General features: G+C 37.3%; 12 protein-coding genes across 12 annotated transcripts; 5 read left to right on the top strand and 7 right to left on the bottom strand.

The window, feature by feature from the left end:
* Positions 1-1,481: 1,481 nt before the first annotated feature.
* ALT_0016 (uncharacterized protein) lies at positions 1,482-2,552 on the top strand (the record flags this gene model as incomplete). The annotated part of the gene is made up of 3 exons (XM_033564234.2): positions 1,482-1,506; positions 1,566-2,354; positions 2,407-2,552. The coding sequence occupies 3 exons, from the start codon at positions 1,482-1,484 to the stop codon at positions 2,550-2,552; spliced, it is 960 nt and encodes a 319-aa protein (XP_033420125.2).
* Positions 2,553-4,520: 1,968 nt separating this feature from the next.
* ALT_0015 (uncharacterized protein) lies at positions 4,521-4,898 on the top strand (the record flags this gene model as incomplete). The annotated part of the gene is made up of 1 exon (XM_089598899.1): positions 4,521-4,898. The coding sequence occupies one exon, from the start codon at positions 4,521-4,523 to the stop codon at positions 4,896-4,898; it is 378 nt and encodes a 125-aa protein (XP_089456563.1).
* Positions 4,899-5,914: 1,016 nt separating this feature from the next.
* Positions 5,915-7,231, bottom strand: ALT_0014 (uncharacterized protein; the record flags this gene model as incomplete). The annotated part of the gene is made up of 1 exon (XM_033564233.2): positions 5,915-7,231. The coding sequence occupies one exon, from the start codon at positions 7,229-7,231 to the stop codon at positions 5,915-5,917; it is 1,317 nt and encodes a 438-aa protein (XP_033420124.2).
* A 1,701-nt stretch (positions 7,232-8,932) lies between these two features.
* ALT_0013 (uncharacterized protein) lies at positions 8,933-10,785 on the bottom strand (the record flags this gene model as incomplete). The annotated part of the gene is made up of 4 exons (XM_033564232.2): positions 8,933-9,273; positions 9,328-9,792; positions 9,852-9,987; positions 10,045-10,785. The coding sequence occupies 4 exons, from the start codon at positions 10,783-10,785 to the stop codon at positions 8,933-8,935; spliced, it is 1,683 nt and encodes a 560-aa protein (XP_033420123.2).
* A 1,446-nt stretch (positions 10,786-12,231) lies between these two features.
* On the top strand, positions 12,232-13,526 carry ALT_0012 (TauD/TfdA dioxygenase family protein; the record flags this gene model as incomplete). The annotated part of the gene is made up of 4 exons (XM_033564231.2): positions 12,232-12,478; positions 12,538-12,870; positions 12,933-13,307; positions 13,363-13,526. The coding sequence occupies 4 exons, from the start codon at positions 12,232-12,234 to the stop codon at positions 13,524-13,526; spliced, it is 1,119 nt and encodes a 372-aa protein (XP_033420122.1).
* Positions 13,527-13,892: 366 nt separating this feature from the next.
* ALT_0011 (L-sulfolactate dehydrogenase) lies at positions 13,893-16,927 on the bottom strand (the record flags this gene model as incomplete). Its single annotated transcript, XM_089598898.1, has 5 exons — positions 13,893-14,163; positions 14,231-14,740; positions 15,397-16,331; positions 16,407-16,510; positions 16,768-16,927. The coding sequence occupies 5 exons, from the start codon at positions 16,925-16,927 to the stop codon at positions 13,893-13,895; spliced, it is 1,980 nt and encodes a 659-aa protein (XP_089456562.1).
* Positions 16,928-17,235: 308 nt separating this feature from the next.
* On the top strand, positions 17,236-18,555 carry ALT_0010 (uncharacterized protein; the record flags this gene model as incomplete). The annotated part of the gene is made up of 3 exons (XM_033564228.2): positions 17,236-17,413; positions 17,485-18,320; positions 18,397-18,555. The coding sequence occupies 3 exons, from the start codon at positions 17,236-17,238 to the stop codon at positions 18,553-18,555; spliced, it is 1,173 nt and encodes a 390-aa protein (XP_033420119.2).
* Positions 18,556-18,886: 331 nt separating this feature from the next.
* Positions 18,887-19,388, bottom strand: ALT_0009 (Dabb family protein; the record flags this gene model as incomplete). The annotated part of the gene is made up of 3 exons (XM_033564227.2): positions 18,887-19,004; positions 19,078-19,306; positions 19,370-19,388. The coding sequence occupies 3 exons, from the start codon at positions 19,386-19,388 to the stop codon at positions 18,887-18,889; spliced, it is 366 nt and encodes a 121-aa protein (XP_033420118.2).
* An 805-nt stretch (positions 19,389-20,193) lies between these two features.
* Positions 20,194-21,055, bottom strand: ALT_0008 (RraA family protein; the record flags this gene model as incomplete). Its single annotated transcript, XM_089598897.1, has 3 exons — positions 20,194-20,646; positions 20,711-20,892; positions 20,968-21,055. The coding sequence occupies 3 exons, from the start codon at positions 21,053-21,055 to the stop codon at positions 20,194-20,196; spliced, it is 723 nt and encodes a 240-aa protein (XP_089456561.1).
* Positions 21,056-21,603: 548 nt separating this feature from the next.
* Positions 21,604-22,590, top strand: ALT_0007 (uncharacterized protein; the record flags this gene model as incomplete). Its single annotated transcript, XM_033564225.2, has 1 exon — positions 21,604-22,590. One exon carries the CDS (start codon positions 21,604-21,606, stop codon positions 22,588-22,590), a length of 987 nt encoding a protein of 328 aa, XP_033420116.2.
* Positions 22,591-22,618: 28 nt separating this feature from the next.
* ALT_0006 (isocitrate/isopropylmalate dehydrogenase family protein) lies at positions 22,619-23,674 on the bottom strand (the record flags this gene model as incomplete). Its single annotated transcript, XM_033564224.2, has 1 exon — positions 22,619-23,674. The coding sequence occupies one exon, from the start codon at positions 23,672-23,674 to the stop codon at positions 22,619-22,621; it is 1,056 nt and encodes a 351-aa protein (XP_033420115.1).
* A 1,063-nt stretch (positions 23,675-24,737) lies between these two features.
* ALT_0005 (uncharacterized protein) lies at positions 24,738-27,555 on the bottom strand (the record flags this gene model as incomplete). Its single annotated transcript, XM_089598896.1, has 6 exons — positions 24,738-26,180; positions 26,238-26,404; positions 26,476-26,680; positions 26,719-26,876; positions 26,948-27,212; positions 27,445-27,555. The coding sequence occupies 6 exons, from the start codon at positions 27,553-27,555 to the stop codon at positions 24,738-24,740; spliced, it is 2,349 nt and encodes a 782-aa protein (XP_089456560.1).
* Between the last annotated feature and the right edge of the window lie 33,414 nt (positions 27,556-60,969).

Here is a 60,969-nt window from a genome sequence, read left to right as displayed (position 1 = left end):
TGTCTGGGAGAGCTGCACATAGCTTTGGTTCTTCTTTTCTTGATAGTGACAATCTTCACTAGGCCATTTGGCTAGGAATATGTCACCTTTTGCTCATCCCACTTATGCTCACAAGTCTTTTGGTTCTATTTGGAGATAATTGGCCTTACCCAACCACCAATATAACTTGGTCTATATACCTTGTGCCTGTGTGGTCTCGGATGTTGAATCGATATTGCGGTGTCACATTGGGCCATCTCCTTTTCATCTCTTTGCTTAATAAGCCTGCACTCAACACCAAGCGTGCTGACCACAGCCAGACAAGAAAGCCCTAACGATGTATAAAGAACATCCACAAGAGCTCTGTTGTAGGCAGCGAGTACTTGATCTCGTTGGTCTGCGGAGACTGAATTGATACGTCCAAGCGCACCGGTGTTCCGTGTTACCTTCTTGTCTAATTGTGGTACGCCATGGCCAGATAGCCGACAAGCTTGGTGAGCAAACCGTTTTGCGCAACAGATAAGACAATGATACTACCAAGCAGTTGAGCAGATTTCAAAAGGACTAGGGCAACAGGCACCGTGGAATCCTCTAACACGGTGTGGACAGCGATGAAAGGTGGTTGGAAAGCTAGGCCAATGCCGATCCGGTACATGACCTGATAGGGATATACACTTTCCAGCAGATGCGGCTGGCTTTATAGTTGACGACTCCGTTAAATGATTTTTTTGGGAGATCCTTTTCCGCACGACACAATGCTTCCCCTCCGCTTCGTATCGCCGTCCTTTATTGCGACGGACCCGTCCGAGATCGGACGAGATACGGTGTTTTGGTAATTTGTTCCCAGATATTTTCGAGCGGCCTGCTCTCGCATGAGCCTTCAAGCTGAGTATCTCCACTTGAAGTGCACCTGGTTCGTACAGTGGATCACCGCCTGTCTATGACGTTGATATTTGGTTCTAATGCGGTCCGTCCCTGACGCGACACCCATGCTAGGATGCTAAGTAACCAGTTGACTATAATATGGCAGCAAAGTTATTCCTGCTACTATTTCCTGATTTGCACTGCATTTATGATTTGTAACCTCACAGTGCGACTTTCCTTGCATAGTGTTCTACCAATTTTGGTTTGAAAATAAGTCAATGACGTCAAAACAGTGTGCTGCTAAATTATAAGTATGGCATACCGGTTCAGTTTCTCAGCCTTTGCTGGCTTCTCTTTATCATCGGTTTTGCCTTCGCTCGTTCTTCGATACTATCCGGAACCACCGGTGTCTGGTTGATGCACAGCCCATGGCAATGTTGGTCCTTGGTTACAGGGCGCTTTTCGCCTTATTTACCTTCTTGACTGTCTGCCTCGGGCAGTTCAATCAGACGCAGTATGATGTTATTGTAATCGGCGGTGGACCTTCTGGCCTTAGTGCAGCCAGTGGATTGTCGCGTGTCTTGAGAAAAGTGATATTGTTCGATTCCGGAGAGTACCGAAACAATCCCACAAGGCACATGCACGATGTCATTGGAAACGACCGTATGTATCTTTTATTACCACATTCTGCTTGCCTACAGCCGTGGTTCACACTTAATCAGATGTTGTGCCCACCGACTTCCGAGCTGAAGCAAGGAAGCAAATATCCTTTTACAACGTGACCACCTTTGTAGATCAAAAGGTTACAAAGATCCAGTCTACCAACAACAGCTTCAGTGCTACCGTGGCAAATGGTACAACCTTTACAGCGCGCAAGGTTATCTTGGGTAGCGGACTGAAGGATGACCTTCCCAATGTCCCCGGGCTCCGTGACGCCTTTGGCAAGGGTATTTTCTGGTGTCCGTGGTGTGATGGTTTCGAGCACCGTGACCAGCCAGTTGGCGTTCTCGGTAACCTATCGGATGCCTATGATAGCGTCAAAGAACTGTATCCAACGCTCAACAAGGACATACGAGTCTATTCGAACGGTACCAACAACACAGCCCAACGGACACGCATTGCCAGCAAGGATCAAAACTGGGAAGGAGTGTTTAAGGCATACAATATCACCGTCATTAACAAGCCTATCCTGAATATCACACGCATTCAGAACGGGAGTATCGTCCAGGATGAGGCTATTCGTAGAGAGTTCGACAAGTTCCGAGTCTATTTCACGGATGGAACCTTCGAGGAACGGGGTGCTTTCATTACAAACTACGCAACCTCACAGGCGTCTGAGCTGCCGAAACAGTTGGGTGTAGGCTTCCTGGGAAACAAAATGAACACGACGGCTCGAGGTCTGCGAACAACTGTTAAAGGAGTGTGGGGTGTTGGCGATGCCAACAGCGACAACAGCACCAATGTTCCCCACGCAATGTCCAGCGGAAAGACAGCGGCTGTGTTTTGTCATGGTGAGACTGAATTCTAATTATGGATTGCAGATATGTTTCTAACTGAATCCAGTTGAACTGGCTACCGAAGAGTTGGCGCAGACTAGGGGAGCCTCAGCAAAACGAGATATGATGAGTCATGGACTTGCACATGAGCGTGTCGAACATCAGATGGGCAACGAGATTGAAGACATCTATAACAGATTGAGACGGCGTTAAGAAGAATGCCTGCCCCAAAAAAGAGTTATCTTTGCTATCCACATTCTGCATCATTGATGCCGACCTCGACACCCTCATTACGGCGGCATACAGATGACATGAAGAGTTTCCCACGTATGGATAGGGCTCAAACATCTCGTGAAGCATGGGTAGAGATTGACTCCCAACTGCCTCGGTACTGGGTTATATTGTCGGAGTCATATTTGGGAAAAGATTAGTCGAGCGCGTCTCCTCAAGCTACAATTTTTCTAAAAACTGTTTCACGAGCTCATTTGCAGCATCGTTGGGAGTCAAAGTGCCATGACCATCCTTGACACTCCAGCACGTCCCGGGCAGTGGAATATTTTCTCCGACAGTAGCTGAAGATCCCAACGGAGCTTCTGAACAAGAAGAGCATCTCTTCGTAGGATCAACTTGCACGATTGGCACAATAGTACAAACCCATCATCTGCCAGGCCTTTTCCGCGCCGCGTCGTCCACGGCACAATGGTTTGTGTTTGACATCGGAAGCATTCGATGGAAAGATCTTCCAAGTCACCAAGATTGTCCCATGCCAACTTTGTCATATTCTCGAAGTGTAACCTGCAGGACTCGGAACACGAATATGTGAGGCTATCCTGGTCGATACATCTTGAGGCCAGCTGAAGGGGGAATCCTTCGTTCCATAATGCCATCTTTTCATGTCGAAAACAATCTTCCCGAAGGTTTTATTATGTACCTTCAATGCATGGAGGACCATCAGAATATCTGTGCCGAAACAAGTCAGTCAGTTTCTTTCGATGCCAGGTTGCAAATTGCCTACCTAATGGAGGCATCTCATCCCTTGTCCATGCCTATGTGCCATGCTGCCCGTACGGCTTTTCCGATAATTGACTTGATTCAAGCCCTGGCGGGCCCAGGGCTGGTAAATGAGTCCACCAAACGGAAAAGAGCTGGATGGCCCGTGAGACATATCGGCCTTGAATAGACCTTTCACTTTTGAGTCTGGTTCACGTTCAACAAACATTGGAGCAGTTGTTTATGTTGCCAGCATTCCTGCGCAGATATGATGGGTGCCGCATTTCGAAGCAATGGCATGGCCTCAGAGGATCCCTCGACCACAAGTCTCTCCTTGTCCACCATGATGCATCTGCGTTATGGTCGCGAGACAGAAGAGCAGGGTTTGAAGGTGTGAATGGCTGCCCAGGACAAGGCCTCGCCACCAAGATTGATAAGTGCATCAGTTTTACTACATGAATTGGTAAGCCATTTTCCCACAGGCCTCTAGCACAATGATGTCAGCCTATCACAGTTCACGTCAATGATCCCTGCTGGCTACTAGAGTACTATGACGACATCTGTCTCTTTAGGATGCATTCAACTACATGGCTCGCGAGTTCATCCTTACAAGACTATAAGAATGACAGGCTGGGTATTATTGTCCAATACCGCTGTCCACGTTTGCTGATCTAGAGTATGAAGCTTGGTTCCACCAACTTTTCTATCACATACTAACCTAATTATCTACTGCGCAACTGATCCACATTTTTGGCGTTCAGTTTTATGAAATGTGTCAATGCTCGTGGCTTACCAGTTCCACTGGATACGCGAGTTCCGATTCCGAGACCATATCATGATATTATTCAGCCCTAGTCTATCAAACAGCTCAAGTCTTAGTGGAGTACACGCCCACTTGTGCAAGTGGGTCGTTTATAATAACCGTCTTAGGCCTCAGCTGTTTGGACAAGTAGATGTATTATGAAATCGAAAAATGCCTAAGGTGATGTTGCGATGCGTTCCAGCTGTTATATGACCATCTCGTCGCTGGCACCGAGCGGCCCGCTTGAACAATCATCTTGTGGGCCATGTAGACGTGCTGAATATGCATGGATACTACCTGTTAAATGCATGATGCCAATTTAGGTAGACCTTTGGAGACATTGCTCCACGAATAAGTGCCCAGAAAAAATTAAAAAAGATGCAAAGAATATGCACTTTACGATCTCGTATGCGGGTCATCCCACCTACCACGTGACACAGGCGAAGCGCGACGAGCTATACAAACATGAGCGGCTTAATGACCACCTGATGGAGGGTCGGTTTGATTCGGAAGCCTCTGGTGCCGATGCGGATGACAATTCTCTCAATGGAGCCGACGTCTTTGACCAAATTGAAAGGCAAGTTGAGTGTTTCGCAGGCACACAGTGGAGTGAGGGTAATGTGCTTTCCGTCCAGATGTATGATCAAGCAAATCACGCTACGTTTGGGTATGCTTCTATTGGTATTTTCCCGGACAACAGTGTCGACTCTGGACTTCAGGACTTTGGGCCCCGAGGAATGCCTTTGACTGGCGGCCAGAGTTGTTGAGTTCGGTCCTTTGAGTCAATCGGGTAATCTGAAGTACAGTTGTATTGATATCCGGTGAACATACAACTGAGCAGTGAGAAAATCGTTTAGTAATTGAGCTCTTTACAATAGCAGACAATGAGACAAATTCCTATGCTGTGCCACACACCCCCGTTGAAGGGCGCGGTTGATGAAACGCTGCAGTCAATTGCCATGGCCTATACTTATCTTCTACATTACCTAAAGACGTCAAACAAGCTCTGTTATGGACATATCCCCTATGTAAAGTTTACTAGACTAAGAACAAGAAAGAGCAATCAAACTCAATCCTTTGACCTAGGTCTCCGCTTGTCAGTAACATGACTTGTGGGTGGATAATAGCGCTTAATAGCAGTCCTAAACAAATTAGCCTTTGGACGCATATGCCTATCACAGAAGTATACTAATATAGATCCAACAAATGGCCAAAATCCCAAAGTATTACGGAAAAGATGTATACTTAACCACTGTCCCTTAGTAAATGGCTTAACAAACATCGGCGCCGCACATCTTGCTATACTCGGAAGACTTTTTCATCAGACTGGTTCTCCCATGCTCTGGCTTCTGGTGAATTAGCTTCCAGCTTAGCCTCCAACTTACTCTGGCAGCTTTGAACGCCTCGTGCCCGTCTTAGTATTAAGCAAGGTTCCTCGCTTTGCTGTGTATTTGATCAACACAAGGGGCTAATAAGTTATATTGGGGGAAAATGCACAAATTGTATGTTTGCGCTGAAGACAAAAGCTGTATTTTATTGGCGCGGACGACCACGATTTTCCCGTCAATGGCAACCCTTTCAGAAGAGCCGCTGACCAGTCTTCTTAGGCTATGTGCACAACTGACCTTGCTTGGGGTAGAAAATCAGTGTGGGATTATAAAAGAAATCCCTTGCTATGAGTGCGCCTGTTCAAGAGGCCAGTAAGCCTCGCCTGCTTATCCCAGACGGGGCCCTATAGTCTATGCAATGTTCCAAATCTAAACCTCTTCCCAACTTCAGTAACTTAATCTGGTCCTGGCCCGACATAAGCATACGGACCGCGCACGAAACCAAAGTAGATCTGCGAGTCACCCAGCACTCCGTCATTATACTGCCCTTTCATAAGACACTCCCCGTAAGAGCTGAAGTATTCCTTCCGGTGTAGATGCATCTTGACGGATTTCAATGAGGGAAATGCTCGATCGTCTCGCATCGCTGCTTCAGCCAGATCCTCAAATTGCGGTATATACTGCCCTTCGTCCCAGATTCTATCCGAATCCTCCGCTCCATGGTAATCGGGAAGATTTAAACCAGTGAAATACTCCAATTGCGAGGGTAGTACATCCTTGAGAGTCAGCCCATCATTCTCGCTGGGCTTACCCAGCAAGACCTCTAGCTGCATTACAAGTCCCTTCAACTTCGTGAACTTCTTCATGGATCCGAAAAGACCCCTAATGTAGCTGAACTCCTGCTCCTGCCGCCAGTCCTTATCGTCATTATTGCAGAGGCAGATTGAGAGGTATGTAAGTGTGTCCGCGGCGTGCTGCTCAAGAATCCGCTTTAGCTTAGGTGCGTCATGCTGAACAGGGAAGAAGACTGTTCCACTCATGTCCTCGAACCTGAGAGATTTCAGCTGATCAGTATGGCGGATTATGCTCTCTAGGATCTCCTCAGGTGGAGCGTAGTTGTGGCATGACGGGGCATCAGGGCCAGGGGCTAGCACGGCAAAGTCTAGCTTCTCCAAGCGGGGAAGACGAAGAAACAAGGCCATATTGGTGAATGTGTCGGTGTGGGTCTCCAATGTGAGAGACTTGAGGTTGGAGAGCTGGAAGAGCAGAAGCCATTTTCTGGTTTTTCGGGTTGATCGCGCGAGCCAGGAGAGGTCGTTCTTCTTAAGGGCGAGAGAGTGTGAAGGATCAGAAGTGAATTTGTTTTTGAGGTGGTCTGCTGCTCCGGCTAGGAGCTTTGACTCTTCTATCCTACGCGCTCGTTGAACCTTTGAGTCTGAATATTCACTCGAATCTGAACCGGAATCAGAATCTAGATCCGTATTCCCCTCATCCTCTTCGTCAGATTCTGCCTCTTCGTCTTCTTCCAGGTGGATCTCCTCAACCCGAGCGGCAAGTCGAGGCCTTGGTATTATCGTGCGGCAAAGAATATTCACCCCGGTGTATGATGGTGATTTAATTTTTCTATACAAGACCTGGTCAACGATTCCTTGTATTGACCTGGAAATGAAGCGAAGCTTAAATGCCTCTTGAGGACGTTCAGGATCATACAGGTCATCGAGCAAAACATTGAAGATCTGGGTGTAGATTTCCAGAGGAAGATGGATGGTCATTTTTGTGAATAAGGATTATCGAAGGCCAAATCTCGCAGACATGGGTTTGTAGTCCTTCTTATACTTGACAGTGGGGACGCAGATCGTATCTCTCAAGCTCCCTAGCATGTGACAAATACGAGGTGTTGAATAACACACCGTGGTTAGTAGCCAATTACCATTTTTCTCTGGAGCATTAATTTAAATTGGCCAGAATAGTAAACTTTCTATGGCCAGCTCTGTATGCAAGGAGTATTAACTTAGTGAGCCTTAAATGCTACTATCACCCCACTATCACCTGTCAGGTTATATGGAGCTATATACATGACACTGAATGCTTTTAGCTTTCTGTGCTGCAAATTTACAGAACTACGCACTCATCTGGAAACTTACATTTTAAAAAACCATAATATGGTATCTAGTATCTATAGCCCTATCCTAAGATCCCTCTACTGAGTCTACTCTCTATCCTATATAAGCAAAGGCTGTCTAACTTCCCTATAAGATATAATCTAATAAAAATCAACCTTCTTAACCACCAAATTACCTTTATTCGAGGGGTAATAAGAGCCGTAGGAAGTTAGGAACCACTTGTATATGGCTTTAGAATATTAAATATAAGTATTTACTTATAAACCCTAAAATACTAGAAAAGAAGCAGATAAGTAGTAGTAGTAGAAGTACTAAGAAGATAAGAACTAGTTCTGAACATCTGTACAGATTATCTTTACATCCTCAATGATCTAAGTGATCTTACAGCCATAGTAATTAAGGTGTTAGAGAGTCTAATTAAGGAAATATGAATTCTACTATTATCGTATAACTATAAGTTATAGATTAATCCTATAGATAGTAAGCATATATATAAGATAGCTTATAAGCTATAGAAGTTAATACTAGAGTAGTAAGGACATAAAGTCTAAGCTAGGGTAACATAGGTCTAGTAGGACAGCTACTTCAATTATCCCTATATCTATGACTCACTCATAGTAGATTTAATTACTAATTACTACACATAAATGAAGACCTTTCTACTAATGCTATTATGGTGTCTAATATATCACACAGTTAGATATCTTATGTAGGGAGTTCCTGCTTCCAGCCCCATGTTATTGAGATACAAGAATACAAACTGGCTGCCGTCAAATATCCAGGGGCGCGTTTCCCAGTTGCAGATATTCAAGATTTATATAATCCAATCTGCACTCAAGGTTAAGAAAGGGTAATAGCTTATAAAACCGATTTATTAGTTTAGTTAAGTATCTTGGAAAGATCCTTTGTGATATCTCATTGCATCACTGGGCTGGAGATTATATCGAAACGCCTGGGCCCTTAGAATTGCTGTAAGGAGTGGTCCTAGCAAACATTTGGCGTAGCTGAATCCTCTAAAAAGGTCTCCGTGGAACTTATCAAGGATATTGAGAGACTTGCCAAAAAAAGAATTGGGCAAAGACTTTATCACCATATAGGTCAATTCATATGTGTGAAGGAGGGTCGGATTCCCAAGGACTCAGTTGTAAACACATGCTATCCGGACTTGAGAGATCACTGGGTGGCAGCTGTCTGAGGATACCCTCGCAAAATCTATCTGTCATACAGAGGTAGCGTCTCCCCAGCGCCTGGAACTGGATAACGGCGTTGTACCTTGACTCGTATTCAACCGAGGAAGTATAGGGCGGCGCAGCCGTCCTTGGCCATAGTTTCAGTCACCTTACTCTTCAATCATACCCCATCTCTGCCCGTTGGCAGCTCGGCAGGTTCCTCCAAATTATGGTTAGGTCTTCCTGTCTCTGTACGACGCTCCGTCTTCTGATCCTTGCCTCCAATTGGGTAGTCCTTGACCAGAAGCGACGACAAAAAGCATAGCGCGATCAGAGGCACAAATGATATGAAAACAGCGTGGAGTCCCGCCATGTAGACTGAGAGGATCAAATGCATCTCATCACGGGAGAACTCTGAATCCGGTAAGTTTTGAACACTGGAAGTCAGTCGAGCGATTACTTCCGGTGAGAATTTGTCCCCGAGCCCGAGTTGGAGGACATTGCTCAAGATGGCTCCGGATACTTGGTCTTGTCAGATGTGGAAACCATCAGGGTAGTAAGGGAAGTGTAACATACCGGTAATACCGACCGCTCCTCCCATAGCTCGAATAAAATTTCGAAGGCCTGTCATCACCGCACGGTCTTCATTGGCCGAGTTTGTCATCAAGGCGACCAAGACGGGCTGAAAGCAAAAGCCGACCCCTAAGCCTTCAAACATACCCACGACAATGAAGACCCAGACGGGCGTGTTCGGGCCATAGAACGCTTTGCCGCTGGTAGCAAGTGTCCAAATGGACGTTCCGCCTACGACGATAGGCCAGTACCGGCCGGTCCAGGAGAGGAGGAAACCACTGAGTCCGGAGAAGATTCCATGAGCGATCACCATGGGGAGGATGAGGGATCCGGCCTCGGTAGGACTCCAGCCTCGAACATTTTGGAAGTACATAGGCAGGTAGAAAAGATTGCTCCAGTAGACCCAGCCGATGGCAAGATTTTGCGCCAGCAAAATGTTGGCCGAGTAGCCGTTACTGAAAAGGCGCACTGTGAAGTATACAGCGTCAGCAACAGATTAGCGCTTACATGTGGTTCGGGCAACGTACTAGGTACGATGGGCAAGCGCACGACGCGCGATTCGAGAAATACAAAAGCTATCCAGAGCGCGCAAGCCGCCGATAACATGGCTATGACAATAGGAGAGCTCCACAGAAGCGCCGAACCACCCTGGGAGACGGGCACCTGTAGGTAAATCTGGTCAGCATGCTGATCAACATGGACTACGCCAAGGAGACATACTAATACCAGCACTACAGCCAGCACACTCACGATAACCCCGAACCAGTCCACCATCTTCAGCTTGGTCCACATGTTCCCGCTCATGCGCGAGGTGGGCAGCACGAAATAAAGAATTCCCACAGCCAGCGCCGCCATCGGGCTGATAAACCAAACCGCCCATCGCCACGAAGCCTGTTTCGTCAACACACCACCAATCACCGGACCCAAGCCATTTCCCAACGCCACGAATATTCCTATGATGCCAAAGTATTTGCCTCGTTGGGATAATGTTGTGATATCTGAGATGGTCACCTGAACCAAAGCGTTGATCGCTCCGGCGCCCAACCCACTTACCGCCCGAGTCACATACAGTTCGAACGGTGTTCTCGCAAATCCCGAAAGCAGATTCCCGAGTCCCATCACAGTGAGTGTTGCGATGAGGCAGTTCTTCCGGCCAAAGATGTCTGAGAGCCGGCCATTGATGAGTTGGACGCTGGTGCTGGAGATGAGGAAACTCGCTCCGACCCAAGAGATGGAGGAGCCGGCGTGCAGGTCTTGCGCAATGGAGGGCAGAGCCGTCGAAATGGCGGTTTGATCGAGAAACGACGTAAACTGCACGAAAGCTAGAGCTGTAAAGACGATAACAAGCTGGCGGGTCGGAAGGACATGGGTTTGGGCGTCCGTCGTGGATGATCCTAGGAGGGGAGTATCCTCGGTGTCAGGGCGATCCTCGTTGTGGTCTTCTTGGATAGAGGCCGTCATGGTAGTTAGATTTCGATGCAGAATTATTGAGCACGCCAAATGACGGGTCAACGGGAAGACGAGAAACAGCAGAGTCCTTTGGCAAGCTTCAAGCTCTTGAGACCCGAGATACCCATGGCAGCCTGTCTCATACGTTTTAGTATTAGGGTTTGCATTAGGATCTATCCGAGTGCAGCGATGTGGGGTTCAGTGGATAAGCGGTAGAAAGGAGTAGTACGGACGCTTGAGCCAAAATGCCAAAGGCAAGAGACACAGTCCTATCCACGTGCTTTCTGTGCAGAATACTATTGGGAAAGGCAAAGGCCGAAAGCGAATTGGAAGTATTTCAGTTCAGTTCCGTAGAAGGTATCACTTAGAAAGCTGAGCGGTGGAGCACAGTGGAATCATGATATCATGATCGTCCAGTCTATAGGGGGTGCCGGGAACGTCAATCGCCTTACGAGGTAGTATATTTCCCACAGGAGAGGCCAGATGGAGAAGGAGCGCCCGTAACGTCGAAATGTTCGCAGCTAGCCTCCATCCACAGCCCGGCGTCGTGAACAGTACATAGGAGCCACTGCACGATTCCATTTCCGTGATATTAGTATTTAAGGCAGATGTCCGCTTCGACGGTCGAAAGCTACACTGAGCATAACTCGAACATCTCCAGCAAACTGTGAGAACGTAGAGCATTACCGTCTTCCATGATGCCTTAGACCGTTAGACATCTGCTAAGTGCCATAGCTGCCAATTCTTAAGTGAGAGCCAACGACGGTTCGGGCGAGACCGAGGATGGGTCTACCGCTTAGAAAATGCAGTAGGTAGTATGCATGCCGCCAAGAGGATGGCATGACAAATCCGCCTTGCATGTCATAGATATCGATAAAGGGAAATGGGGGCATTAACGGTCTTCTTGTCTAGGTGGTCCGGATTGTACTCGCAGCTTCACATAAGGGTTGCATAAGTTGCTCGCAACCATGCTATCCAGGGAAATATTAATTTCTACACATCACGTACCAAATTTCCAAAGGATCTGCAATGCCGCCTCCTCATGAATAATTTGTAATCGGTGGTGCCATCAGTGGCTATGTGTCTAGAATGTAACAAACATAGCTGGAAAAGTTGATGTAGAATGTAACGACCACCGCCGGAAGAGGGAATATTGTTGCAGTGACGTCCTCTACTGCGTAACGGCTATGGTTCTAGATCAAATCCTGGCTTCGGTCTATGAGCATCATGCGTTCTATCGGCATCAGATACACATAATGCTCATTTGGCGAATCTGCAGATGTAGGAAATACATAAGTGGCATAATTTCGTTGTGTGTGTCAGGGAGATCGAAGTCACCTTCCCAAATCCACGACGGCGAGAGATATTGCAAAGCGTCTCTTACCACCTGGCCTAGCCTAAGGACAACAGCGGATAAGCCTATCTTTAATCTTTTGACATCTCCCTTGCTTTCTTGACATGCCACCCGGAACGATCGCCGCCCAGGATGAGGCCCCCTTGCAGGCCATCGGAATGCCGCCTGGCCAGAAGGGTGCCTCGGCTAAATCACTCATCAAGGAACCCCTCAGACTGAGAGGTCTCTTGGATGATTACAAGTCATTTGATGTAACTCCCACCATTGGGACGGAGTTCCCTGAGGCCAACGTAGTGGAGTGGATGAAAGCCCCCAATTCTGATGAGCTTCTCCGAGACTTGGCGGTCACTGGTAAGTGTACAACTAGGCGATTATCTCTCAAAAGCTTGTAGCTGACCCCCCTTAACCAGTCTCTCGTCGGGGAGTTGTCTTTTTTCGCGCCCAAACCGACCTTACTGATGAACTGGAGAAAGAGTTGGCCCACCGCTTAGGCCTTCTCGCTCGCAAACCGCCATCCTCAACGCTCCACATCCATCCCCTTTCCAACTTCAATGGGGATTCGGACCGCCATCTCAACATCATCACTACCGACAAAGCCGCGGCACCTGCAGAAGATCTCTTCAAGAATCAGGCCGAGAGGCCCTTGGGTGCTCGAGGCAGTTGGCACACAGATATTGGCTATGAACCCAATCCCAGCGACTACACGATCCTAAAACTGGTCAAGCTGCCCAAAACGGGCGGCGGTATGTGTCTCCTATCCGCACCTCCCGCGCACAGTGTTCATCGTTGATGGCGTCTTTCACAGACACAATGTGGGCTTCCTCCTGCGAGATCTACGACAAAATTTCTCCTCCCTTCCGGAAGTTTCTTGAAGGCCTCACGGCGACCTTCGCCCAGTCCAGATACCCCAAGACCGCTGCTGAGAAGGGGTTTGAGCTATACACCGAGCCCCGTGGATCCCCGAACAACGTTGGTGATGCTCTCAGCACTGTCCACCCTGTTGTTCGCACCAATCCAGTCACTGGATGGAAAAGTCTCTACGGGGTAGGTAATCATATCGTCCGTATAAACGAGGTAACACCCGAGGAGAGCAAGCGGCTGCATGATTGGTTCTTGCAGATGATCGTGGAGAACCATGATTGCCAGTTGCGGCATCGATGGGAAAATCCGTATGATATTGGTAAGCGTTCTATCCCCTTTGGAATTAGTCTGCCCGACTTCTGACTATCTTGCAGCGATATGGGATAACCGATCTGTCTTCCACTCTGCTATCATGGACTTTGCTGGCATGGGCGCTCGTACTGGTCACCGTGCAGTCGGCATTGGTGAGAGACCTTACTTTGATCCAAACAGCAAGACTCGCCGCGAGGCTCTTGCTGAAGAAGCTAGGCAGTTTTAGAAGCTTGCCTTTGATCTACAATGAATAGCGGGCACTAGACTTTATGGAGCATGGCTTGCTTATTGCTAGCAGCTCTTAAATAAAATACATGGGGGGGGGGGGCGAAGGTTTGGCCATAAACCCCATTTTCCCATGCAAACTTGAGTTCACTGAATTGCACAATCAATATTTATAATAGTACGCTTCTTGAGTTTTGCTTTAGGGTTTATCCATGCTAAAGCTATATTCTTTACCCATATCAAGCTTTCTGGGTCTTCTTAAAATGGAAAGTACTTTCAAGTCTAACTAGTACAAAACCACTAGCTACTGATCCACCAGCACGTGAAACATTCATGATTCCTGTAAAAAAGGTAATACCCTCATAAGCTAGTATCGCCCAGCCGAGCCCAGCACATCCATCATTCTCTCTATTGATCTTGCGTAAACTTCTACCGCCCGGACCATAAGCACTGTCAATTCTAACGCGCCGGCATTCTCAGCTACAAAGCTGGTGTAAGCATCGCGGACAGTTCGGTTAAGGTTAATTTTCCGCACTCCGCAAGCAATAGTCTTTCGAAACAGTTCGGCCGACACGGGATGCGTTCCGTGAAGTGCTAGTGGTGTGGTGCCTGACACTAGCTTGCCAATGGCGGCAAGTCTAGAAAAGGCCGGAAAGGGGTTACCCAAGGCCGGAAAGAGACGGGAAAGGGTGGAGTTGCGCATACCGTTCCAGATCCCAGCATTCCTCCGCTCCACCAGCGGGGTAGCCACCATGAATGTTTCCAAATGATGGCGCCAGGAAGTGGACGCCTGTTCGACGAACAAACAGCTCGGCCTTTTCTGGTTGGGTCATGATGGCCTTCATGTCTACTGTAGGAAGACCATCCTCGCCACCTTCAATCCGGCCCATCTCCGCCTCGATGGTGATATTGAGTGCGCGGGCGCGGTCCACCACGTTTTTGCAGTGACATATATTGGCCTCTTCATCGAGCGTCGAAGCATCCACCATTATAGAATCGAATGGAAGAGTAAGTGCGAGGTCGATATCCTCTGGCTTAATGCAGTGGTCCAAGTGCACTGCAACCGGCACGCTGGCCCTGTGTGCAGCTGCAACAACGTAACGGACGAACTCCGGTCCCTGGAAATGCAAAGTCCAGGGAAATAACTGAATGATGGCTGCCGAGCGTTTCTGCTCGGCTGCTCGAATCACGGCCATGACACCGTCATTATTGTAGCTTGGGCAATGTTAGCAAATTTTCATCGATCAACGAGCGCTCACGGATCCATTTGCTGAAGGTTACACATGCCAGTTATAGGCTCCCACGGCGTAATCATTCTCATTGGCATGATTAAGAATTCTCCAGGTCAGATTGCTTGCCGGAAATGGAATGCGATCATTGGCCATCATGGAAAGGCGGTTCAGTAGGAATAAGCAATGGATATCAATTTGCGGATCACTGTTATTTTTGGGGAAATGCAAACATTATCACCCACAGTGCAGCGTTGCTGATCAATATAAAGCAGTTTGCTACATCTATGAGGATGACAGTATCTATCCGCTCGGCATTGGCCAATGTGTGCTCGATGTTACACGAAGACGTCATGACTGTCGGCTTCTGTCCATCGTTTCATACCCGCAAGCGAACACAACAGCTGCACCGCCAACAAAGCCAAGCTATTTTAACATATTCCATCTATTTGGTTATCCTACGTGTACATCCGCTTGAGATGAGCATTACCATATAGCCCGCGGTATACCATACTAATAGTGCCAAGTGCATTCCTGCTATTTACCTAACTGTACCGAATTTACAGAAGCCACTCTCGCTGGAAACATGCCGCATTTGCAAGATCCTAACACGGGCGGAAAGAGCGTTAAGCGGATTAGGACAGAGAAAGGGGAGTCTCCGAAAGAGGAATTTCAGAAACACCAAACTGCTCAGCAGCTTCACTAAACATCTTCCTCTCCGCCTCGGCATAGGGAATGCCTTCCTTCCGGCGTTGGATGCTCATTCGATGTTCTGGCTCTCCAGGGAAAAGCACCTCATTAAACCCCGGAGCAGGCGGGACTTGATGAACACGTTGGGCCAAGATGTCCATCCGGGCTTTGAATTCGGCGGTGGTGAGGAAAATATCGGGCTTAATAGCAATAAAACAGTGACCGACATTTTGGGGTCTGGGATCCTTATATTGATCCCCAATTTCACCTCCAAATGCGGCGCCTGATAAGACGCCAGACATGATGTCCATCAAGATGGCGAGCCCGGATCCCTTTGGTCCTCCAATTGGAGCCATGCTTCCATTCAACGCCACATTTGCGTCTGTAGTAGGCTTGCCATCGGGGCCAAAAGCCCAGCCTTCAGGAATGGGCTCCCCACGACGGGCGGCACGGCGGATCTTGCCCTTCGCAACGACTGAGGGGGCCATATCCAAGATATAGGGGACCTCGGTACGAGAAGGAGCACCAGCCGCAAAAGGAGAGATACCGAGAAGATTCTCCTTGCCACCAAAGGGCGGCATCTGTTTAGCTGAGTTGGTAAACACTAAAGAGATCATGTCCTTCTCCAGCGCCTGAATTACATATGTCGCAGCCATGCCAAAGTGATTTGAATGGTTTACTGTGACCATACCGATTCCGTAACTCTCTGCTCGTTTAATGGCTTCTGTCATGGCCTTGGTAGCGACAACGAAGCCGAAGCCGTTGTCCCCATCCATGTGAGCCACTGCGGGTGTTTTTTCGGTTAGCTTGAATTCAGGCTTTGCCTTGACACGGCCATTCCGGACGCGGTCCAGGTACTGGGGTAGCCGTGCTAGGCCATGGGTGTCCTACACGTAGCGTTACAAGGTTGCTGTAAGCGAACCACTGGGTTCGCTGATAATATGCAACTGGGTAAAACTTACGACACCGCGGACATCTGCCATAACCAAGCAATCCGCCATGATCTTGGAATCTTCTGTGGAAACACCAGCCTTTACTAGTAAATCTGTGGCAAACCGGGCTGCCGCTGAGGGGTCAGCGTAATAGCGAACCTACATCGAAAAACTCAGGATTATTAGTCTGACACAGCGCTTGAGCCGACACTTTTAGCCCATTGACCGGGGGACTCACAGAAGAGGCCATAATAAAGAGTCACTTTGCGTCAAGAGGCTTCGAAGAGAAGAGTTGGAAAGCTTTGCTACACCCAGCCAATATCGTTGTTAGGGCACAGCACTAGCCACCACCTATGTATAAGTAGTCTACGACTCCGTGGCAATTACATACGTAGCCCTGATGTCATGTGTGGGATGATAGTTGAAGTTGGGAACCACGAGTTCAGCAATGAACCGAAGCCAGATCGTCCAAGTCTGCCGGCGGCAAACCCGAGTTTCTGGATATTGCGGACTGGCCCGCCATAGGGGCCCATTAGCCATTGCGCCCTCATTGTATTTGTGTGGTAGACGCATAGACACGGAATGCACAAGGATTAAGGTCTTGTTCTTGCAGTTATCTATCTATCTAGCCTATTACGCCCCAACCTATGTGCAATCGGCATGTTGAAACAATGGTGGAATCAAGCGATCTGATTGGCCCAATCGGAATTCCGACAGTGTAGCACTTATCCGCAAGCGGTCAGTCCAGTTGACCCTTGATTACCCCTCATACTTCCTTTAATACTTCTACCTCGCGAAGTTGACTTTCCCGCGACCCTTTTGCCAATTGCCACAAAACGAACCTTGCTAGACCTGATTCATGGCTGTCAAGATTGCAGTGCCAACGCCCATCTTGCTACGCCTTGCGCGTAAGCAAATTTCGACCCAAGTTGCCCCGAGACGCCTGTACAGCAGTAGAGCCCCGACAGTGGCCGTCTTGTTCCAGGATATTGATCCTCCGGTCATCAATGGTGTCCGCAAACCTCGCAAACCAGGCGGTCGGTATCTTTACTCATTCTCTTTGTTAACCGCTCAACTTTGAAACGTTTGGCTGAATTCAACCGTACAGGATATCAGGACTCCGGGGCGGACATTGCCTACACTCTCCAGTCCAAGGGCATCAAGATCATCACTCCCGAGCCGTCACCACAAGTGTCTAAACATGAGGGCTGGTGCTTTTCTGACACAGAAGATGGCATTCTCATGGCCATCCGAAACGGCGCTACACATTTATGGGCCAATACTATCCTCTTTGGTTCACACCCTCTACAAACGTCCCAGAAGCTGACGCCACAAGCGTCGGAGATCTTCGTCGTGGGACAGCCCCCTGCGCTCGTAGAGAACTGCGACGATAAAGCGTTTTTAAACGGGAAGCTGCGCGAGCTCGGGGGCTATACTTTGCCATGTTTTTGGTTATTATCAAAATCCAATAATCTGGACAAATTTGTCCATTCCATAGACAGGTTCCCTGTTGTAGGGAAACCAGTCCGGGGTCGTGGAAGCCACGGCGTCAAGCTATGTCACGATCCAGCGCAGTTGAAGCAACACGTCGAAACCCTTCTAGAGGAGTCGCCTCTCGTGATGGTGGAGGAGTATCTGACCGGAGAGGAGGCCACAATTACCGTCATGCCTCCATCGCCTGAGCGCCGAGAATACTGGAGTATGCCGCCCGTAACTAGATTTAACCACGCCGATGGCATCGCTCCGTACAGTGGCGTAACCGCGGTAACCGCCAACTCCAGGGCCGTGACAGAAAAGGAGATGGAGGATCCAGCCTATGGAACTATTATGGAGGAAAGTAAGAAGGTAGCTCAGCTTATCAGGGCCACAGCGCCTATCCGCGTTGATGTCCGCCGCTTCTCGGAGAGCTCGAACTTCGCCCTTTTCGATATTAATATGAAGCCGGTGAGATATCTCCGTTCCCTGGGAATCCTTGTGCACTCCTCGACAGTTGTGTCTAACCTGTCGACTTTAAAAACAGAACATGACTGGGCCCGGTCGTCCAGGCCGGGAAGATCAAGCAAGCCTGACGGCGATAGCTGCTGCTGCAATGGGTTGGGACTACGGAACCCTCCTTCAGAAGATCCTAGCGGGCGCTCAACCCCTGAGCGTCTTCCGCGACTATCGCAGTCCGTTCTGATCGCATTTGGCTTCTAGCTGGCGGTGCTTACGGTGTTATGCAATGATTCTAGCATTGAGCTACTTTAATTTATGATTTCTGAGATTAGTGCGCACCTTTGTCTGACTGAAGTCGATCCCATCAAAACCGGTCTCTAATGCCTTAGCCGTTGTCCAGGGTCTTCTTGATCAGGAATGAATGCTACGAAGAGGGAAGAAAGAGTTTGCATCCTCAGAGGACAATAAGGTACCATCGGAGGCCCAACGCGGAAAAATAACAATTGAATCGGGTGCTATTCGTTCTTCAAATACTTTCTTGTCCAGTTAGGGGACCTTGTAGCCATCAAATCCATTTACTCACTGGCACCAGGAGCCGGCGCAAAATGCCACATGTATTCGTCCTCAGGCGCAACCTCAAAGTCAAAACGTACCAAGTCCTCCTTGTATGGGAACATATACCTGCCGGTCACCCTAATAGTTGCGAGTGATGATGAGCCTCGTTGACTAACGCTCATAAAAGGTAAGGATTCAAGGAGGCCCATACCAATGATGCTCTTTGCTAGCCTGATACTTCTGCAGCTCGTCCATGCTTTCGTGGAAACTGAGGAGGGCAATCTCAAACCCTTTGCTTCTCTCAATCGGGTCTGTTACAGATGGACCGCCAACGACCAACCGGTGACCCTTCACACAGTCCAAGTTTTTCAATCTCTTGAGCTCTCGGACGAACGTATCTTTGTATTCTTGCGTCACTTCGGGACGAAACTTGAACATGACTACCGTCAGTGTGTTAGCTCTAGGAAAATCAGACGGGAAAGTAAAACTTGCTCTTGACTCACCCATGTGGACAATCGTCATTATAAGAAGCGATGAAAGTACTTCAATATCCTAGAGATGGTTTACTTCTTTGGAAGATGAAGAGGGGAGTAGAAAACCCCACGGACAAGTTGGCAAGACGTGTCGAAGTAGGTAGACGAAGCCAACGACGCATCACCAGGTATAGTACAGTTATAGCCGTACGATCTTCCAGGTATTGTCTCTCTAGGAAATAGAACGCCAAGCATATAGTAAGCTAGTAATACCCGTAGGCTGCTCCGCATCTCATCAGACCAGTGAGGTGGCATAATCCGGCGATGGTTCGGGTCGGCACCGCTCGACCGCTTGGTACAACCAAGCAGCCGTTTTCAGCGGTAGCGGAAATTTGGAATAGAGCTCATATGACGTCTTGAACTGAATTAAGTGGCCGGCCATAGCATAATGCTACGTCAAAACCGCCACCACTATATGGTTATATTCGTCTTGCGGATCGGAAAGTGACCAATCACACTTCGCGTTTTACAATATAGTATCGTTGTAGCAAGTGAAGAGGTCTATGAGAAGTAACTGCCCGAAAAGAATATCTAATTTGTAGGGTACTGAAATTTAATAGATATACAAGCATTTATAGATAGCCTCATAACCGATGCGCTGAAACCCTGGCTTCAAAAGGAGGGTCATGTTCCCGCAAAGGACGGTAATTACTGCCTAGCAGCGGCGAGATGCTCACGAGTCACGACTACAAGATGACAGGCATATCAAAACTGACAAAATGTACGGCGTGCCAGATAAAGGGTTTCATGAAACATAGAATGTAGGGCAGAAACAACTTTTGATATCATGGATATTAACGCCCACGGAACTCTCTAAACGCTGTCTCCACGGAGCCGCCTCCCTTGATAGCTTCTGCGCACTTTGCATCTGCTTCAGCAATAGCTGGAATAGCTTCCAAGACCTGCTCAGCAAGCTCCTGAGGTAGACACACAACGCCGTTTAGATCCGCAATGATATAGTCGCCGGGTTTAATCCACACATCCTGAACGTCTGAATTGAGCCGAACGGGCACGTTGACTTCCGACGGGCGGCATACTGCCCCTCCAGCGGTAGTGCCTACAGATTTTGCAAAGAGGGGAAAGTTAAGAGAACGGTGCTCGTCGAGATCACGAACACGTCCATCGATCACAACACCGGCTGCGTTGAGAGCCTGAGCCCGAAGCGTCATGAGACCGCCATAAACAGCATTTATGTGCGGGAGGGGTTGAGAAATGAAGACCACTGCGCCAGCTGGTATTTTGTCAATCTTCAAGCAGGGTTAGCAAAGCATCGAAATTATTGTCTTTGTTGATTTGGTCCAGGTCACATACATAGTTTCCTTGAACCTTGGGTGCGGCCTCGTCCGACTTGCGAACAAATTTGACAGTGAACGCCTGCCCGACGATTTTGGTCTCTCCAGCCTGAAACTCGGGTGAATACATAGTCAGTCCTTCGAGGAATCCTCCATTAGGGTATTTGAGCTTTGAAAGACCGTCGGCAACCTGGTCACGTACTGGTTAGTTACCTGCTAATGGTCATATCGCTTTCAAGTTCCTCGCCAGGAATGAAGGGCTCATATAATACTTACATCGCAGGTACCCCATCGTTGTAGATTTGCGATAATATTTCTCGCGTCTGCGGACATCATTAATTCTGGTAGTATGTTGGGGAGACATGGCCTCCGCAGCGTATTCGGTTGTGTCCTAGTAGTATATAAGTGGTATGGTGCTTTCTTGGCTGTTACCCTCACGAGCCTCCTTCCATATCGTAGGGATCATGCAATTCGCGGAACCCGTTGGCATCATGGTGTAATGGCTGCAGTGAAATCACGATCCAACGGCGGGTCGACAATTGGCGGACGGAGTCCAAACCGACGGCAGTCTTGGCCCATGTTGTGGCCGTTTCCGGACATCCTACTAGATCTTCCGGGGGAAGTGAATTTCAGATGATTCCATAGAACGCACACACCAAAGATCCCTTGGATGGAAATATTTTCTCGGTGGTAGTCAGCTGCACACTGGACTCCCTCCCGGACGTGTCTCACTTGAAGATTCTTTCCGTGACAGCGTACTAGCCGTCAATCAGTACTTAATACCAAACGCCGTTGCCCCCGTCCCGAGGACTCAGCATTGAAAACAAGCTTGCAAACACACCTGGGTACGCATGCCCTGATGTGACCATCTCTTGAGTTTTTGTCCGTGAAGCTAGGCGAAATACAATCAACATGGCGAGCGTACCCCTTCAAACAGGGACTTTTCCGAAAAAGCCCGTGCCACCCGGCGCATGGGATACCCATCACCACATATTCGAACCCCACCGCTTCCCCTACGCTGAAGGTCGACACTTCACTCCCGCTCCCGCTACACTGGAAGACCTACAGGCGTTTGAAAGGGCCATCGGAGTCGATCATGTATGCATCGCACATGGCCTCTCCTACGGCCCAGACTGCAGCTCCCTTCTCTACTACTTAGGCCTTTTCGGTGGCGAAGCAAGAGGAATCTGTGTTTTGGACTTAGAGAGCGTGACAGATGAGCTTCTAGACGAATACCACGCTGCGGGCGTCCGCTCAGTGAGACTGGATTTCAATCGACATAAAGCGATGGACAATGTCGACGTCCAAGCCCAACTAATCGATGCCACATCCAAGAGACTGGCCGAATGGGGCATCCACCGATGGAGTATTCAGATCCAGCAGCCACATTTAGAGTTCTGGTCTCATCTACGCGACGTAGTGAATAGGAGCTCGGTGCCGATCGTGGTAGACCATTTTGCCTTGGTCGCTGGAAGCAGCTACAGGGCCAATGATCATAGTACAAATATCCAGAACGAGTCATACCTAAGCGAAGCAGAACGCGTCGGACTAGAAACGCTCTGTGAAACACTCAAAGATGGAAGCTTGTGGATGAAGCTCTCTGCTCCTTACCGATGCTCAAATCTTGCGCCGGAGTATAATGACTTGCGATGGATTACAAGGCGTTTTGTCCAGTGTAACCCGCGACGCATGGTTTGGGGGAGTGATTGGCCTCACACACAGCGGCATAAGGACCGCGCGGGTAGGAGCACTACCAGCGTGGAGCCGTTTCTTAAAATTGATACCAGGACTTGGATTGAGTCTCTGAGTCGATGGATGTCGGATGATGAGTGGCACCTGATGTGGGTGGACAACCCAGCATTGTTGTATGATTATCAATGTTTACAGAAGAAAGCATAGTTGTAATAGATATATCTGCATAACACACTCACACATACCCTTGTATTTTTTTCACATTCGCCGACACTGCATCTGCCACCTGATCCGTGGTCGCTGAACCTCCCAAGTCAGGTGTCAATGTTTGTCTCTCTTCTACGACTTGGGCTACGGCTAGCTTTATCGCTGCTGCTTCTTTCACGTAGTGGGCATGCTCCAGTAGCTCCGCGCCAGAAAGGATCAATGCTAGAGGATTCGCGGTGCCTGTCCCGGCTATATCTGGAGCTGCTCCATGCGTTGCTTCGAAGGTCGCAAAATGATCGCCGATGTTTGCGCCGGGTGCCAGGCCGAGTGAGCCAGCCAGTCCAGCCGCCAGATCGGAGAAGATATCGCCATATTGATTGAGAGTTACCACTACGCTGAACCTCAAGGGGTCGCGGACGATAGCATAACATGCCGCATCGATCATGATGTCATCAGCTTCGATGTCAGGGTAACGCTGTGCAACATCTCGGAATGTCCGCAGGAACAGTCCATCGGTAGCATGGAGAACATTGGCCTTGTGGAGGCATGACACTTTCTTTCGGCTGTGAGTCCGTGCATATTCAAAGGCGTACTCGGCGACCTTCTGCGACGCGGTGAGGGTAACCCGCTTGATAGCCTCTGCAGCAGTACCGTCCTCCAGTTCCCGTTCCCAGCCAATGTATATGTCCTCTGTGATTTCACGCATTATCACAAGATCCATCTTTTCATGACGACCAGAAATACCTTTGTATCCTCTAATGAAGCGAGGGTTGACGAAAAGCTTCAACTCCCGCCGGATCGCATTATTTATAGAGGGGTAGGTTGCTACAGAGCCGTCTGCCTGAGGGCAACTAATACGCCCTTCAAGCTTTTCTGCGAGTAAGGGAGCCTTGATGCACAACTCAATGTTTTTCAGACACTCTATAACTTCAGATGGTAGGGGGTGTCCGTATAGCTCTCTAGCCTCATTTGCAACAGGGATAAATACCCATTTAGGTTGAACCCCTGTCGCTTCAAGGACTCGCATAGTGGCCGCTGAGATTTCTGGGCCGATACCATTGCCTTTAATCACGCCGATACGCATCTTGAACCAAGACTAAGGGTCAAAAAAGTGGACTTTAGGGTAATAAGATGTGGATGATCCTATTCAGAGAAAGCAAGAGTCTGACAATTTCCCGCCATCACTATAAATAAGTCAGACCTCTGGAAAGAAAAAGTCTAAAGGAAGTAAAGTTTTTCGGTTACCCAGCAGATTCTGGTACACGTACGTCATTATGGCAACAACCCACAATGGTTCCGACAAATGTGATACTCTAATGCCTGTCTCTTTAACTGCTTAATGATTGCTGCAACTAGAATTGACACAACAGACCGCTCAGCCGCTCAACTGCCAAGTAATATATACATACGTGATTGTTTCAACGACAACCTGAGTTGGCTTCCAACATGACTGTATGCTTGCAACACTTTCGCTCGACACATGATATTCCGAACGGTTACATATTTCAGGTTCTCTCGTTGGGAAAATTGCAAAGTTCGCACAGAGATACTCCTTTGTATCTTTTGTTCCCTGGTTCCATATTTGCATTTTTATTCTCATTATGGTGTCAGCCTCCCCTTTACTGCAAGGTGGTGAGGAAGTGGAAATATCACAGACCTACCAGGCGAGGCTCTTAATTGGCGGTCAGGAAGCTTTGGCGTATCCTATATCATAATGGAATTGCAATTATGTATCTAAAAGACCAGAACAGTGGTCACCAGCTGCATATAACTAATAGTAAAATAACTATTAGATATAAAGCTAGATGGGTGATCTATGCTTTCTATTAAAGGTTAGGAATTAATTTCCTAGAAACCTTTTCTTCTATCTGCAGAACTAAAACCTAGCACGGTATGGACGTCTCAAGGCTTTTGATTTTGAAATGAAGAAAAGTCAGCCTTTGCTACTCCACAGATTCGCTTACAGATAGCGGAGACAGACAGCAAAGGTCGTCTCGCCAAAACTATTCTTTTACCATAACGTATATATGAATATATACAAGTCAATCCAACCATCTTACACACGCCACTATCTCGCACCCACATCTATCATCTATAACACAGAACTCGTCACTGAACTAAAGAATCCGTCTAAATGTTGCTGTTTCTCAACGCTGGGCCGTGGCCTCCGCCGCCCATAACGACCAGCTGGACAAATAGTCCGCGGGGTAGTCCGATTGCACAGGGAACCCCGTCGCGGCCACAAAGGCAGAGGCTTCTGTGGCAGCTGGCACATCGCCTAAGGCGGCGCATTCGCTATCGTTCACGTCCCACTCCGAGAAGCTGTCGTCATCCGCGTTTACCAAGACACCCGTCCCATTCTGATAGATGTCGTAGCCCCCCAGATACAGTGGACTCACGTCGTCAGGCACCTCGGACGAGAGCGGCAGGTGCGGGTAAATGTTGCCCAAGGCCTTTTGCACGTACCGGGCCAGCGTGTACATGGCGTAGTTGTCAGAGTTGCATTGGGTCCAACCTCGGCCAAAGCGGGCCAGAGCCTTGGTTGACTCCGACCCGTAGGCGTATACCCACTTGGTATGCGGAGGATTAGTGAGCCATCCGATCTTGAGGTCGGTGATGTGCGGATTGCCGTTCAGTGACGCCCAGTCGACGTGGAACAGCTCGTGGACCCAGACTCTCGCCTGGTTCAAATAATAAGTGTTCAGATTGGCCCAGGTGCTGGCGGGGAGTGTGTTAGGATGGTCATAGGTGTTAACCTTGTAGTCCAGCGTGTCAAAATCGAAGTAGCGGTCGCAGATGTTGAAAGATGGTATGTGGTATTTGGGATCGTTATTGACTGTGTAGGCAATAGTGCCAGTGTCGATCAAACGAGGACAGTCTTTAAGAAAGCCATCACAACGAACGGCCAGCTTCCACGCGAACCAGCCACCCCAGCCTGGTTGAATAGTTGAAAACTGCTTGAAGGCAGCAGTAAACTTTGCCTGTAGGTCTCTTATTTCCGCTGGTGCGCCCAGAAACTCGATAGCAGCACCCTCATTGAAGTTAATACCATTGTCAGCCTCGGTCTTTATCTGGTTCATGATCTTCCATGACTGTTGCCACCCGGAGAAGATCTCCCTCTTCTGGAACCGGTCACATCTATCGAAACCGATTAACCGCGTCGCTAGGTCTGACAGGTTGTAAGTCTCGAACTGGGAAATATCGTAATTGCTCATCGCCAGAGCCTCCTCAAAGAGCTGCTCGTTTTCACTATCGTCTGGGTCAGGCAGAGGCGGTCCGATGACTATTGGTGGCAGGTTTGGATCTGGATATGGCCCTTCGTAGCCATCCAGGCCTCCAGGACACTCGTTGAACCAAGTATTTGCGATAGCGGTTGCGGGATACACATCGTGGTAGTCAGCGCGCCCATTGGCTCCGACCTTTGGGAAATAGATGTTTTCACCGCGACCGTGTCCATTGAAGCGAGTTCCCTGGCTGATCCACGTCATGCTGCTGCCCGCCGCAGGAATCAGGCCGCCGTTCTTCCAGACGCGGACTTCACCATTGAACTTGTTGACCCAGATGAGATCGACACGCCCGTCGCCGGTGACCTACATTGACCACCATTAGTTAGTTAGCTCCGCCAAGAATCAAATCATCTCCTGCACCGAGAAACCCTGAACATACATCAGCCCACCTGAATTGGCTCTGTCGAAGTTGCCTTTCGGCGCAAACTTGATCTGTCCCAGATCCTTGTATCCGCTTGCAGTGTATAGGATGGCCGAGGACTCGCCGTCTGGTTTCATACAGATGTAGTCAACGCGGCCGTCGCCGTCTATACGGGGAGAGGTTTAATTAGACGCATGAACTGATTATTATCCTGAGGACAGCTGTCTGCCCACTTACCCAGGTCTCCAAATCGCACTGCTCGGTCATGAAGACCTAGACCCCAGCCCAGAGTGCACGCGGGCGCAAGGGGAGGTACAAAGACTGGCGAGGCAAATGTGGGAGACTTGTCTCCTTCCTTATACGTGTTGCGCCACATCTCTACCTGACCCGTGCGCCTCTCTACAGAAAGGATGTCGCCAAGACCATCACCATCCCAGTCGCCCTGATCATCAGGTCCAGTTAGCGTAGATTCTGGCGTACCTGGATGATAAGATGATGATTTGACGCAAGGATTACAAAGTGGATGCTCTTCCTGTCCCTATTGATATCAATGATCAAACGATGCACTCCCCAATCAAGCGGACTCTGGAGGTTTTTAAATAGTCTGATCTCGCCATTAGAGCGTACCCAGAGGTAATCTGTGCATTGAATGAATGTGAGTTCAACCGTCCAACAGAGCAGGTAGTTGACAAGGGATACATATACGCACCGTCATAGCCACATCCAAACATGTCACAATAGAACACTCCATCTCCTTTGAGCTTTGTGCCCCCAGATCCCTGGTTCTCGAAAAGAGTCAAGTCTAACGATGTGAAAGCGCCCCCTGAGCCGGAGGGCTCGCCCTTATGTGCCCACATACGGTCCGCTCGTCCACTTCCCTTGATTCGACCCAAAACAATATCAGTTCGCCCTTCGGATCCCACGACCTGCTCGTGTCCCAAATAGACCCACTCCAATGCGGGCGGATACCGCTGCTGTTATAGTTCCGGTCTCCTCACTTGTTAATGAAGATCTGGGACGAGCCTCCAGGGGACAGATAAACGCAATCTGCTCTGCCGTCGCGGTTGATGTCGACGAGGTTGACACCCGCGATCCCGTTTTCTTCGTGTTAAGAAAGAGAAGTGTTGTTATTTTTTACCTAAGACAGTTAGCCAAAATAGCATAAGAAAAGAAAGAAAAAGAAAGAAAGAAATATAAAACACTTACTATGCTTTTCCAATACCCATTGTACCGGTTCGTTGGTGCATCACCCACACCACCAGTGCGCCGGCAGAAAATATCACCAGTATCATCCAACGCGCAGTAATCGAGACGCATTCTATGAAAGGAATTGCTGCTACGGAGCTAGATCTAGCCCAGCCCAGAGATCCCTTGGCAGTCATACCACATCATTCACTGGAAGCAGAGTTCTAACACTAAGGCTTATCCACAATAAAAATGGCCGAAACCTTTACAAAAAACCATGATTAGGTTTCCTTGTGAATCCACGGGCACATATAGCTCTTATCCGCATGCAGCTTTAAGCATTGCATCTAGATTACTTATCGCACTAGCTGTGGATGAATCAGTCAATTGTATACATATTGCTTTCTTATCTATTGTGTTTTATTAACATCACCACTAGGATTTCAGATTTCAGTTCCAGTATGTTAGCTGTCGCTAGTGGCTTCCGGCCGCTTGAATTGTAGACCGCATGTTTAATATGAAAACCAAGGACTACTACTCCCCATTCCAGTCATCGCATCTGCCTTGCCTGTCTCCCCGGAATGTCTGACGTAGATGGTCACAGTATTATCTACGTAAGGAATCTACCCCGTGGCCTACTATATTGCCGCCACACCTTACTTGCCATCAAGATGTCTACCGTCCTCCGCAAGCTGTACACGAATGGTTATATAATTTACTGCCGTGCTGCCTGGGTCCCTTTCTCCGATATTACAAAACTACTCATTGAAGACTTGGTTTGTCAATTTCAGAGCGCGAACGGAGCCTATATTCTTGGATAGCTTGGTCCATTCAACTGTCTGTTTATCCCAGAAGGTTTGGACTGGTATACATGGAAACCCTCCGCGGCCTTCCTGAGGACCATGAAGAGATTTGATAGTCGATAACTGAGGTGGTAAATCTAGTAGTGTACTAACAATAGCTTATGCATGATACTACGCATTACCGTAGGTCGGAGTTTACTCAGATTTCTGGTTATGGATTACAAGCATTCATGTGGACAAGGTTGAGCGGTTCTGGCGGTACCTTCAGCGACCAAGATTGCCAAGGGCAATCACTATCTGGTCAACCTGTTGATCAAGAACCTTATAGTTCTTGGTTGCATGTAGACACACTTGTCGTTGAGTGGCGCATGCCTCAGTTGTTGGGTCCAGCTACCATAGCCTAAGCTAGGAGCGATAGGATCACCAGGCCAGCTGATGATTTATTGAAAAGGGCTACTTGGATAGACAATGACTTGTTCCGCAAACAATAATGAAGCGTCATTTGCCTGCAATAATGATGCAATGATACAATATCTTATGTCAACAGTAGGTGCTTGCTCAATTCATTCAATGCCCACTGGAGATTGCTCGGCAGAGATGAAGTTTATAAAGTCCCTTTCTTCACACATTCACTTCGTCCATGATTCCAAACAGCAAGACTAACCACTCTTCATTGAATCTTCGACTTTATATTAGTATTTACTTCCATATATTATGGTTGGAAATTGGCACTTGTCCTCTCACCAGGACGGCAATAAGCCTTGGATTTATATCAAGGATCACCACACCCATCTTCAGGCTTGCTGCAGGGACGAAAGCGGCAACTACCACCACAGTGACCTTAACCTTGATGATTACCTCGGAGACTCAAAGGGTATTTCCATGTGTGCTACTGTAAAAGCAGCCATGTTCTAACCTGTCCTAGATAGATTTATGTGGGGCGGCCATGACTTCACCCGTGATGCGGACGGGGAGACAGTTCAATTTAATTGGGAGGGACCCCCTAATGGCCCAAAAAATCCTATACTCCGGGCTCAGTTTCATGGACATGGTGCTGACGTCAATACTGCTGAGCGCATCAGAAACATTAATGGCCACCTGGAGTATGAGCCCTAAGCTGTTGAGCATTCAAGGCAGTGGCAGCTAGTGTCGTCCTGCATAGCCTAGTTTATGCTTGAAGACACATTTCATGGCTGAATATGTTCTCAGGAGGTACATACCATGGTTTCCATGTTTTGGTTAGGATCCACCTTGGGGTAGGACTTTTTATTCCATGAATTGTGGGTTTTTTCCCTTCCTGTAATGCAAATGCAAAGGCGGTGGGGTTGTGCTGCAAAGTCATTAGGAACTGTTGTGATTCAGAGGAAATTATTGTCATTGTTCTCATCTGAGATTATGAGTGTTTTCATATAAGTTGAGGGTCAGATTGATGTCAATTTGATTCTATACGCAATAAATTCCGTATGCAAAGCTCTATTGTCAGCTTGATCAAGCCTCGATTCGCTATTATCCTGGCTACCATATCATGGTGGTTGGCTGGTAGTCGTATATGGTACTGAGGGAGTTCGGTCGGTCAAATGTGAATATGAAGGTATTCGGATAGTAGGTGACGGAACCAGATGAGAATTGATAGGAAACACTCAAGATAGGGAGCTTCAATGGATACTAATCATTCTGATTGAGAGGCTCGACTAAGCTAAGATACATGTTCGCTCGGTAGGAATATGAAGGATTTCAAATCTGTCCAAATACTTGGTTTAATGGGTGTCTACAGGCTGAACTGATACAGCTCCACAGGTGCTATCCTACGCCGTCATGTTTCTATAAGGAGTACCAAAACGCAGTCCTTTGCCTCATACAGAGAGACCTCCGAAAGGGGTATGGGCTATGACAATGAATTTTGTGCTACCTTCCTAGATAAATGCGTGTCCATGACATATTTATAAATGATCGATAACCTTCCACGCCATGTATCCTGGAACTGAGGGAGGATACTGGGTGGATTGCAATACCGAATAGAAACATCTCCACTTGTCAGAAGACATTTCCATTATCTAGTCTGGAATTACACAGCTACAAAGAGTCCATGATCGGGAACACCATTCTAGACGTGACTCGGCTTGCAGTTCGGCCCATGGCTACATGAGATATGACGTTATAATCGCGTAAAACCTGGATTTGCCATAAGTTACAGATACTATATGGACTTCTGGTTCTAAATCATTCTAGATTTTGTGAGATGTGTATATATTGGAGTAGATAAGCCCAAATTTTCATATTCACTCCGAAACTAGTTCGGGAATTATTGGGAAAGAATCGTCAGGATCTTTGCAAAAATGAAGCCTGTTCTACTTATTCTTACTACCCTACTTCCTCTCACTCTTAGAGCCACCCCCGCCGATGGGCCAGAGTTGGAGATCCATGACAAAGCTGCCAAGCAGGCCCAATGCACACTTGGAACTACAAGAGATTTCTATCACGAGCCCTGTGCCTGCACAAACCCTGCAGGTAAATATAACAAGGGCACCAACATCAAGGTTCTATGTTCTGTTGATGTCTGTGGAAAGTAAGTTTTCTCTCTTCATAGAGCTTGCCCGTCCCCTGCCGTCAAGTGGCGGAGACATGACACTCAAATGAATTGGACAGACCGTGGTACAAGACCGATAAAGGGACTTATGTGGCGTTGCTTGGTCCTAAATGTCATAGTAAGTGCTTTCTCCTTTAAGCAGCGACATGGGAGTCAGTAATGCTGTGATTTTAATAGGCTAACTACTAGATAGCTCCTGAGCCCCCAGATTGCCCTATATAGCAAAGGTTAATACTCTCGGAGGTTGGGTGCTGAAATGTGTTTGAGTTTCTTATAAACATTTATGAGGTTTTTGGACTGTTACTAAAAGTGGCTTTTTCTTTTCTTACTTCTCAATTACTGCAAATCAAAGTCTAGTGTAATAATAGTGGTGTCTCACATTTGTGGTCTAAATTTGACTTACGTCTAGATGTCAAGGCCAACCTTATGGGAGGTGTGTAGCTATTTTTTTTAGAGTTAGTCGCTAGTCCATGGTGAGCCGCACTGCGACCGCTTTTCCACGCCCCTGATTGGTTGGTGAGTTTGGTGCATTGGTTTTTCTTTTCCTTTACCGCCCACCTGAGCTTCTGTCCTCTAGCTTTCCCATCCTATTAGCTTAGTATATGCCTAGACCACTTTGTGTAGATCAACCGAGAAGCAATACTTGCTTCTTTCTCTCCTCCGTCACTGCATCATGGTCGCGTTACTATGTGTCATGGTCAGTGCCACAGTCTTGTGTTGGGGTTAGCTTGTAATAACCCTTCTTCTTCTTCCCGTTGGGATAATGATCGTCGCGGTTGTGGTAGAGTCACCAAACTGTATGTTAGGAGTTACTAGAGTTGCATAACCGAACCGCTAAAATCGAATCCGACCCTCACCGAACTCACAGCGGTGAGGGTTCGGTTCCTAGCCTAGGGAATTGCTTTGGTTTTGGTTTTGGTAGGGTGAAACCAATTTGAGTTCGGTTAAAACTGTCGGTTTCGATTTTTGAGGTTTTATCGGATTCGACTAACCAACCCTCACTATTTTAGATAGAAATCACTAATTTCTAGGATCTATCTAATAATTTTGATATCACTAGATAGCCCTAGATCTAGGCTATCTAAATATATAAATATCGATTCAAAATACCTAGTGGTTAGTAAGATATAAGGGGATAATCATTTCTGTCATAGGTTGGTATGAAAGTAGTGGTGGTTTATATATATATATATATCAACCTTTAATAATCACTATGATCTAAGGATGATTTTAACCACCACCCATTCAGCCCTATAGATATTAAATTGATATTTTAGATATAGATTATTATAATGATAAATACTATATATTTCATATAAAAAATATTAATTTTCTATAAGTATAGTGATAGTATGGTAGATAGTATGGCAGTTAATGATCATTTAAAATTTCAGAACAGCAAAAATTCACTAAATGATAGCAGTTTAACTCACCTGAAATCAAACCAAATCTAACCATGGTTAGTTAGTAGGGGCCTAGCTATGCCTATCTAGGCCTAGTAGCCAGTTTTTGCGGTTAAACTTGAACTAAATCAGAATAGATTAGGTTTGGTTCTAATTTCTAAAATTTCGACTCGAAATCGCAGCAGTTCGGTGCCAACTGGTTTTGAACTCGCCCGAACTCGGACCAAATGCAACTCTAGGAGTTACAGTGGCATGTCAAAAGTAATCCAGTGTATTTACCGCTAGGCCAGATAAGGCAACCAGAATTTTTTATATGCAGATCAAATCTAATGACTCCATCCAATACTATGAATAGAGTGGCATAACCGACCTAGAGTTGCATTTGGTGTGAGTTCAGGCAAGTTCAACCTTAGTTAGACCCAAACTGCTGCAGTTTCAGGTCTAAATTTTAGAACTTAGAACCAAATTAAACCTGATCTGGGTTAGTTATGGTTTTACTATAAAAAACCATAGCTAGGCCCAGCTAGGCATAGCTAGGCCTATACTAACTAATTATAGTTAGATTTAGTTTAGTTTTAAGTTAGATAAACTGCTATTCTTAACCACACATCTTAAGCTTATAATATATAATAATATCTCTTTATATACTGATTATTTTAATTCAAGATATTATTTATATAAGAGTTAAGATGCTAAGGTTTTATCTTAACCTAGTAAGTAATAGATTTAAGCTATATTAGGTAAGTTTATAGTTTATAGCTAGAAACATAATAAAATATATAAATATATATATAAATATCATAAGTATTTATATATAATAATAACTATAATATATTATATCAGCCCCCTCATGCCTATTAATAATCTAAATATACTTAATCTAACTATAGTTAGATTAAGAAAGGATATATAGCTTTAATAGATTTAATATAAATAAGAATGTATATAAGAACTATATAACTAACTAAGTACTATGCAACTAACTAAGTATATAACTAACTAAGTACTAAAAATATAATACAGAACACTGAATCTAACTATAGTTAGATTAAGAAAGGAATAGATATTATATAAATATCTTTAATATATTTAACTAGGCAATATAACTAAGTATGTAAAAATATAACTATATAGTATATAACTATATAGTAAAGGTAAATAACTAAGTAGGATTATATAATAAGAGCTAACTAATTATATATATTATATATAACTAATAAAGAAATCTATATCTAAACTATATTCTTTAACATTTACTACCTCTTAAGTTATAAATACTAGATTAAAATAAAGAATAGTAACTTAATAGTAAATATAAATAAGTATAAGGTATTATACTATAGCATAAATACTTATCTCCTAACTAGAATATAGGTTTTTAAACATTCTCTTCTATTATATCTAGAATTTTGAAAATAGCCCTATTTTTTAAAATAACCTTAGATTTTAAAAATACCCCCCTTTCTTAAAAATTAATAAAGCCTAATCTTACTATAGTTAGATTAATAGAGCTCCTATATCACTACTTAGGTAAGTATCTTATAGTTTCTATTTATACTTAGATAAGCCTATTTACCTTACTTATTATAGATAAATCTAACTATAGTTAGATTTATCTATAGTAAGTAGTATATCCTTCCCTTCCACTATTTATTTTCCTAATTTTAAATTCTAACTATAGTTAGATCTATAGATACTATAGCTAGTAATAGGGCAGTAGCTATACTAAGAAAGAAAGGGAAGACTAAGATAAAGAAGACTAAAGAGGTAAATAACACCATTACTATAGATATAATAAAGGATAATACTATATACTAAGAACTAGAGTAGAGTTATCTTAGGACTATTATTCTTAATATTTAGAACCTAAGCCTAGAATAGTAAATAGAATAGAACCAAGCCCTTAATAAAGATCTAATTAAAAAATTAAAGCTTATATTAAAAGCTAGTACTTAAAGATTCTCTATTAAAGATAGACTAAGGGTATTAATAGATTCTAGATAGTATAATAAGCTATTATAGCATGCTATTTAGCTTATATATCTAGATAAGACTTTTAACTTCAAAAAGGCTACTAATAAAAAGGTATTAGTAGCTATAAAACTCTATGCTATTAAGTATACTAGTATAAAGGTATAGATTAAATCTAACTATAGTTAGATTTAGTAGCTAATATATACTAGGATAAGTTAATTATAATCCTATTAATTCTACCCTTAGTTAACCCCCTAATTATTATAAATAGGTAATATTATATTAAAGCCTTTATTAGTCTCCTTAAGGAGTAGGCTAATAATACTAGACTTTCTATAAAAGATTAGTAAGAATAGCCTATTATAGTACTAACTAATAATATAAATTCTTACTATAGTTAAATTATATAGTTACTAATAGGAATAGATATATAGCTAGGCTGCTAATATATATAAAGAAGATCTTATCTTACTAAAGGTTCTATAGGCACTAATAGCTAATTAATAAACTATCTAGAAACTAAATATAGAAGGATTTAATACTATCTAGTTTATTAGCTAATTTAAAGCCCTCTTACCTAAAGAATAGGAGAAAACCCTATTACTAACTAAGATAGAAGATTAGGTTAATAATATCTTTAGTATTAATCTTACCTACTCTATATAAATTCTTACTATACTTAGATATAAGTAATTCTATCTGCTTACCTATAAGTATTATATAATATACTATAGTAAAAAATATTTTAACTAGACTTTAATAGATAATATTATATAGATAAAACTTAATTTAGTAAGTAAGAGCCTATATTAGTATTTATAAGGTATAGTAGCTAATTTAATTATAGTTAGATTTAGATAGCTAAGTTTTATAAATTTTTTAATTTTACTAAAAAAATCTTTAGTAATTATAAGTATTCTATATCCTTATCTAATTAGTTAAAAATCCTTAAGATTAAGGAAGGCTATCTAAATCTTATACTATAGATTCTATTCTTTCCTAAATATAAAGACTACTAGGATAGATAGAAAAGAAAGAAGATATCTTAGCTACTCCCTATAGAATATTAGTAGTAAGTTAAGCTTCTATAGCTTAGGTTACTATTCTAACTAGATAAGTATATATATATTAACTAGTAACTAGGCTTCCTGTAGATACTTAATAATAAAGAGTATATTTAAGTTTTTAAAAATCTTAGGGCTAATTATACTCTTAAATACCTAATATAGTAAGTAGTAGTAATCTAACTATAGTTAGTTTTATACTAATATTTAACTAGGTCTAATTAGGGCATCCTATATAGAAATATAGTAATACCTCTTAAATCTCTACTTAAGTATATTATTATATAAATAGATCTAATATAGGTCTATCCACAGGCTGCTAGTAATATACTAAAGATTTTTACCTAGGTTAGTACTATTAAGAATATCCTATTTAAGGATACTAGTTTAGTAGATAATATAGAGAGATTCCTATTAAATCTCTAGGCAGAAGTTAAGAGTAAGAATCTCTAGTAAGATCCTTATATTAATAAATAGATAAGCTTTAATCTAACTATAGTTAGATTAAAACTAATAAAATTTAGTTAAGCTTCTAGCTAGATATCTTAGAGACTAGTACTAAGACTATTATTTATCTTAATTACTTTAAGGCTCTATACTAGTAATAGATTATTAAATTAATTACTAAATATACTAGATAATATCTTACTAATATAATAGAGAAGTTTAATAATAATAATAAGCTAGTAGGGGGTTCTTATATCTATTTTAACTATAGTAAGATTACTAACTATTACTATAGGTAAAAATTTAGATACTATACTATCTATAGGGTAGTATAACTATAATAGCTAACTTTATATAGAATTAGGTACTGCAGAAGGTGAAATTACTAAATATAAGTATAAACTATACCTTACTAGAGCTAGAAGGAAATATTAATAGTACCTTATAGTACTACTATAAATTAAAATAGCTAATATTAAATACCCTTAACTAGGGATAGAAAGCTAATAAGGTAAAGAAGAAGAGGGGTACTCCTAGGGTTATTCTAAATCTTATAAGCCTAGAGCCTATCCTAATCTAACTATAGTAAGATACTTATGTGAATGAAAATGAACAGTATATACTCAATAGTATATAAATGACAAAGGAAAATTTCACGAATGCAAAGGGGAATAGATGGCTTGCCTAGGTATAAAGGAAGAATAGGAAGAATAAGAAGAATAGGAAGAATAGGAAGAATAGGAATAATAGGAATAATAGTAGAAGGAAAGTAGCTAAGGATACCTTAGCTAAAATATCTTAATTCCTTAGTTATTATAACTAGCTATAGAGTAATTTAAGGGTGTATTTATAGGTGATTTCTTCTAGTATAAGCCATTCAAATATTAAATGGTCTCATAGCTAGGTAATCTCATAGATTAGATCACTATTTGCTAATGGTTGAAATCAATGATTATTAATGACGATCCATACCCGCAAGAGCTGTAGATATAGTCAATAATCAACCATAGCATATCAAATCATTGATAAGATAAGATTAATGATTATAATTCTCACCAACACCCCCCCTTAAGCTAAGCATGGGAATATTTAGATTAAATATATAACTTCCTAGTGCAAAAACCTTTTATAAAAAAGGAAAAAAGGCACTAGTTTCTTCTCCTAGCTAATATGCTAGTATCTAGCATTAAAAACCTCTAATCAGGCAAAAATATGCTAGTTATATCAGCCCTGAATGAATGGCAATTCTTTTAATATAGCTAATTTATAAGGACAAAACCCTTATAGGGAATAAAACCTTATTATATATCCTTACTAGATCCCAAGCTAGCTATTTTCATAAATGTTTTATGTAGCAGATTATTCTTATTTTTAGTAAGGAAATTAGCTAGCTAGTATTTTCTAGGAATGTAGATAAGTTCTACTTTTCCTTCTTAAATAGCCTGTCTATTGAAATGATATATAATTTTAATATATTTAGATCTTTTATAAAATTCAGGATTTTCAGCTAGTTTCTTAGCTAAATCACTATCTACTAGGATTCTAGGAATCCTAGCAGTATAGCCTAGATCTAGATAATTATTTAGGTATTAGAACATGCTATTTAAATAAATAGCTTCTTTTATAGCCTCTTTTAGGACCATATACTCAGCCTCACAGCTACTAAGAGCTATAGTTTTCTGTAGCTAAGAGTTCCAGCTTATAGGGTTATTAATCCCTATATCACTACTTAGGCTAAATATATATCCTAAAGTAGATCTTCTTTAATCTAAATTATTACCCCAGTCTGAATCAGAATATCCTTTTATAAAAAGATTATTCCTATTATAGTTATATATTAGGCCTAGTTCTGGATATCTTAATAGATATTTCTAGATCCTATTAAGAGCATTAAAATACTTATTATTAGGATTAGATATATATCTAGCACAGTTAGTAGTGCTAAAGGTAATATCTAGCCTGGTTTTTAGGGTAAGATATAGGATAGATCCTATTTACTTTTAATATTCTTTAATATCATTCTCACTAGCTTAGCTAGTAGATTTTCTTAGTTTAATCCCAGGTTCTCCAGGGATTAGAACAGGCTTATAAAGGCTATATATACTAAATCTTTTAAGTAGTTTTTTAGTATATGTGCCTTGGTGGATAAATAGTGTTTTATCTTTATAATTTATAGAGATATTATTCCCTAGAAAGGTTACCACTGAACCTATTTCTTTTAGTTTTATATATCTTTAAGCCTTATTAGATATCTCTCTAATATATACTAGATTTTCATGCATAATAAGAATATCATCTATATAGCATATAATAATGCATTTATAAGTAGTATTTATAAATATACCTTCATTATAAGGAAGGATATGAAAATCTAGTTCTTTTAGGACTTTAGTTAAATATTTATACCAAAGCCTTAGGGATTCTTTAAGGCTATAAATAGCCTTATTTAGGTAGCATACTTTACCCCTATATTTAGGATTATTATAGACCCCTATAGGTAGTATAGTATAGATATTAGTATTAATATCAGTATATATAAAGGTATTTTTAATATTGTATTGCATAATATGCCATCCTTTATTAATAGCTATTATTAGGATTAGATACTAGGTTTTAGTTCTGTAGATAGTGCTAAAGGTTTCTAGGAAATTAATTCCCCACCTTTAATAGAAACCTTAGATCACCCATCTAGCCTTATATCTAATAGTTTTTTTACTATTAGTTATATAGCTACTAGTTATAGTAGTAGTATTATTTATAGGCTTTTCTTTAAAAACCTATCTACCCTTTAGGGCAGTTTTCCCCTTAGGAAGATCAACTATATTATAGGTATATTACTTTTCTAGCTTATTTACTTCCTCTAGGCATGCCCTTAGCCATTCTTTAGAATTAGGGCTATTTAATGCCTTAGGGAAGGTATTGGGCTTATTTATAGTAGTAGTAGTAAGAAGGAAGTCTACTACCTCTCCCTTCTTATTTAAGGAATTTATATGATTCCTTAATATAGTATTACCTATAGTGAATAGGGCCCTATCTTCTCCTACTACTGAGAAGTTATTTATATTTATATTTCTCTAGGGAATTTGAATTTCAACCTTATAATTAGGAATAGTTGATATATCCCTTATTTTAGACCTAGTTATTAGTCTATTTTGATTCAGGCTAGCTTCTCTAGACTCCCTAATAGATTTCTTATTAGGGGTAGCTGAGCTAGACTCCTTTATAAGGCTATTATTAGCCTTTATATTAATATAATTATATTAATTTAAATCCCTTGGAATAGGGTGATTAGGCTAAGGTTCTAGGAAACTATTCTCTAGAATAGTAATATCCCTATAGTGCCTTATTTTTATTCAGATCCTATAGTTTATAGTGATTGCTTAGGTAGAAACTCCTTCATAGCTTAGGTAGAATTATAAGAAGGGGGCTAAAGCCCTTTAATATTGATATAATATATACAGGGTGGCCGCAGGCCTACCCCCTACCCTTATATAATTTAAAGACTCTATCTCCTATTATAATAAATGTTATCCTATCTAGTAGTATATCTAGATTAAGTAATTACTTAATGCCTAATTACTAAGAAGGTTTAAAAGATTCCTTAAAGGATTTAATCTAGACTATAGTATAACTATAATATATAATTATAATACTATTAAGAATGCTACTAATAATATAATATTAATAAAAATATTTTATCCCTTTTATTCTCAGACTAGTAGATATATATTAGATTAACTATTTTAACCTCCTTAGATTAATCTAGATACTAAAGATAGTAAAGGTTTATTATAGGATATCTTTTAGCTCTTCCCTAATATAATATTATAATAGTAAATATTATTAACTACCCTAAGTCTTCTAGAAAGTGATAGAGATATATTTAATATTATAATTATAATAAAAGATATAAAATTTAGGTTATTAAAGTTATTTTAATAAGTTTAAAGTAATATTAATAGTTATAACTTAGAAATTATAACCCTAATTTAACTATCCTCCTTTATTAATAAAATAAATAATACTAAATCTATATCTCCTAGTATAGAGACCCCTTAAACCTAGTCTACTGCTAGTAATAATAGTTTTAAGGTAGACTATACTTAATTCTAAGAATAGTTTATACTAGCTACTTAGAGTATAACTAATAAGAATACTTAGAATAGAATATCCTAATTATATACCTAGATAATTAAGTATCTCTAGGCTAAGTATAATTATTAGAATTATACTTAGTTAAAAGAGGGTATAAAAGCTATACCCCTTACTCCTAATCTTTTTATATTCTCTTAAAATATTATTAAAGTAAATAAGCTATATTAAAAGGTCTCTAATCTTAAGCCTATCTCTATATATAATAATAAGTATAGTAAGAATACTATAATAAAGTAGCTTAAGAGAATTAATAAGTACTTTTATAATAAGTAAACCCTTACTTAAAAGATTACTACTAAACTTAAAAAGATTACTATAGTTAAATATTATCTTATAGATTAGGCTAAGGAGTAATAGGATACTTATAAATAGAAGGTTAAATATAATCTAATAGCTATTATTACTACTTTAAAATAGTAGATCTAAGATAACTTTAGTAAAATTAGAGGAGAGAATAGATATTAGGAAGAATATAAGAAGTATACTTAAAAAAATTAAATAGTATAATTATATACTACTTCTCTTATTAAAGCTACTAAATATATTAAGTCTAGAATTCCTAATAATATATTAATTTAGAAGTTTATTACTAACTTAAAGCTAGTTCTATATATTTATTAGGTAGAAGATTATAATAAACTAACTTCTTTTAATAATATTATTTATTATTTTACTAAGTATAAATAAGGGATTATCTTATATACTTAGATATAGCTTTAATTATTTAATAAAGTTAATAATTACTAAACTAATCTAATAGATATTAATCTAAATATTATTATAGCATCCCTAGACTATCTAAGAAAAGGGATATATAAATAGAAGGTTTAGTACTAAAGTAATTAAGTATATTTTAATTATAGTTAGAAAGGCTATAATACTTAAGCTTATACTATACTAAAGTAATTAAATTCTAATTATAAAAAGTAGTTAGGAAATAAGAAAGACCACTAGATAAGGAAGCACTAGTTAGTTAATTATTAAAGGCTTCTAATATTAAGGACTATAAGGTATTTAATAATCTTAAACCCCTAAAAGAAGAAGATAATTCTAATAATAATAGTAAGAAGGAGAATAGGCCTCCCTAAGATAGTACTCTTAGTATAATAGAAATAGAACTAAATAATTATAAATATATTAATATATATTTAAATACCCTTAGATTAGATATCCTCTATTTCCCTACTAAGATTAAGGTATCTTAGATAGTAGCTTCTCTCTAAGCACTATTAGACTATAGATCTAGTTATATATTTATTTTAAAATATCTAGCTAACTCATTACCTCCTTTATAATTTTAATTTTAGAGAATATCTAAACCACTATAGATCTAATTACTAAATAACAAACTTATATATATATTATGCTAAGTTTAAATTCTACTAAGGATAAGTAATTAGTGCTATATAATTATACTATAGGTTCTTAAAACTATAGAGTATAATATTATTTTAGATTAAGATTAGCTAAAATATATTAATCTAACTATTAATTAGGTTATAGGATAGATGTGTATTAAGTAATATAGGATAAAGTCTACTACTATCTATCTAATTAACCTTTACTACTAAATTAATTTAGATTTAGATTTAGAAGTATCTATTAACCTTATCTTTATTAAACAGCTTTATTATATACTTTAAAAAGGATAATAAAAAGCCTAGTTATTTATTATTTATCTACTTAAAAAGGATAAAGAGATATTAATAGACCTATACTAGTTAAGTCCTCTACTTACCTAGTATAAAGATATATTTAGGGAAGAGTTATATCCTAGAATACCTCTAGAATAATTATTATAATATTATATTAATACTAGAGATTCCTCCTTAATTAATATAAACTCTTACCTATAGTTACCTAAGAAGTTTTATAAGATAAAGAAATAAGTTAAAGAGCTATTAAAGAAAGTAGTTATTTATTTTTTAGCTAGTACTTAGGGCTTTCCTATTATAATTATCCCTAAGGCTAATAGGAAATAGTAAATATATATTAACTATTACTTACTTAATAAAGTGACTATTAAGAATATCTATCTACTACTATAAATTTAAGAGCTTCTAGATTAAGTAGGTTAAACTAAGTATTTTTTAAAACTTAATCTCCTCTCTAGATATTAGTAGTTATAAATAGGTAAATTATTAATTCTAAAGATAGTTTTTAATATATTATTTAGTAAGTTTAAATTCTTAGTAATGTAGCGGGCAGGGCCCGCTGAGTGCTCAAGCCTACTAGGCACTCGCGATCTGCCTCAGGCACCAACAAACTCCTGTCCAGCAAGGACACCAGCAGTCATATAACCCTCATAGCAATCAATGTAGTAATCTATCTAGTCACATAATCTAGTCCACCACTCATACACTCCTTTTTATATTTGGCCGCCACAGCCCTAGTTAGAACCCTTCAGCAATTTCTTACTATCCAAATCTAGGTTATAGATTTATAAGGCTTCTAGCCCATGATATTAGAAATCACTCATTACTAGACAGCCAGACAGAGCTAGTGATAGATAGCCAGACAAACTAGACAAACCAGCTGAACCAGCCAAACCAGACAAACCAGCCAAACCAGATGAACCAGACAAACCAGCCGAATCAGCCAAACCAGACAAACCAGACAAACCAGACAAACCAGACAAACCAGATAAACCAGACAAACCAGACAAACCACAGAACCAAATAGAATAGCTAAAACAGATAATATAGATAGTATAGATAGTATAAGTTATAATAATACATTATTATAGATATTAATATCACCAGAAGGACCTAATAAGGAATATATATAGTAATGGAATACTATATAGGCAGACCCTTTAGCCTAAATAGCCTAATAGTTATAGGAGATTATAGATTAAATAACTTAAATAGAAGTATAGTAGATAACTACTACTCCCTAGCTAGATACTACTACCTAGATAACCCCTGTAGTGCCTACTCCTGCCACCACCCTTATAAATAAATTATTAAGAAGACTAAAACTAATTCTACCTAACCCTAACTAATATAATAGCATTAATAAGGCTATATATAACATCTTCTACTCTAATCTAGTAAGGAAACTAGAGGTTAACTATTTTATATTTAGTAGTTACTATAATTATATATAGTATACCTTTACCAGGCTTAAGGGTTAAGCTACTACTATAATAAGCCCCTAGATAGACTAGTATACCTAGAACTATACTATAACTAGAGCTAATTTAGATTATATAATTAGCTAGCTTAATATTATGTTCTAAGATAGGAATTATATAGAGAAGGCTATAGAGGAGCTATACTATCTATAATAAGGTAGTTATTCCTTTAGTAATATATTAGTAGACTTTAACCAGCTATTAATAGAGGTAGGAGGTTATAGTTAGACTAATAATATAAAGTAAACCTTTATTAATAGCACCCTGAATATAGAGATATAGATATAGCTCTTTAGTATAGCTAAAGAAATAAGCTTTAAAGGCTACTACTAGTAGCTATAGATAATTACAGACTAAATTAAAGCCTTCTATATATAAGGAGTTGCCTAAGCTAAGTAGTATAGGAAGGGTATATAAGCTATAAGCTATAGTTATATTACCTATATTCCTATACCTTTAATAAATCTAGTCCTAAGTATACTAAGCCTTAGCAACCCTATAGATTAGGAACTAACTACTATAACCCTAGCTTACTAATATTAGTATATAAAATAGGTTAATAAGATTAAGAGGTCTTACTACTATACTAAAGGGAGATACCTATACTATAGGGCCTTAGACTATATAATTAAGGGCTGCTAGTACCTAGGTACTATTCCCCTATAGAGTAGAGAAGTAAAACTACCCTAAGCCTTCTAAGTTATTAGGCCCCTACTTAAAGATAATAAGCTAGATATACAAGCTCTAGAGCTTACTAATAATATAAGTAAGTTAGAAAACTAGCTACTCCTGTAAAAAGACTCTTATAGGGGCCTATTAAATAGTTAATATAACTAAAAAGCTAGTACTATCTATATCCTAAGAAAGAAGATATACTTATTAATTACTAGTAGTTTTAAAAGGCTATTAGATTTAATATTCCAGAATTTATAGTATCTAGTATAATTAATAGGGAATATAATTATTAAATCCTACCTAATATAGGATGTATATCTTATATAGTCATAGCTAAATACTTTATATAGAAGCTATAACTAGAGTAGATTAAGATTAAGCCTATTAATCTAGAGAACTATACTAATATAATAGGAAGTATTATCTTAATAATTACTTACTTCTCCCTAAATATTAGCAGTAGCTATTAGTATATAGTCTATATATATATAGTGCTAAAGCTAGATAACAGGACTAACTTAATCTTAGGGATCCCCTGGATAAGGGACTAGGAAGTAATAATAAAAGCTAAAGGGCCTTAGCTATAGCTTATAGATAGATCTATAGTTAAAAGTACTAAGAATAAGCTAAGGCTAGTAGTAAAATAGATTAGTGTCACACCCTGGGATCTGTCTCTGCTGTTCTCTGCTAGTCAACTACTTTGGGAACAGGGTGATATAGTCCCTGGACTATATCTAATACTTGCCTAAGGCCTACCAACCAGGTAGCCTTAATGATGCAGTAATATAATAATCTAAATTAGATTAAGGATAACCAAAGGTAATACAAGAATAATAATAGTAGAGATAGAAGTAAGGCCTATTAAGTATATATACTTAATAGTAAAGAGTAACTAATAAATCAGACTAGTAATCTTATACTTAAGTAAATAATTTATATTAAATATAAGGAACTAAACTAAGAGTGCTAGATATAATATAAATAAGTATCCTTATATATCCAGAGTTCCTCAGTTAGTATACCTAATAGTATATTTTTAATATAGAAATAGTATACCATATACCCTAACATTATAGTCTTAGCATACTATTTATATACTATATTATGTGTTTACTTCTATAAGTATAATACTTCAGTAAGTAACTACTGAACTATTTTTCTATAGAAATCTATCTAGATTAAGTATTCCTCTAGATTATACCCTGATTACTCCAGGGTTAACTAGTAATCATTAATCCTTAGGTTTCTGTCTGTTATATCTACCTTATGCTAGCATAGCTATATTAGTGCTATAATATTACCTCCCTCTCTCCTAGTATTTCATCCTTAAAACTTAATTTAAAAGGACAGTACTTCCTAGGTAAGTATATCCTGTATTTCTTTCCTTTCTTATATTTACCTATTATACCTAAATATTATACTAATATATTATTAGATATTCCTTAATAACCCCTTTGTAACTATCCTGCTGTCTATACTAAATAAAAAGAATATATTTATTATAATAGTTTTATTTTATTTTTTTTATATAAGCATTGCCTGCTCACTAGTCAAGAGTATATAATAGACTAATCTTATTATTATATAAAATATATAACTTATACCTATTAGGGTTAGTTATATAAGAAGGAGTTTCATACTGCAAAGAAGTAGGATATTTTAAAATAAGTAGAAGATAAGATTACTAATAATATTATTAAGGTAGATAATAAACTTAAGTTATTATATCCTAAGTTAGAGTAACTCTAGGCTTACCTAGCTAAGGTCTAGTTAAAGATTATTACTACCTTAGCTTATCATTCTCATCTTTAAAAATAATAATAGTTTCTTAAAGAATGTGGTTTTAAAATATTAGAATATAATACTAAATTATTGCAGATCCTAGATAAAAAGAAGTCTTCTAAGCAGCCTAATCCTGCAGCTAAAATTAAATAGCTAGCTATAACTTCTAAGAATCCTAATTTTAATTAGATAATAATAGAGATTAATCAGATGCCCCCCTCCTTTTAGGAGAACTTTAATTTCCCTTTAAACAGTACTATTAAATAAGTTAGTAGCAGCCTATTAGGTTCTTAATAGGTTTCTATATATTTTCTGAGGTATTATAGCCTTTCTATTTTATAAGGTAGTATGGTTTTCTGCTAACTTACTTATAATTTAGGATTTCCTTAACTTTATATTCTTATTTAGTATTATTATTAATTTCTATATTTTTAGTAATTTTTGCATTCTTTAGTGCTAGTTCTAATAATAAGATATAAAATACTAGATGAATTTTTGATATACTTTTTAGTAGTTATAGTTTATAGTTAACTAGTCCTAATTTTTCTTTAATAATAAATAGTCTAATTTTCTAGTAGTCCAGCTTCTAACTTAGTTATTTTATTTTAATATTTTAATAGAGTAGGTAAACTTTCTTTCTCTTTTTTAGGTCTAGAGCACTCCTGTGCTTCTTATTATAGTAGATTACTATTTTAAGGTTTATAAATTTAATATCCCTTAAAAGTTAAGTCCTTAAATATTTAATAGTATCTACTAAATCTATAGCTTCTTTTACTGTAGGTACTTTATTCTGTGGTTCTCTAATTAATATAGGGTTATATCTATAATTTATAAAGAAAGATATTTCCCCTGTTATTAAGTAAATAGTATTATTATATATAAACTATACTATTAGTAGGTAAACTACCTAATCATCTTATTAGTAATTTATATAGTGTTGTAAGTACTGCTTAACTATTTAGTTAGTCTGTTCTATTTATCTATTAGCTTATAGATAATATATAGTTATAAGTCTTTGCTTAATTCCTATCAAGTCTATTAATAATTACTAAAATTTTAATATAAATAGTTTATCTCTATCTAATATAATATACTGCAGCATTCTATAATTAATAATTATATATCCTATAAGTAGGCTTGCTAACTATAATACTATTATTATTATTATTATTAGAATTAAATAGATGAATTTTATAAGCCTATTAGTAACTATTATTAGGTAATTATACCCTTTTAACTCTGGTAGTAGTCTAATAAAGTTAATAGTAATCTATTTCTATAATTTTTTTAGTATCTCTAGTAATTACATCTTACTATATGGCTAGTGCCTAGCTAGCTTATTTTAGATGTAAGTCTTATATTAGTGAATATATCCTTATACCTTTCTTCTTATATTTAGAAAGTAATAATTCCTTAAAATAGCTTTAGCTATTTTTTTAGTTCCTATATAGCCATGCATTAGGTTATTATAGTGCCTAGTAATAATCTTACTTCTTATATACTTAGGTATATAGATAAGTCCTTATAGGTATACTAACCCTTGCTTATTAGTAGTTATATACTTATTTTCTACTAAATTCTTAAGCATTTCCTGAATAATTTTATCTTTTTTTATTACTTTAATAATTTTCTAAATAAGTAGGTCCTTTTACAGCTTAATAGTTGCTATAAGAGTATAGTGGTTATATATTAGTAACCTATCCTTTTATTATTTTAAGATTACTAGCTTAATAGTTTTCCCTTAAAGTTTATAATCTAGTTATTAGCTAAGTATATTAGCTTATCCATTCTCTATTCCCCTATAGTAGATAATCTTAAAGTTAAATTATAAGAGTATCTTAGCCCATCTAGCTTATCTTCTTATTAATTCTTTTATAGTTATGAAGAACATGAGGTTCTTATAATCTATTTTTATAATAATAGTATATTTCACTCCTTCTAGGTAGACTCTCTAAACTTTAAAAGCTACTACTATAGCTAGCAGTTCTTTATTATAGATATTATAGTTAAGTTCTGCTTAGATTAACTTATATAAGTAGAATATAATTAGTTATAGTTTCCTGTTATCTCCTGGTTATATTAATCTTATGCTAATCATATAATCTAATATATTAGTTTTAAGGGTTTTTTCCTTTTCTGGGTTGCTTTATATAAGAATTAGTGTACTAATAATTTATTTCTTAACTTTAATAAAGGCTTTATCATAATCTTCATCCCATTTAAATTCTTTTGATTTTTTTAGTAATTTAAAGAGTATATATATGATTTTTATATATCCCCTAATAAATTATTAGTAATAATTAATAAGTCTGATAAACTATTAGACTTCCTTAATATTTTTTAGTTAAGGCTATTTAATAATTACTTTTACTTTATTCTAGTCTATATAGATCCCTTTAGTGGATATCTAGTGTCCTAAGAACTCAGTCTCTTAGATATAGAATTTATACTTCTTTAGTTTTAATTTAATATTAGCTTCCTAAAGTTTCTTTAATACCTAACTAATATATTCCACATGTTCCTTCTCCTTTTTTAAGAAGATAAGGATATTATCTAGATATACTATTATAAAGGAGTGTAAGTATTCTTATAATACTTTATTAATAAATCTTTAAAATAATGCAGGTATATTAGTGAGCCTAAATAGTATAACTAAATATTTAAAGTACCTAAATTTTATTCTGAATGCTGTTTTCTATTCATCACTATCTGTGATTTAAATATGGTTATAGGTATTAGTAATATCTAACTTTATAAACTATTTCACTCCTTAAATTTAATCTTAGATTTTATAGATTAATAGAAGTAGATAATAATCCTTAATTATAATTATATTTAGTGGTCTATAGTCTATGCAAAGTCATAGACTCCTATCTTTCTTTAGTATAAAGAGTACACTATGTCCTGCTAATAAGGTTAATAGTTATATCTTCCTAAGTTATAGTTATTCATTAATATATTCTTTTAATGTTGCGGATTCTTTTTCTAATATTTAATATACTTTTCTATATATTAGTGATTTTCCTTCCTATAGAGGAATTCAATGATCATGCTTGCTATATTCCAGTAGGATATATTACTTAGGTTATTTAAGTAATATCCTGAATTTCAAATATTCCTGGGGTAAAGTTGGTTCTGGTTTTAATTCATTCCCTGATTAGTTATTCCTGGGACTGATCTCCTTGGGATCACCCTGGTCCTGATTTATTGTTGCTAAGAATAAGTGGGGTTCTGGGATAAAAGTATTCCTAGGAATACTATTCCTAGGACTACTTTTCCTTAGATTATTTATTCTGGGTTCTGGTTCCTAGATATCCTCTCTATTACTTTCTAGCATCATAATATTAGCATAATTACTATCTTACTCTAGTGCCTATCCTGGTAGCTCTATTATTATAATCCTCTATAATAGTTTTATTACTACTAATACTGCTATTATCTTCTAGCTAGTTATTACTTTCCTTAGCTCACCCTTTAGCTGCTTAGTATTATTATTAATTTCTTTTAATATAATATACTATAAGGTCCTAGTTTCCCCTTAAACTCAGTCCTGTTATAGGCATTTATATTTAAACTAGATTTAATTTATACTCTAATTAATTACTAGGTTATAATTCCTAAGTTATAGAATCCCTAACACTATATTATACCATCCTATTAATATAATATTAAAGTTTAGTTATTTAATATATCCTAATATAACTATTAGAACTGGTCCTAACTTAGTTATAATTATAAGAGTTCCCAAATTTTCTCTATTTAGATCTATAATTAGTTTAGGTACTACTTTTATTTTCCCTAGCAGTCCTAGTTTCTTTATAAATTCTAAGTATATATAATTTCTAGTTACCCCTAAATTAACTATTACTCTAGCTAGTTGATTAAGGATATATATATCTAGCCTTAGATGCTTAGTATATTATACCTTTATTACTATAAGATATTAGGTTTCTTATTATAGCATCCTGGTGTTTTATAGTGGCATAGAGAAATATCCTCCCTCTAGCTTCCTATTATAATATATAATATATTACTCCTTAAAGCATACTATCTAGTATATTATATTATATTCTAGATATCTTCTATATCCTTTATAAGAGTATTTAAGCTTCTAGCATGGACAAGTATTATTCTATTTTATAATTTCTAGTATTTCTAGCTAAAATTCTACTATATACTTATTATTATAGTAGATACTATAATTATTACTATAGTATATAATCTAGGACATACTTTTATATCTAGGGTATACTTAAAAGTATTAATATAGGCACTAGTTATAATTATATAACCTATAGACTGGCCCTGGCAGTTTTTTCTATAAAACTTCTTAAAGTTCTATATAGTACTCTTAATTCTATTTCCTATATTTTTAATAATATACTATATATTGACTGCAGTGGGTTATATATTATTCCTAAGATTTAACCTAGGTCTAATATCCTAAGTTTTAATATATACATCCTTTTACTCCTTGCTTAACCTTTTTAAGGATTCTTTTATTTAGTTAGTATACTTCTAGTTCTGCTAACTATTTTTAGTCTAGCTATTATAGCTATATAGCATATTAGTCTGCTTTATTATTATTTTATAGGGATTATTTATAGAGTATCTTAGGAATCTTATAGGGCTACTCCTTATTAGGATTAAGGCCCACCTACTAAGTTCTATACTCTTTATTAAGTAGATTAATAGGTTAGTTAATAGTAGCCTAATCTATTACAGGAAAATCCTCTTAATCTAGCTCTTCCTAGTCAGTTTTCTTTTTATTAGAACTAATAGTCTAATATATTTTACTAGTAAGTATTATCTATTATTAAATAAGTCCTCCTAGTGTTATACTTTCCTAGTTAATAAGATTATCTATATTACTATTTAGTAATTTCTAATTAGTAGCTATAAGAATATTTAAGTCTTTAGTAGGCTAATTATTATTTATGCTTTTATAGTTAGTAGAGGCTTCTTTTTTAAGCTTAACTTTAATTTCTTTATTACTTAAACTTATATATTCCTAGTATAGTTTTTTAAGTTATTTATTAATTTTAATAATTCTAGTAGTATTATAACTATCTCTACTAGCTATAGTACTAAGTTTTTTTATTATATATAGCTGCTTCTTTCTATTCTACTTACCCTTCTAGGGTTACTGCTTACAGGCATTTAATATATATCCTAGCTTCCTGTACTAGAAATATAACTTTTCTTTTCTCTACTATTCTCTCTCCTTATTAGAGAGTGCTATTTATTAAGTTATATCTAACTCTATTAGTCTTAGCCTATAAGGATCTATATATCCTTAGCTCTATGGCTGAGCTAGCCTCCTATTATTTAGTTAATAGTTCATAGTATACCTATTATTAAAGCTGTTCTAGTTACTTTAGTCTTTTCTGTATATATAGAAGTCTTATAGTTTATTATTAATCTTAACTACCTATATAATTATCTTGCTAAGCTTATCTAGTTACTCTATCTAGATTAACTTTTCCTAGATTTCTAGCTTCAAGCCTTTCTTAAATTATATAATATTTATATCTTTATCCTAACTCAAATAGGATATAATCTATTGGAATTTTAATATATATTCTCTAATAGACCCTATTTACTTAAGTTACTATAACTATTACTTAGCATTTCTTTCTTTATTAATATTGCTAAAAGTATCCTCTAATTACTTCTTAAAAGCATTATAGCTGGTGAATATTTCATCAGTCTTAGGGGCTTGATTATCCTCTTTATATTCTTAGTAATCCCTAATAAATAGTTTAAACTAATTAAATGCTGGCCTAGTCAGGTTACTACAAGTAAGACCCTTTCTGCCTTAGTAGTAAGTCTTTCCCTATTCATATAGATATATATATCTAGCTATATAAGGAATGCTTACAGCTTAGACCTATTTCTATTAAATAGTTTAGGTAGCCTGACCTTAATAGACTTAGCTACTAGTTAATCTTCTAGTTATTAGATATACTCCTAGAGCTGCTTAACTATGCCCCTTAGTTCTTCTATTAAAGACTATGACTATTGTGCAGCAGGTACCTGACTAATATTTAAGCTAGTAGGGGTTTATAGCACATTCCCTGCTATAGTATTTAATATTAAGAGTTAATTAAACTTCCTAAAGTAATTTATACTATATAGTATTTAATTTATCACACCCTAGGATCTATCTCTGCTATTCTCTACTAGTTAACTACTTTAGGAATAGGGTGATATAGTCCCTAGACTATATCTGATACTTACCTGAGGCCTACTAACCAGGTAGCCTTAATAATGCAGTAATATAATAATCTAAATTAGATTAAGGATAACCAAAGGTAATATAAGAATAATAATAGTAGAGATAGAAGCAAGGCCTATTAAGTATATATACTTAATAATAAAGAGTAACTAATAAATTAGACTAGTGATCTTATACTTAAGTAAATAATTTATATTAAATATAAGGAACTAAACTAAGAGTGCTAGATATAATATAAATAAGTATCCTTATATATCCAGAGTTCCTCAGTTAGTATACCTAATGGTATATTTTTAATATAGAAGTAGTATACTACATACCCTAATATTATAGTCTTAGTATACTATTTATATACCATATTATGTGTTTACTTCTGTAAGTATAATACTTCAGTAAGCAACTACTGAACTATTTTTCTATAGAAATCTATCTAGATTAAGCATTCCTCCAGATTATGCCCTGATCACTCTGGGGTTGACTGGTGATCATTAATCCTTGGGTTTCTGCCTGTCACATCCGCCTTGCGCTAGCGCGGCTGTGTCAGTGCCGTAACAATTAGTGCCTAGGGATTTACTATCTATAACTAATAATAAAGAAAGAACAGGACTATATAGGTCTTTGCTACTAGTATTTAAGATATTAAGAAGGCCTTATAGATTAAGAAGTATACTAACCTAGCTATAAAGTTACTAAAGCACTACTATAAGTTTCTTAATATATTTAACTAGAAGAAGGCTAATAAACTACTACTATACTATCTAGGTATAGATTACTAAATTAAACTTATTAAAGATAATAAAGGGAAGTTAATAGAACCCCTATAAGGGCTATTATATAGCATATTATAAGGAGAACTCTTAATACTATAGAAGATATTAATAGAACTATTAGAGAAGGGCTTTATTTATATTAGTAGCTCTGTAGCTATAGCACTAGTGCTATTTACCTATAAGCCTAGAGGTGGATTATAATTCTATATTAACTACTATATACTAAATATAATTATAAAGAAGGACTAATACCTACTTCCCTTAATTAATAAGACCCTAGAATATATCTTAAAGGTAAAGTAGTTTACTAAGCTAGATATAATTACTATCTTCTACAAGATTTATATTACCCTAGGAGATAAATGGCTAACTACTTTCTATACTTATTTTAGCTTATTTAAATAGCTAGTTACCCTCTTTAGCATAGTAAATATACTAAGCATCTTCTAATAGTATATTAACTAGACCCTTTAGGACTTTCTAGATAAATTCACCTCTGTATATATTAATAATATACTAATCTTTATAGATGGTTCTCTTACTAAGTACTAGCTATATATCTAATAGATACTAGAGCACCTAAAGAACATAGGACTATAGCTAGATATTAATAAATATAAATTTAAGGTAAAGAGTACTAAATATCTTAGATTTATAATAGAAGCTAGTAAGGGTATGCAGATAGACCCTACTAAGGTAGATATAATATTAGAATAGTAGGCCCCTATCTCTATATATAGTATATATTTATTCCTAGGCTTTATGAACTTCTATTAATAATTTATATAGGACTTCTTAGACATAGTTTAACCCTTAATAGTACTAATATATAAGGGAGCCCCCTTTATATAGGGAGATAAGTAAATAAAGGCCTTTAAACTACTAAAGAAGATATTTATTACAGCCCTAATTCTTATACAGTTTAACCCTAATAGAAAGATGGTAGTTAAGATAGATATATCTAACTAGGTAATAGGAGCTACCCTATCTTAGTATAATAATAATAGGGTACTAAGGCTAGTTACCTATATCTCTAAGAAGAATACATCCATAGAGTGTAATTATAAAATCTATAATAAGGAGTTACTAGCTATTATTAATACTCTTAAGGAGTAGGAATTAGAATTAATTAGCTTACTATAATTTAAGCTTATTACAGATTATTATAACCTTAAATACTTTAAGATAGTCTATAGACTTAATAAATAATAGATATATTAGTTATATACCCTAAGCTAATTTAACTATAAGATGTACTACTAGCCTAGGAAGCTAGCTACCTACCTAGATACCCTATTATATAGGGAGTAAGATATGCCATAGGATATAGATAATAATAGACTTAAGGTATATAATTATTATTTAGTGCTGCTTAAGGTTATTACTAGCTAGGTATATATATAAGTATTCTATAACTATAAAGTAGTGTCTAACCTAGACATAAGGTTACTAAGTAAATATAATAACTAATATACTAAGCCCTATTATATAATCTCTAGTATAATATCTACTAGTAAAGCACCTTTACCTCTAGAAGAATACTAGAAAGAAGCTATACTAGATAATATTAATCTATAGAAGATATACTAGGCTATAGAGGAAGGGGCTATATAATTCCTAAAGGAGTTATATATCTAAGTATTAATTACTAAGTATTTAATATTATTAGATAATTATCTACTCTACTAAGGCTGTAAATAGGTCCCTAATTCTAAATCTCTATAGATAAGGATTATACAGGAGACCTATAACTTAGTATTAATAGGCTACCCTAGGAAGAATATACTATACTTAATACTTACCTAGAACTTTTACTAGCTAGAGCTCTCTATAGATATTTAATAATTTATACAGAACTATAATAAGTGCAGTGCTAACTATATATAGTATAAATAATATTAGGGATTACTCAAGCTATTACTAATTCTAGATTATAAGTAGTATAAGATAGCTATTAACTTTATTACTAAGCTGCCTACCTCTAATAGCTATAAGGATATAATAGTAATTAGTAATAGACTTAGAAAAGGTATAATCTTAGTACCCTATAAATAGATAGACTCTAAGATAGTAGCATAACTACTAATTAATTAATTTATTAGTTACTATAGTATTCCTAGCATAATTACTTTAGACTATAATCTATAGTTTATTAGCTAGTTCTAGGAGTACTTTTATAAATAACTAGGTATCTAATAGTACCTCTTAACAGCCTTCTACCTATAAACAGACAGGCAGATTAAATAAATAAATACTATACTAGAGGCCTACCTCAGGAACTTCTATAACTATATATAGACTAATTAGAAGTTACTGCTACTAATAGCCTAACTAGTAATTAATAGCTAGGATATAGCTAGTATAGGGGTTAGCTTATTCTTCCTAGATCATAGATATAATATTAAACTATTAGAGATTAAAGAGCTAGATTATAAGGTAGCTGCTGCCTATATAGCCTATTTACTAAAGGCTAAGGCTAAAGTAATTATAATAAAGATAAGGGAAGCTACTAATATAGTATAGTTAGAACTAGCTATAGCCTAGCAGCACTAGGAGGAGTACTTAAACTACTCTTACTTAGTAGCCCTATAATATACTATTAAATTAAAAGTATAGTTAGACTTATAGAATATTTAAACAGATCACCTAAGTAGGAAACTTAATATATAGTATGCAAAGTTCAGTGCTTAAAGCTATTAGGTTATATACTTACTAATTAGATATACTACTAGGTATGTATAATATGTTCTATATTAGCCTCTTATAACTAGCTATGAATAATCTGTTCCTAAGCTAATTAAATAGTGATTACCAGCTGCCAGTAATACTAGTTAATAGTAAAGTAGAATATACTATTAAGGAGATCTTACAGGAGCAAAAGAAATATATTAGGTAAGGCTATTAAATAGAGTACCTTATTAAGTAGGTAGGCTATAGACAGCCTATATAGGAGCTAGTAGTTAACCTTACTAATATAGCAGTGCTTACTGTGTAGGAGGCATAATAGCCTTAATTTAAAGGGGGGGGTAGTATAGCAGGTAGGGCCTACTAAGTACTTAAGCCTACTAGGTACTTATAATCTACCTTAGGTACTAATAAACTCCTATCTAGTAAGGATACTAGTAGTTATATAACCCTCATAGTAATTAATGTAGTAATCTATCTGGTCATATAATCTAGTCTACCACTCACACACTCCTTTTTATGTTCAGCTGCCATAGCCCTAGTTAGAACCCTTCAGCAATTTCTTACTGTCCAAATCTAGGTTATAGATTTATGAGGCTTCTAGCCTGTGATAAGTAATACCTTTTAGATTTTATAATACACCTATAATATTCTAAATAATAATAAATAATATAATATAAGATCTTAACTTTATAATAGTCTACCTTAATAATATTTTAATCTTTTTAGACTTAGATAAAGAGTACTAAAATTATATTTAATAAGTACTTAATTAGCTCTGAAAATATTAGTTATATATAAAACTCTCTAAATATATATTTACTAAGAGAGAATTAGAATTTTATAGCTATATTATTAGTAATAGATTTATTTAACTAGTGCCTATAAAGCTTAAGGTTATAAAGATATAGCTAAAACTAATAAATATTTATAAAGTTTAATAATTCCTAGGACTAGCTATATACTATTACTAATTTATATAAGAGTTTATAAGAATTATAGCTTCTTTTTATAAACTCCTAAGAGAATTAGATACTTTACTTTATAAAAAGAAATTTTAACCTATAGTCTAGAATACTTAATATTAGTAAGTATTTATTATACTAAAGAATATTATAGTTTATATACCTATTTTAAAGATTACTAATCCTAAACTACTATATTAAATTAAGATTAATACCTTTAAATAGGCACTTAGTATAGTACTTCTATAATAAGATAAAAAAGGATAGTAGCACCTAGTAGTATTTAATAGGTAAAAGCTTAATAATACTAAAAAGAACTACTCTATATATAAGAAAGAACTTTTTATAATTAAAGAAGCACTATAATAATAGGACTATTATATTAATAATAGTAAACCTATTATAATTATAATAGATTATAAAAGCCTTTAGTACCTAACTAATATAAAGATATACTTAAAACATCTTATATATTAGATTAAAGAATTTTAAATATATAATCTAGTTATATAATATTATAAGGGAACTAAAGTAGTTATCCCTAATATAATTAGTTATTAACCTAACTTTATTAAAGGAGGTCTAATAAATAGAGTATAAATATCTACTCTTAGTTTATCTATAATATAATTATAGTAAATAAATAGTAAATAGCACCTTTATAGCTTACTAAACTTATCTAAATCTAAATAGTATCTAGTAATAGTATTATTTTTAAAAGGTAATAACCTAAATATTCCTAATTATATTAAAATAAAGATTTAAATATTAGTACTAAACTTTTAATTAAAGACAGAGTATATTAATTATTAACCTACTAACTAATTATATTATATTAATAAGAGTATTAAAATACTATATCTTAAAATCCCCTTTTAAATAGACTTTATATCCTAGCTATATAATTAGTTTAGTTATCTAGCTTATCTAGCCTTACTTAAAGTTATTTATACCTATATCTAGTGGCTAATAATTTAAAAGGATATTTAGGAGATTATAGGAAGCTATCTAAATTACTAAATTATAAAGCCTTTAAGACTAAATCTTAAATATAAAGCTATATAGCACCTAGTAAAGAAAGGTATCTAGCTATTTTAAATAATAGGGAATTAATCTTATTAGATATTTACTAATAACCCTAAATAGTAATTAGTAGATTATTACTATAGTTAATTATATAACTAGTTAGGTTATAGTAAAAGTAATACCTAATATAAAAGATAAAATATTAGCCTATTTTCTCTATAAAGAGATCTTTATTAACTATAAAGTATTTAAAGAACTACACTTAGATAATAGTATAAACCTTCTATCTTAAGTTATAGAAATATATATCTAGATTCTTAAAGTAAAATACTATATAATAACTCTAAATTACCCTAGAACTAATAGTAAAAATAAGAATATAAATAGTTTATTTAGAAAGATATTAATAAAGTACCTTATAAGTAAACTAATATATCTTTAGGATAAGTATCTACCTCTAGCTATTTTTATAGTATAAGTATATATTTATACCTAGATAAAACTATTACTATTCTATCTTCTTTATAGTATATATCTATTATTACCTGGTTATCTATAAACTAATTAACTAATAGTTAAATAAATTAAGACTTAACTATAATATATTAACTATATATAATCCCTAGCTAATAAAAAGTTATTAGTATATATAATTAAATAGAAGTTAATTTAAGATAGTAATATATAGGAATCTTAGTTTAAATATAATTAATAGGTTCTTATTTATAATAAATCCCCTTAGAAGTTCTAGAGTAAATAGTTTAGACTATATTAAATTATTTAATTATATCTACTTAGAACTTATACTATTACTAAACCTAATAAATATATAGTAGAGAATCTTATAATTAGTAGAAGCTAATATTAGGAAGAACTTAAAGAAACTATAGATATTAGCTATACTAATATAATAATTATAGAAGGTAGAATTATTAATCTATATATCTATTAAAGTATATAAGGTGCTTAAAGAGGTTAATAACCCCTTATTCTTATATAATAAACTTTTAAAAATAACTTAAAAGGAGTAGGAATCTACTAAATATTTAGGAGTATATTTAAAGTAGGTAGAGAAAGGTATCTTAATAAAATAATATACTTAATAAATAAGATTTTAAGAATATATTAATAATATACTAATAGGAACTAGCTAATCTATATACTATTAAAAGGAGTTAACTCTAGTAGATAACTAGAGTAAAATTAACTTAACTTCTTTAGATAATAAATTAAATAGGGGAATATTATATAATCTATTAAGAGATAATTAAACTTAATAAGATACTAATAAGGGAGATATAAACTTTAATAAATTATTTATAGTAGTAATTCTAGCTTATTAGGAGTAATTAGAGAAGGATAAGTTATTTAGTATTATAAGAATATTAAATAAAGGAATAAAGTACCTATTTAACTAAAAAGCTAATTACTCTTAAAGATAGCTAAGTATAAAAAGAAATCTATAAATAACTTTAATTAGAAGAGCTATACCTATACTAAACTCTAAGAATTAGAAAATTAATTTAACTAAAAGGCTTCCTTAACTTTATTAGCTTCTTTAATAGGAGCTATACTTAACTACCTTAGCCTTTACCTCTATCTTAAGGTTTAAGAGATCTATAAGTTACTTATCCTAGTATATCCTATTTTTAGGGTTAAATTTATTATTAGCCTTCTTCTCTTTAATAGGCTAAAGGGCCTCCTTAAGCTTTAAAATCTTATTATTAATTATCTTAGTAAAATATACTAGGTCCTTATAAATATATTAAAGCTACTCTAGATCTTTAAACTTAGAAATTAAAAGAGGTTAGGCTAGAATATTTCTATTAAGAGGATTCTTTCTATAATACTTTATAGAAGTTAAAAGTTTAGTTAATAACTAGTAGTACTTACCTTAGGTAAGGATAGAGCTATAAAATAAATAATAGCTAGTAGAACTACTTAGATCTAGTTTAATAGAAGGAGTATTCTAAGGATATTTAAAGAAAGAAGGAATATTAGTAAAGGAGATAGATATTTTATACTATAGAGTATAAGCAAGACCTAAAGTAATTAATTATTTATTAGTAGTATTATTAAGTATTTCTATAATAGTTAGGGGGATATCCTTTAGAATAAGACTATTACTATAAATCTTTAATAAGCTACTAGCCTATAGAATAGTATTATAATTATTAGTAACTACTAATAGGGTTTAAGGAAGGAGATACTTATATATTATTATCTATATTCCACCCTTTATTATAATTAAGGTAGTACTTATATTTTATAGCCTTTCTATTCTAAATATAGTTTATATAAGCACCTTAGAATAGACCCTAACTTAACTTCTCTAGACTATACTTAGGTAAAGTTATATACTTCTAAAAGGTACTTAACTTCTTATACTATTTATATAGAGTATTAAGTTTAATACTATATTAATATAAGATTACTATAGACTACTAAGATGAATTTATAACTACTTTTATCTAGGGCTAGCTATCTTTATTAAAAGACTATTATATATTATAAATAATATTAAGGAGAATAATATAAGACTTCTCCTATATAATTAGTAGAAGGGGATATTTAGTAATAATATACTTAATAGTATTATAATAATTAGGGATATATATTTTTATAAGGAACTAAGGATAAAAGAAATAGTAGTAGAGAAGTTAATAGAAGTAAATATACTCTATAAAAGGAAGAGACTCTAAGAGATTAGTAATTTAAACTAATAATAATCTAGAAATTAGATTTTCTATTAAAGTTACTATAAAAGGTTATATATAATAAAGTATAAAAGATTAGGGGTATTTATACTTAGGCTATATATACTAGTAGTAAATACTTACTTATTTATTTATAATTATTAGTTAATTCTACCTTTATTAATCTTATTTATTTACACTATATAAATGAGATAATATTTACTATAATTCTTTATTTATTAATTAAGGTTGTTAATTACTTAGGTAACTTACTTATTACTACTACTAAGTAAACTAATCTAATTATATCTTTACTTATTAATAAAGAATATACTAAGCCACCCCTAAGGTTATTTTAAATTAAGAGTATAAAGAAATAATTAGTTAATTCTATAGATATTTAATAAAGAAATAATAATATTTAAATACTAGATCTAGTAATTAATATCTCTTAGTAATAGTTATACCCCTATAGCTATAACAGCAGGTGCTAACTAAGGTTTATAATATCTATTAATAACTAAGAACTCTGTAGACTAAGTTTAGTCTAAGTAGGGGGGGATATAATATTAATAGCTACCCCTAAGGTTTGATATAATCTATAAGTATATAGCAGAATCTAGTAATTATTATTACTATATATATAATTATTAGATTATTACTCTCCTTTATAGCTTAGGTAGAATTACAAGAAGGGGGCTAAAGCCTTTTAATATTAATATAATATATATAGGGTGGCTACAGGCCTACCCCCTACCCTTACATAATTTAAAGACTCTATCTCCTATTGCGATGAATGTTATCCCAATATGCATTAGATTAATTATTTTGACCTCCTCAGATTAATCCAGATACTGAAGATAGTGAAGGTTTATTATAGGATATCTTTTAGCTCTTCCCTGATGTAATATTATAATAGTGAATATTATTAACTATCCTAAGTCTTCTAGAAAGTGATGGAGATATATTTAATGTTATAATCTTTATAAAAGATATAAAATTTAGGTTATTAAAATTATTTTAATAGTTTTAAAGTAATATTAATAATAATAATCTAGAAATTATAACCCTAATTTAAACTATCTTTCTTTATTAATGAAATAAATAATACTGAATCTATATCTCTAGGTGCAGAGACCT

This window comes from Aspergillus lentulus (genome assembly GCF_001445615.1).
Source record: "Aspergillus lentulus DNA, contig: Alt01, strain: IFM 54703, whole genome shotgun sequence".
Lineage (NCBI taxonomy): Eukaryota > Fungi > Ascomycota > Eurotiomycetes > Eurotiales > Aspergillaceae > Aspergillus > Aspergillus lentulus.
Note: the sequence above shows the minus strand (reverse complement) of the source record. Positions and strands in the feature narration are given on the sequence as shown.